The sequence below is a fragment of the Haematobia irritans genome, chromosome 1 (genome assembly GCF_050003625.1).
Source record: "Haematobia irritans isolate KBUSLIRL chromosome 1, ASM5000362v1, whole genome shotgun sequence".
NCBI lineage: Eukaryota > Metazoa > Arthropoda > Insecta > Diptera > Muscidae > Haematobia > Haematobia irritans.
Window position 1 is genome coordinate 119,327,844 of NC_134397.1, and position 60,253 is coordinate 119,388,096.

Below are 60,253 nucleotides of genomic sequence, written 5' to 3' on the forward strand. Positions count from 1 at the left end.
AAAAAGTCAGAATGTTAGGTTCTACTGTTATATTGCCTTAAAATTTTACCTTTCTCAAGAGTATATATAGGCTCAAAAATAGATATTTTAATATGTTAAAAACGAACAATGCAATTGACCAATTCAGCCCATATTCTAGTCAAACATAATTTTTACATCTCCGTGAAATTTCACCCGTAGAAATACACACAGAATGGCATGAAATCTAAATGGAATCTAATTTGTCGAAATATTTCTTTAGTTAAAAAGATATGAAGTGTTTTTCAAATTTTGTTTCGCCGGAGTCGGAGTCGAGCAAAATTTCTACGGCTCCGACTCCAGCAAAATCTTCAGACTCCGACTCCAAGACCCCGACTCCGGCTCCGACTCCACAGTCCTGGTTGAAACCATATTATTTTCTCGGATATTATATAACTGCTATGATTGGAGAGAAAATAATATTTTTCCGACAAAAATGTCCCATGTTCTCCGACCAAAAATAGCATTAGGGCTGTTTTCTTTTTGCACTGGATACAACATTTGTATGGGCTATCCAGAACATCGTTGCACTGGTGTTCTATCCAGAACATCTCATCAGTGCAAGTCGCGCCGATCTTGCCAGACTGTGTTTTGATAAAGTGACGCTTCATCGATTCACAATAGCACTTTATTGTGACTAATTTATCGAAAAACATGAAATTCAAAGTGGTATAGTGTTACAAATAATCGCAGCAGTAAATATTTATTACTAATTGGAGCATTTCATACATTAAAAATGCAAGATTTCACTTCTTTTCTGTGATTGTTTTTGAACAGCTGATGACAGTGTTGCATATTTTTGGAGATGTCCTGGATAAACGAGTACTCTGTTTTCTTTTAGTCCTTCGCGGCTTAAGGTATCCAGTGCTAAAATAAAACAGCCCTATTATAACATTATGAAACAGGTTTGAGGTGATCGTTTTAATTTTTTAACACTTTATGAGGTCTGAGACCAGTACTTCGGAATAACAAAGTTAGCATACTCTCCATTGGTGGATGGTATAAAAATGTTTTAGCTAAAATTCCGATGATTTGACAAAACTGCGAGCATACTACCAGATACTAATCAAATAATAAAAATCGAATACGATTGTTTTTTTTTATTGAAATATCTTTTGTTTTTTTTTCTGCAAATTTGTTTTGTAGTTAAATTTAATACAGTATTGAGAGATGTTCATACATATTTAAATAGTTCGTTTTCTTCTGATTTATTTATTTATTCTCGTTAAAACTACAGATCTGATTTTGTGTTTGTTTTTTTTAGTTTTGTTGTTGGGTTTGTTTTGTTTTTGTTGTAATGTACTCTTCATCTATCATTCTGAATTTCCAACTTCACACATATAATACTTCTTAGAAATACATAAAATACATGGTATGTCCTATTAATTATAATAATATTACCAATAAATTGTTGATTAAAATCATTTCTTTTTGTTTAATGCATTTGGAGTGTCATTTCATTTATATTCTATTTTCAATTCAATTTCATTCTTTTATCTGTTTCACAGAGACTTAACTATTCATGGTTCATTCTTTCGTTTGAAAAAGAAAAATAATAACGGAAAAAAGTTTGAAAATCAAGGGAAAATATCGAATCTAATTAGCAATTGAAATTGTTAAATATTTTTGAAATTAAATTTTGAACACAACATAAGAGTGATACAAAAATATATTTTTCTTGTTAAAAATTTCATTTTTCTTTTTGTTACCGGATATGTAAAATTTGTGTTTTTTGTGATAAATTTTCTTTTTGAAATTTTATTCTCCAATAGTTGTTTTTTTTCAGTAATTTACAATTTGTAATTTTTGTGTTTTGTTTTTAAAAAGCATTACATGCAACACTACAATTTATTTTTTTTTATTTTGCCAAATTATAGGAAAAACATAGCCACATAATATGCGTCATTTGATTCATCATATCCATGAGTAATTGGTTCAGATTTATTCTGACAAAACGAAGTTGAATTCTTTTGTTTTTTTTTTTTTGTTTTCGTTTGGGAGGATTTTGTTTAATGGTCTATTTACAATTGACTGGAAACACTAGGGAATATAACACTACCTTTGTTTGTTGGATGGCAACACTTACGAAGTAATAGACGGATGGTCAATTATGTAATGTGTCAGCTCACGAATGGATCGCAGAAAAATAATTATGATTCTATAATATATTTGAATGAAAAATTTTAAATATTTAAAACTTTGTTCTTATTTAATTAAGAAAACAAAATAATTTATTGATATAATTGATGGCATGAAATCCTGTTTTAATTGGTTAAATTTATTTTTAAATTGGTTTATGTCATAGCCAAAAATGTTTCGAGTTTTAAACTTTTTCCAAAATTGAAAAACGCCATTTTTAAACATTGTAGGAATATCGACATTTCCAAACGTCGGCACTTTTACAAAATTTTTTGTAAAAGTATTTATATATAAGTACTTAGACATTCAATATGGAATAAACTCCTTGGACTCTATATTTTCCAACTTAAAAATGGTCAGAGGCAAACGCAAATTTCCCAACGAGATTCCTGAGCAGTTTAATGTAGAGGTGTGCGCATGACTGAAATTTCACTCACACTCACGCACATTCACGAAGCAAAATGTGTATTCACGCACGATGCGTGTGGTATCCAATTCAACTCACGCACGTTCACGAAATAAAAGCCAGAACTCACGCACGCTAACGCACGAACTACTTTAAAGACTCACGCACGAGACTTTTCATACGGAAATCAGCAGAGGCAAAAATAGAATATAGTTCGAGAGCTAAATTAATTTCAGTTAACATACGAGTAGGAATTAAATTTTGATTTTTTTTTTCGTGAGCGTGATTTTGCAGAAATTTTATTCACGCACATTCACGAACCGATTTCACGCGTGAATCACGCGTGTCACGAGAATTTCGAGTCACGCGCACACCTCTAGTTTAATGTTCAACTAATATAAACGCTTGCCACGGCAACATACAGTCGCTGGTCACAGGAACATGGCAGTGCTTGGCCATAGGAAAAAATTAAAAAAATTTCCATTGGAAATTTAATTGATTCAAATAATGTTTTAATTAAAAAATATTTGTATCAATTAATTTGTAATTGAAGAAATTATCATTAAAAATTAATTGTATCAAATGAAGACAAATTTTGTTTCTGTGTACGTAGGAAACCGCTCAGTTTTGAAGCGTTTAGAAATTTTAGCAATATTCATAGCAGGGAATAAAACAACACAGAAATTATTTTCATTCGACCTAGATTGGATTGGAATGCTTTACAATTGCCTAAAATTGAATTTATGTCAATTTTCATCACGTGGAAAACTTAATAAGTGCCTCAATCAATTACCGCTTGTTTTCTTTGTGTGCTGACACAATCATATCGGGTGAAAATTGCTCCTCCATGTGGCTCCGGAAATCATATCTTAGATCGGTTTATATGGGGCCTATACCTATAAAACCTCCGATATGCAATACCATCTGACCTACATCAATAATAACTAGGTGTCCCAAGTTTCAAGTCGATAGCTTGTTTTGTTCGGAAGTAAGCGAAATTTCAACAGACGGAAGAACGGGCGGACATCGCTAGATTGACTCAGATTTTCACCACGACTCTCAATATTTCGAAGAATTACAATGAGAATGGCAAAGTTAGTATGCTGCAGTCCTATGGTGGAGGGTAGCTAAATAGCAAACCGTTGCTGCTTGTGTCGACTATCACACTTTTTTTATCACAATGGACTGAATAGTCTAAGTGAGCCTGAATCTTAATCGGGCTGCCACTTTAACTTTAACCTGTCACACTTTTTGGGTGTGGCATTCTTTTCTGGAAATTATGTTATATAACCCGGCAACTTATAGGCATTTTCCGCTGATAGAAATTTGAGGATATCTGCCACAAACTCCTCAGCCACACTATTCACTACATGGATGGCAGAAGTACACAGACAGTCTAATGTCAGAGTCGATTATAAATTACATTCGATAGCTTTTTTCAAGTCGTGTCCCCATGCCACTGCAATTTACGGTAAGCTCCGCGGTAGAAACAGGGTCCTCAAGTCGCTTGCCGGCAGTACTTGGGGAGTGGACAAAGAAACCTTGTTGAGTACATATAAGACAATTGGCCGGTCAGTGGTAAACTATGCAGCGCCAGTTTGGACACCTCTCAAAACCCACATTTAGCATATCGAAAAAATCTTCACGGATGTCTGTTACATCTTTTAGAATTCTAAACCTTTTTCGACTGCCTCAAATCTGTTAATGAGATGTCCGATCAGTTTAATAATAGGTTTGTTTCCTTTTAGTACTAGATACCCAAGCCGTGACGACTTAAAAGAAAACAGAGTACTCAAATAGCAATAAATATTCACTGCTGGGATTATTTATTATAATTTACCACCTTTATTTTACTGTTATTCGTCCATTTAATCACAATAACTTGCTATTGTGAATTGAGTAACGGCCACTTTATCAAAATTCAATTTGGCAACACCGACTCGATTTACACTGATGAGATGTTCTGGATTGAATACCAGTGTAACGATGTTCTCGATAGCTCATACAAATGTTGCATCGAGTACTAAAAAATTAGGCCTAATATCGTTTTATAAGAACCTGCTATGCTTGCAGAAGGAATCGATGAAAATGTAGCATCACAGTGGATTGACTGTCTTGCCTATACCTCCAAGCAAAAAATGTTTTAAATTGGAAAGCTCTGACTAAAGAATATGGAATACGTTTTGAGTCGACACATTACACTCTGTGACCTAGATTTTCAAACATTCAAGATTTAAAATTTTTCAGGATATTCTATAGTTGATCTAGTAATCACACTAATTCACCATATCTCCGCCGGAACTTTGTATACCAATTGTTGTTGCAGTGGTGCCTGCTATTGTTGGTTGCATTAGGATGAAATTAGTTTTGCCCTCCTTGTCGGTGGTGAGATGAAGTAATTCGGGTTTATCCACCACACCGCCAACTGTAGAAGATCCGGTAATTTCGCCCGTGTGTGTAATCACACAATACTGATTACCATTATACGTTACAATTGGTAATGTGGTGCCAACAGCTGCCACAGATGTGGGAACACTGGTCGTTGCTGTCAGTTGATGATGATGCGGATGATGGTGCTGTTGATGCTGTGCTGTATCCGCTGTTGTCTGTATACTAAGCCCATTGATGTTATTCAGCTGGGCCTGGACGTAGGTGGCCGCGGTTGGTGAATTGGCAATAAAGTTGGCAATCTAATTTGAAATGAAATTAATGGTGATATGAGCTTGTAAATTTTGGAACTGTTACTGTATATGGAAGTGATGTATTCAAGTCAGTGTTGGAGGATATTGGCATGTATTGTTCTTAGTTGTTTTTTGTTTTGGGCATTTTTAGTGTTTCCTGTTCATGTGTGGTGTTGTTGCTGTAGTTATTTAAAGTCATTTGGTTATATTTACATCTTGATTGTTGTTATTGTTGTTGGTGGTGGCATCAGTGTTGTCATTGTCGTTGGGCGCCATTGTCGATGTGGTTGTACTAAATATGGCCGGTGGTTGGGACAATTTTTTAGGTGCTCTCTTCACCACCTGATGCTGCTGTTGTACCTCTGCAATTTGTTGTTGCTGCTGCTGTTGTTGTTGTTGTTGTTGCAAATTGATAAACATTTGATTCTGAATGATTATCTTTTCCTTACGCTGTGACATTTCATCATTGCCACCATTGTTGTTATTGTTGGTGTTGTTGTTGTTGCCTACAACCCTATTGTTGTTATTGCTGTTGTTGTTACTGTTCGTAGTTGCTTCCATTTGATAGTTGCGCTGATGTGCAATTGTTGCCATTTTGGCGGTTTTTCCAATTTCTGTTGTTTCCTGTTCCTGATGTCAATACTGCAAGTATAAAGTGTATCGTTAATTATCCTAGGAAGTGTGGTTTAATATAAAAATGCTGTACAATATGGTTAGATGAAATAAAGAGCAAAATGTATTTGTATGTGTGTGCACTGAAAAATTGTCGTGAGGGCAAAGATTCCATGTCCTTAAAATCCGAATTCGAATTTTGCTTAGCATGGAATACGCATTTCTCTAATATAAAGTTTTTTTCCTTGTTCGAAAGTCGATAAACCCTTCAATGAAGTCGTTTGTGTTTGTCTTTAAGTGATTCGACTTACAAATCGGTATCTTAACATGAATGAAAATTTTGTTGGACTAAGGTCAACTTGGCTTTAATAATTCAGAAAAATTCTTGAAAATTAATGAAATTGTTTTTAAATTTGTTGATTTTGCCTTTTGACGACAAAGCAAAAAAACGTATAAAAATACACTGAAAAAACAGTGATCTCCCTAGGATAGAAATTTTTTTGTTAATATTAGAAAAAATATATTAATTGAAGAATATTTTAACTAAACTGTATTAGAAACGCAGATATCACAAAAATAAGTAAATAATTTTCGACAAGTTCAAGAAAATTTATTAGACAAAATTATTATTTTTCAATTATTAAAGAAAATTTCGTGGTTTATAGGAAAAAATTGGAGTAAGAAATTGCAAAAATGTCTTTAGTGCCATACGAAGTTCAAGATAGGCGCATTATTGGTAAACTTTACAAATTTTAAGAAATTCTGAACTGTTTTGTGGGAGACACGAATTTATGCTTCAATTATGCAAAATTTCTTACTCTGTTTTAGTGAATTTAACTAACGTATGCAAAATCTAATTAAAGTCATTGAGACTTTCTTAAAACCTAATAATTCCATGAACTAAAATATAAATAAATCGGCTTTAGTGAAATATAGGGTTCACTTTTTTGAGTGTAGGAGATGTTTTTCAATACTTTATTTTAAAGCCGTTTTTCGCTAATTTCTACTTGAAGTAGAATTTATGTTGTCATTGACACGTTTTTAAAGGTCTCTAATAGCACATAAATGAAAAAAAGAAAAAAAACGAATAAATTCAAATTCGTTGTCTAGTACCAAGTACGCAAAACTCAAATTTAAGAGAAAGTTGTGTCTTAAACGTATCCTTACTTCAATACTTCGCTTCTTTGGTTGGGACTCAATACCCAAATCATTAGAGTACAGACAAAATCTTTGGAACCGGACATGCTTTTTTCCAGTGTGGGTTGTAATTATGGTATGTGAAGTGCGATAGTCATTCAGTTGCAGATTCTATTGGATATAAACGACTGGGACATTTATCTTAGACTTTCAATGGCCAGGGATCAGAATTTTGAATCAAGTGGGCTTTAAGTTCATCGGGCCTAATGGAATTACACCGGCGGAAATGCTAGCAATCATTGAAAGCGGACAATTCTCAAAACTAAATGTGAGTTCAATAAGGAACGCATTGACAACCTTAAATGGTGATTATGAGACACGGAACTAAAAGAAGTATTTCTGCATTATAATATGGATAAATTAAAAGATCTATTACAAAGCCGGATAACTTTCGAAATGTGTATTGATTTGTAGCATTTTTTGTAGCAAAATTATGAACCTCTATCCAAAATGGATCTTTTAAACTAAACACCGTTTAAATTGAAAAAAAGCACCAAAAGAACTAAATGGAAACTCCGAAAAGCACCAAGTTGGACAGAAATTAATCACTGTCGTATTACAATAGACTGAATAATCAACCACAGGTTACACTGAGAAAAGCATGCCCGGTTCCAAAGATTTTGTCTTTACTTTAAAAATTTTGGTATTGATTCCGAGCCAAAGAAGCGGAGAATACATGCAAATTTTACTTTTTCGCTTTTTCGGCTGTTTTTCTTCATATGCTATCAAAGTCCTTTAAAAACGAGTTAACGACAACTTTATTTTCTAATTTAAGAATCGACTTCCAGTAGAAATTATGCTATGTTTCAAGTAAAAAACGTCTTTAAAATAAAGTGTTGAAAAACATGTCCTATATTGGAACGATTTTTTGCTTTGTAGTCAAGATGCAAAATACAACAAATTTAAAGACAATTTCATTAAATTTAAAGAATTTTTCTGAATTATTAAAGTCAAGTTGACCTTAGTCCAAACATTTTTTCTTTCATGTTATGATACCCAGTTTTAATTGAAATCACCTAATTATAAGGACAATACAACTTCATTGAAAAGTTTATCGATTTTTGGACAAGGAAAAAATCTTTATATTAGAGAAATGCGTCTTCTATGCTAAGCATTCGTATTTTAAAGACATGAAATCTTTGACCTCCCGACAATATTTTTTTTCAATGTATGAACTTCTATGTTTAACTCAATGACAAAGGAACTTCTTCATATAGTCGAGTGCGAACGGATTGTCACACTATGTGTGAAACTACGCTCAGAAGAAAAACTTCGATGTATTAACCAAAATAGCAAAGATGTTTTTTACTTGAAACCTAGCATAATTTCTACTTAAATTCATTTGGAAATTTAAGTTGTCGGTAACAGGTTTTTAAAGGACTTTAATAGCACATGAAAATAGAATGAAAAAACGAATAAATTAAAATTTGTTTCCTTAATTTAAAAGAGAATTGTGTCTTAAAAGTATCCTTATTTCAATTATGTCCTACTTTGGCTCGGAATCAATACCAAAATCAAAGACAAAAACTTTAGAACCGGGCAACCTTCTTTTTTTCATTGCATAACTGCTGCCGATTCTATATTAAGCTCCATGATAAGGAACCTTTTTGTATACGTATGTTCGAACGTTGTGGAACACTATGTGCGCAACTACTTTAGGAGCTTTGAAGAGGTGCACAATTAAAATTGAAAAATTTTAGGGTTCGGCCGAAACTGCACTAACAAAAATATTAACTTAATATTAAAGATTATATAAACGACAAATTTATTTGAAATAAAGAAAAATGTATAACCCTTGTTTAAATTGTTTCAATTACATATGGGACAACCTTTGAAGTCGTATGTTTTTGAATTAACAGAAAATTTTTGTAAAGTAAAGAAAAACATTCGAATCATTGAATCAACTGATGTATTGCATATTTGGATTAAAGATAAAAAAATTTAAATAAACCGAAATAAATATTGACCTAATATGAAAGATTATGCAACAAAACAAAACGATTGAAAAAAAAAGAGAAAGCACGCTCAAAATAAACCCAACCAACTGCACTCAAATCGATGATTTGACAGTGGCAAAGGAAAAGTGATATGTTTGTACGAATTTATTTCGGCATAAGCCGGCTATCATGCAAGACCTTTTTTCGGAAGGTTCAAGTGTGGTTCATTGTTGGGTTTATTGAACTGCCTGAATTTATTCTGATAATTGGTTGATAGTTTTGCTGCAAGTAGAGGATGCTGATGAGGAATGTGGTAATTCCGAAACGTGCGTCCATCCAACCATTTTGCAGTCTATAGGGCTTTACCCAAATAAATTTGACAAACATTCTTTTTCTTCTGTTGGTTAAGCTACACTTGTTGTTTAGTCAATGCGTGGTTTTAAGCTGAAATCAAAAAACAACAACAAAGATTATGCAACCGAAATGTTAAAATAAGCAATTTACACAATATTAAGGACATTTTGCATTAAGAATCGTTTTCTTTAAATTTAGGCTATGAATCTTTGAAATTTGCGTCCCTCCGTTAAAGTTCTATGCCCCTTAAAGTAAAGAAAACTATTTTTATTTTAAATAAATATTATTTAAATTAACTGAGATATTAAATATTGGGACTAAAAATAAAAATGCTTCATAAATACGCTAATACTTATTTTGAGGATTTTGCATATTTGGGTTAAGGTTTGATTGAAATTAATATACCATTTTTTTGCTTTGAAGTATTTGTTATAATGGGGATTTCTAAACTGATCAACATTTGTACACGAATACCTTTGTTGATACAATTATTGTAAAATAAGAACGAAACTTAGATAAATGAGATCTGTATCCAAATTTTAAAGTCATACAGCCTAAAGTTAAACTAGATTGCTCCCTAAATTTCATTAGGGAATGTCGAATTGAAGTAAACTTTTTTTTAAGTGAAAAGGCTATGAATTGAGAATTATCTTTGATTATAAAAACAGAAAAAAATTCTTAAATTAAATATGAATTCTAATTTTATTTTTATAGAGGCTAAATTGTAGACTGGATAGCTTCCTAAAAATGTCTTTATTTTAAAAGAGCTGCATCTTTGGTTCGGAATCACCTATCGTTATTCGACATGGTTGGCTAAAAATGTCTAAGGCAAACGCAGTCGACAATTTTGTGTCGCATCATCATGTGTAAGCTAAGAAATTAAAATTGATGAAAATTTCCAACTACCGACTTTTGCTCACCTCCAAATGACTCTTGGCATGCAGTGTCCATTCATCCCGATTGGAAAACATGCGTCCACACAATTCGCACGTCCACGACAATTGCTGTTGGGCATGATGATGTGGTATTATAATGCCCGGTATTGCCGTAGTCTGGCCACCACCGGCATGCTGAGCACTTGATGTTTGAACAATGATGTTTTGCGCTGCCACCTGAACGGCCTGTTGCTGCAGTTGTAACTCCAAATTTTGTTTATTGTCTTCGGCATCGGGTTCTTTCTTTTTGACCAAATTATTGAGACGTTTCCCAAGAGGAGCGATATTTGTTGGTGTCACATGTTTGAACTTATTCATGTGGATGACGAGTTTATCACGGCGAGCAAAAGCTTTATTGCAAACCTACAAAAATTAGAGGCAAATAAGAAAAAAACATGATTAATAAGCGATGTCAAAGGGTCAACTATCAATGGCGGCTATAAAATTATACTTCACAAATATATGGCTTTTCTCCTGTATGTATACGCATATGGATGGTCAGCTTATCTTTGCGTGCCAAGCCCTTACCGCAAACGGTACATTCGAATGCTTTATTAGTTGCTAAAAATGTAACAAATGTTGTGTGAAAATATTTAAATAACGTTTGGATTAACGAATGCTGTCTTACGTTTAGACGGATTAACTTTACGTACACCTGATGAAGCCTGCTGCACTTGTTGCAATGCCTTAAGACGGCTGGCCGGATGCATTGATCCACCCTCAACATAGGGTTCTGTAAAGGGTATCAAATTGGGTTTAGGTATGTTGTAGGTTATATTGTCCGAAGACCAAGTGCCTAGACTTTGTAGGACGCGCACCCCACCCTCGAATCCCATACCCACATCATCGGGTACTGTGAAAGTGCTTTCATTGCCTGCTGAACTTGAGGAACTTATTTGTGGTACTTTAATGGTGCTCGCATAGTGTTGTTGTTGCTGTTGCTGCTGCTGTTGTTGTTGCTGCTGCTGTTGTTGTAGTTGCTGGTTATTGTTGCTATTGCTAGTAGTGTTGTTATTGCCATTGGGAGAACTTTGTTGTTGTTGCTGCTGTTGTTGTTGTGTTTGATTATTATTGGACGTTTGTTGTTGCTGCTGCTGCTGTTGTTGTTGTTTAAATTGTATTGCCGCTTGAGCCATTTGCTGTTGCACGGCCATATGTGCCTCCAGATATGCATTCTTTTGGGCCACTGTCATTTTATCCATATTCACTGTGCCGTCCTACAATAAAAAAAATTATGATTATTGTATATTACATAGAATTTCTTAGTAATTTAAAGTAAAAGACAAATTCTATTCTGTGAATGAAAACAAACAAACATTTTTTTGTTAGCAACCCCCATAAGGTCTTCCCTTTTACTGTTAGCCCTTTTTCCATATAAACATTCTCTTAAATTTACGCATAAACACTCGCACACACAAATAGCTTTCGGCTTTATGAAAATCAACTCTACTGTAACCGAAATGGTAATGAAACAGTCATTTCTCTTTCCTAGAAAATGGGAGAGAGCAATGTCTTTCATTTTAGCGGTAATTTTGAGAATTCTCTTTGTTTTTTATATTTCCCTTTGAATCTTTATTCACAATTGTGCTTTCTTTTACGCGCAAAATTCTTTCAAAGTTCGCTTTTTTGCAAGCCTTCTTGAACATACATCCAAATACATGGCGTGAAAGTATGTGTGTATGTTCGTTTCTTTTTTTTTTTGGAAAACGAACGCCGGTTGCAATTTTAGAGGTTTGAGGTTCAAGTGTGTATTGTATGAAACTGTTTGCACAGTGGTCTGGCAATAACGATATATACCCAGAAAATTCCGTTCTTTGTTCCGAATTGAAATTTTAGACAACCAAATCATTTCTGTCGATTTTATATAAAATAAAATGTTTCGAAAACGGGTATTCTAAGTATTGTTATTTTGGTACAGTTTTTCAAAAATTTGAAGCCACCACAAGAATTGTAACAACATTTTTATTTTTGAAGTAAATAAGAAACTATTTAATTTTTTTTTTTGACTTTAATCTTCAAAGGTTTTTGGCCTAATTAGTTTGACAAAGTTATTTTTCTCTGTTGGTTAAGCTACTCTTATAGTTTAGTCCACGTATTGTTTTAAGACGAAAGTTGTACGAACGAACGATGTGCCATCATTTCTAAGTAAGACAATATCTGGAGTTTACAACTAAATTATTTGTTTTCTTCAAATAAAGTTCTTTTGAATCTGTTTGTGTGTGTGTCCTACAAAATGGTTATATACCATAAATATATATAGAATTGCATGACTGTTTCGATGAAGGCATTAGTTCTTCGTTAATAACTTTACAGAAAAATTCCAATACATACTGGACCGACGCGAAATAAGAAACCATTTGAGAATATGTATTATCTTCTGTGTGTGCATGTTCAATTTCTATATTACACGGAACTAGCATAGTTTACAGGGAACTAGTTTAGTTCTGGAATGTCACTACACACCACGTAAAGTGAAGTAGTTTTCGTTTTTATGAATGGAAATAGATTTGTTGAATAAAAAATCGATAAACAAGCTTCGTTATATTAACGAAAGGAATCGGTAAAATGGGACCAATGAAGCAAATTCGTTGATATAACGACATTTATCGTTATTATGGCGACTTTTCTGTTAAATACTGTTTTGTTAAATCGTGCTCTTAAAGAATACTTTCATTGTCTTAACGAAAATGTTTCATTATATCAATTTATTTGTACGAACGGCCACACCGATAAAATACAAAATTTCAAACAGATCGGATGAATTTTGCTCCTCCAGGCAGGGCTGACAATAAAATTTTAAGAAAAATCGTCACTTCTATTTTAAAACTCGTCAAAAAATCTCTAATGTAAATTATATTAAAACAAACTAATTTTTGCTTAAAACCAAAAGTATTAATTTCATATAACGAACAGAAAATTAACATACATAACTGGGCATTGCATCAACAAAAGCATAATGAACTCAGTTTTATATAAAAATAACATAAAAAACATTTTTATGATTATATTTAAGTTTTTATTTAAAAATAAAAATAAAGATCTTTAATATTTACGTATATAATCGGGTAACAATCTTCCACAATTTGATCAAAAACTCTTATTGATTGACTCTCAAATTAAGAGATACAATTTTTTATACAAATAAAATTTTAACAAAATTTTCTATAGAAATAAATTGTTGGGGAAATTTTCTATAGAAATTAAATTTTGCAAAAATTTTTTAGGAATATAATTTTGCAAGAATTTACTATAAAAAATGCCAAAAATGATCTATAGAAATCAAGTTTTACAAGAATGTTCGAAAGAAATAAAAATGTGCAAACATTTTCTACAGATATAAAGTTCTGAGAAAGTTTTCTATAGAAATAAAATTTTGATAAAATTTTCTATGAGAATAAAATTTTGAAAAAATTTTCTATATAAATAAAATTTTGACACAATTTTCTATGAAAATAAAATTTTGATAAAATATTCAATGAAAATAAATTTTTGACAAAATTTTCTATAGAAATAAAATTTTGGCAAAATTTTCTGTATAAACAAAATTTTGACAAAATTTTCTATGGAAATAAAATTTTGACAAAATTTTCTATAGAAATAAAATTTTGACAAAATATTCTATAGAAATAAAATTTTGACGAAATTTTCTATAGAAATAAAATTTTGACAACTTTTTCTGTAGAAATAAAAGGTTAACAAAATTTTCTATAAATTCAATATAAAACATTTCTTTTGAATAAAACAAAAAAAAAAATATTTTTTTTTATTCTAACAGATTTTTGGTGAAATTTTCTTCAAAGTGGTAGATTATTTTTGGCACGAGGGGTAACCGTGATACTAATACTGTAGATGTGAAATGAGGTATAACTCCTACATGTCTGAAATGTCTAGCAAAAACTCTTTTTATGGCTCTAAATGTGCAAACAAACTGCGTCATTTTTGGGGCAAAAATCGGAAAATCGGCATTTGCTATTTTTTGAGTAAAAAATCGTCAAAATGCCGATAAATCGGCAAAATTGGCAGCCCTGCCTCCAGGAGGTTCCAGAAGTCAAATCTTGAGGATCGGTTTATATGGCGTCTACATTCCGGGCCAATTTATTGTTAATTGCATGCACAGCAAATGTCAGTGATTAAACTAATGCTAAACTTGAATTATTCTTATTAACTTATTGCAAAAAATATTTTTTGTAGTAAAATTTTATTATTTTTCGAAATTTTCACTAGCCTAATTCAATTTTTCTTATCCCAGGTATGTCTCAAAAAAATTCTTACGTTTTTAATTCAAATATTAAATATCCCAATTAACGTTTTAATTAAATAATAAATATATCCAATTAAAAATAAAAATTTAAAGATTTGATCGGATATATTCATTGGTTCATTAAATGTTGAGTCAAATAAAAAAATCCAAAAATGATTCATTTAAAGTAATGTAAATAAATGATAGTATAACCAATAATTGGTTGCTTCAATTAGATAATAAATTAAATTTGTAGTTGAACTAATTAAAAAATTAATTGATAGTACCGACGAAATCAATTAATTTTTTATAATTTATTACTAAATAATACTATAATTGATTAACATTTCTTTTCTAAGTGTGTGCCTGGAACCTAACTTTGAAATCGTGAAGCGTTAAAGGTAAAGAGTTAGATCTTTTTGCCATTTAATTTTTTCTTTTTCATTTTATAAGAATTTTTATTAAATCAGACCATCCAAACAATTTTCAGAATTATGGATTTCGCGAAACCTTTTTCTATGAAGCATTGTTTAGTTACCATTGTAACATATCATGGTACTTCCGGTTGTTAGACGCACATAAAGAAAGAAACCTTATTTTGCACATCTTTTTTCGCTTAAAATTCACACACGCGTTTCTAAGAATATTATTATTTTAACATTTTGATACTGTGTAATCCAATTGGTGATATGAAGTGAAAATACTAGCCTTCTTTCCGCCTTCTATAGGGTTATACAAGCCTATCTAATAGGAATCACTTTCACTTGCTCTTCAGAGAGAGAGAGAAAGAGTTTTGCACAATTGTTCCACTGTTAATCTATTATTAGGAAATAACATCATGATTGCCTTTTTGTCTATCAAATTAATATACATATTTATTGGTATAGAATTGAATTTATTATTAATGAAGCGGCTAATACATACATACATAACTCCAACTGTAATAAGCAGGATTCGGGGATTAAACGTACTTATTTGTGGAATATGTTAAACGGATATAAGTTCATATTTATTTAGGTTCGATTTCCATATCAATTCAATTTATGTTTTTTTTATTTTTGTTCGATTATATATTTTTTGTTAACTTCACTTGATTATATATCCCATGGAAAACATCATTGTCCTCTATGGTGTCCTTTGAAACCAAAAACCGATTTGAGTTTCTTCGTTGAATCGTTTAATCGATTTTTCGCGCTGTAATAAAACGATTTGTCCGAGCACATATACACACACGAACACTTGCACACAGTCACATACAGCAATACAGACACAAGCCCCCAACGCCAGGCTTCCTAGCTGTATCGACAGACAGACAGGCAAACCACTTGGCAGACTATGGGCTATGATATAATCATTAAAAATTCTTAGGAAATTAAATTTTTTGTTTAAATTTACTTTGCGGAAATCAAATTAAATGCTGATACAGCATCCGTAGACACTACGAGGAGACACAATTTTATTTATTCAATTTAACCCAAATGAAATGCAGGAGTCAAATCTGACCTGCCAGCAGCAGCCGGAATTAAAAATTCTATAATGTTACACTCGCTGTGCACCGCAAAGTATGCTACGAAAAATTTTTGCAGCACCTTTTGTTTGTGTATGTATTGCGAAACTGATTTGCCACTCAAACGAATGAACAAACGTCTGTCTGCCGTCGTTAGTCAGACGTAGTATGTGTGATTTTTTCAGTGTTTGTTCTTTATTGCTTCCACTTTGTCTTTTCCTTTATTTCCTTATTCTACGCGTTCGTAGTATTGTTGCCGTCGTTTTGGGGGATATTTTTGTAATAATCGACGACCGATTTGATTTAACAAAACGAATCAATCATCCGAACCTCTTATTGGAATTGTATTTAGCGGTATTTAATTTTATCTAAGTTTCCCATATTAGAAATTTGTTGTTGAGAATGGGAAATAAAAATTTAATAACAGGCAAAGAATAGACTGTTGCCCGCCGCTATTACTATTCCGTTCTGTACGAACGCATGGACTTTCAATTGTTTGTTGCCCAAGTCCCCAAACGTACGCAATACAAACGCTCTGCCTTTTTCTCTGACTCAGTCGCAGCTCTGCCCACATAATATGTGTATGAAGGATTGTGTATGACTAAAAGCTTAGCACTCACATAGCATATTTGTTGTTGTGTTGTGAAAGGTTTCCGGTTGGTGGAGGGTTGCATAAAGAGTGCAAATTTTCAATTACTCTCTTTGTAAAGAGCCCGAGTAGAACAATATGGAAACGGAACTACGTAACTACCATAATGTAAAAGAGCGTAATGAAGTACAATGGCACTTTGACAAGCACTTTTATATTATGTATGTACGCACCTTACACAGTGGGTGAAGAGTTTGTATAACTTTTACTACCGAAATAAGCGTAATTTTAAAAACTTTAACTTTTATTCTTTTTCTACTTGTACTAACAGCATGTAGAAAAAATTTGTAATTTTGAGGACCTAACTCATTTAGTTCAAGAGCTATATAAGTTTGTTCCGAGAACTTGATTCTTGAATTGTGACCAATTGGCCTTACTCAAATAAGCATTATTTGGCCTATTATATCCATCGAAATGTGAGAAAATATATAAAAAAGAATCCGGAAAAATATAGGCTATAGTTCTAGTATGAATTTCCATTTACCAGAAAAATAGTCTCAAAATTTCGTATTTTTCGCTTAAGGTGGGTATTAAGTTCGAGTTTAGCCGCTAAAATCGTCATTTTTTCACTATTACTTTTCTTTAATAATCCATTTTAAGGAATACAAACTTTGTGACAATTTGCTTTGGGCTTTTCCCCATCAAGTTATAAAAAAAGTGCAACAAATATGTATACTTTTATGCCTTTTTCTTACTGATTTAGTTTTCACTTTAGCAATTTTAGCGGCTAAACTCGAACTTAGTATATACCTTTAGAGTTAAAGAAGTTTATAAAAATGCATTTTATGGGTAATATTTATAGCTTATTTAGATAATAGCCTCTACTTAAATAACATCTAGAAATAAATCGAAACTAAGTGGGGAAATAGTGGAGAAACGTCGGGAGAATATGAAATAAAAGTTTTATTACAAAAACTAATTAGAACTAATTACTAATAACATACAGAATTGGCCAAAGAAACAACAAAAGAGGAGAGTTTTGTTTTTGTTTTCGAATGCCCTTCTAGGTGAACATCGGTAAAAGAAAGAAACTTTCTTTTATAAACAATAATTAAATTAAGAAAACGCATATAAGAAACAAAATTTGTTACTTTTTTCCGATAAGGTAGATTCCAAACTTCGTATAAATTAAATAACACTCAAATATTTCGGGGTTACATCAAAACTCGAACAGTTATAAGCCATATGATGCATGTCAAATTGTTCCTGCTGCAACTTATGGTTGCGGCGTGTCATATCATTACACGCACAGAAAAAACATGTTTGGACATTGTTGTCTCATCCATTTAACGCTTATCTACAGTATGTAATTGTCGTGAAAACTATTTATTTTGTCTTTGTAAAAATAATTGCTCTTGGAGGAGCAAATTTCATCCGATCCGGCTGAAATTTGGTACATGGTGATAGTATATGAACTCTAACAATTGGTCCATATCGGTCCATAATTATATATAGCTCCCATATAAACCGATCCCCAGATTAGGATTGCGGAGTCACTTGGTGAAGCAAATTTCATCCGATCCGATTGACATTTGGTTCATAATTATTTGTACACTCTTTTATATAAACCGATCGAGAACTTAATTGGCTTACATAGGTAATTAATCTGTCGTTTTTATCTATCAATACACTCAAAAAAAGTGAACCCTCTGTTTCACTAAAGCCAATTTAACTTTATTTTAGTTCATGGAATTATTATGTTTGGAAGAAGTTTCCTTTACTCTTATAAATTTTTGCGTACTTTAGTTAAATGAATAAATTATACACCAACAAGTATATGCAGCAGTAAGTTCGGCCGCGCCGAATCTTAAATACCCACCACCATGAATCAAATATAATAGTTTCCTTTGAAAACACTTTGTCGTAGCAAGTTACTTGATAATATATAGATCATTTCAACTAATACGCTTCGCGAAGATAAATTTAAAGATTCTACCTATGAAGACTAGACCAGATTCTGGATTCAAAAGAACTAATTGTGTTCAAGTTTTAGAGGAATCATAAACATCTCGCGTAAGTGTGCAATGAAGTTATGAAAAAAACGCCTTGATTTGAAATAAAAAATCTGTAGACAACCATTATTCAAATGATTAGAAGACGTAAAATCAGTTTAAAGCAATTTATATAAGCCGAAGGAGTTAAATTTTAGAGATCAATCTATATGGGTATATGTTAGCACCCAAAAACATGATATTCGCCAAAGTAAGCTCACCTAAGTGTGATTCTGAAAAACCTACATAGTGCGGGTTTATAAGGGGGATTTATCAAAATCTGTACCGATACACAATAATAATAACACCTATTTATGGTCCTAAAAACCTCTACACCCAGAGAAATGATTGGTTGGAATTCGAGTGCGACAACAAATAGATTGTGGTGACCCACAATTTTTAATTGTTTGGAATAATTTTTAGTTACTTCCCTTGTTTAATGGTTTCTGTAACCAATATAATAGTTGTGTGACTAAAAGTTGGTACACCCGACCAAATATTGGTCGTTATTTATATATTGAAGTAAGCAACTATTTCAATTTATTCCATCTTGTTGTGATAACTAATTTGTTTTGCCAATGTGTCACCAAACCCAACTGAAAGTCTGTATAGCAAATAAGTTAGTTGTGTTAACAGATTTGATAGTTATAAAAGGAACTTGTTGCTATGGACTACATATATGACAACAAATAATCTTTTGTTTCATTAGTTATATAAAACTTAAAAATTCAAATTAGATTTTTTCATAATTTTTTAATTTCGGTAGCTGCATTGTAAGTTAAGCATCAAGGTAAGTAAGATAAACATTAAGTTGCAGCTTACTCTTCATCATTTCCCTTAATTTCTATAAAATTTCTATAGATATCTTAGCAAATGTTACCAGTACTGAGGTTGGGAAAGGTAAACATATAGATTGTCTGCTTCATCAGCGGTCTCAAAATTTCAACATTCCCCTGATGCCGATATATAAGAAAAATTTCATGAGCCATGATTGAATCCCAAGTCACACTGAAAATTGATCACATGATTGGGAGTGGTCGAACTAACTGAGCGTGGCCGAACAAACAACATTGGCGGCAGTTGGGAAAATCCATGTTATTCATTTGCTATGGGACGCGTTCAACGATGATAATGTGGTACTACAACAATTGGAAATACTTGATTGTGCTTTTGAAGATTTTGAAAATCTCCACCTTAGCTATTTCATGGGATTATCTTTTACCGTTCATTAAGGACTTTTTACAAGGCGCGATGTGAGCGATTGTAATACTGTTTAGTTCAAATTTTTTAGAAATAATCTAAATTTTCTAAAATTAACCAAAATTTTTCTTCCAGGTGGGATCACTAATTTTTCAGTGTAGACTCCATGTGGACTAACTTATAATTTAGAAGAAAATATTAAGAGTTACCTTGTTATCGGCAAGTGCTACCACAACACAAGTAATTTTATTGTGGACTTTCTACATAATCCATGCTGGAGGGTACATAATATTCTCTTTTCATTGAAAATTATAATCTGATATTACCAGCTGCTAATTATGTTGAGTAAACAAATAAATAAAATTCTCCAATATTTTTAGCCCAAAACAAAACTATTTTCCGTTCAAAACAAAACTGTCGTAGCCATCCTTCTAATATAACATTATGGCGATTTCGATTGAGAAAAAAGGTGCAACATTCTCGAAATTGATTGCAACATATCAAGGACACTGCCATAAATTTTGGATCCTTTATACCTCACAATATTATAAATTAACAATAACTTTAGAATTACACTATCATTTGGGCGAAATGTCAATTAGGGAAAAAGTAGTGTAACACCAAGGCAACATATTTTTTGCGAATCGAAAACGCCCTTAGGCTATGGTCACACTAGGCAAATATTTGACCAAAATGAGTGTCAAACATTTTTCCAGAACAATTTTCAAATTATGTGGATATCGGTTTTGGAAAATAATTCTACCATGATGTTAATTATCCAATATGAGCTAAAAATGTTTGGTGGTTTGGCTGTAGCGACGAATTCTATTTTGATTTCCGGCAATTATTTGCCCAGTGTGACCATACCGTTAATCTTTTAATGTTTTCCTTTATAGCTCTCTCAAATAAAGCTGGAGATATAACGTCTCTCACTTTGACTACCATTCTTAGGTTAGGCTAGATGTAACGACAGTATTACTGAGATGTAACAACAGTATTACTGAGAAGAAAAAAACTATAGTTGAAAAACGTTTTGGAGTTTCAATATATTAAAAAAAAAAAAAAAAAAAAAAAAACAACAATTTATAGTTTAAAAAAGTTATATAACCGTTAGATAAGAAACATATAAATCAACATTTATGTCATTTGTACTTGCTTTAATTCCTTTTCTTTTTTGCAAAAAAAAAAAAAACAAATTAGTGTTTTCTTTGCTTGCATTCCATTTATGAAATATATTATATATAAGAAGAGAGGCATTTCATATAATATTTAAACTTGTCCTTTGCTTTGATTTGGTTCATAAATGGAAATGAAAAACAATATTAGAAGGTTTGAAAGCGAAATCGAAGTGAAACAAATGACTTTGGAACAGAATACATTGAAATATTCTATTTCCTCATTCGTTTTGTTTTGTTATTGTTGGTTTATTCTTCAATCATATTGTTGTTTTTGATTTCAGCTTAAAACCATGCATTGACTAAACTACAAGTGTAGCTTAACCAACAGAGGAAAAGAATGTTTGTCAAATTTATTTGGGCAAAGCCCTATAGACTGCAAGATGGTTGGATGGACGCACGTTTCGGAATTACCACATTCCTCATCAGCATCCTCTACTTGCAGCAAAACTATCAACTAGAGGTGTGTGCGTGACTGAACTTTCACTCACACTCACGCATATTCACGAAACAAAATGTTTATTCACGCACGATACGTGTTGTAGCCAATCCCACTCACGCACATTCACGAAATGAAAACCAGTACTCACGCACGCTCATGTTAGTGTCACGAGAATTTCGTGTCACGCGCACACCTCTACTATCAACCAATTATCAGAATAAATTCAGGCAGTTCACTAAACCCAAAGTGAACCACACTTGAACATTCCGAAAAAGGCTGGATATCATAAACATACACTTTTTATAACATTTATAAAAAGAACATTTGTTACTACAAAGTACACCGAAAGAATTCTCTTCGTTATCTTTACGAAGAATTCTTCATTACGTTATGTTAGGTATAGTGGAAACTAGATATTTCAGACTCACGTTCAGTCCATAAGAGAGAAGTTCACCACTGAGGACTGAGTGCTGCCCGATTCTATGTTAAGCTCAATGACAAGGGACCAACTTTTTATAGCCTGTGGCTTCTTCATTAACTATTCTTTGAGAATTCTTTGTTAAAACAACGAAATTTTTGTAAATTTTACGAAGAACATTTGACGAATATGAGAAACGTCTACGAAATATTCTATGTTAAATTTTCTTCGTAAAAAGTTCGTACTTTTAATGAATCTTTCTTCAAATTTCATGACTTTTAACAAGAAGTTTTTACGATTTAAGGAATATTTTACGAAAAATTCTCCGTTAAAATTTCTTCATAAAAAGTACGAAACATTTTCTTTGAAATAACGAAGAAGTTTCATTGAAGTTGTAAAATTTCCGTTCGCGACATAAAATTGTCTTTGATAATGTACTTGAGTGTATTCCTTTATTCAATTTTTAACGCATGTCTATTCTACACTGAAAATATTTACGTGATATTAAAGATTACGCACTCTAAATTTTAGGATGTGCAATTTACAAAATATTAAGGACAAATTTCCTTAACCCTTTCACTACCGAATTAAAATTAGCCATTGCAAAATTATTTTTTCTTCAGAACTAGTTTATTCTAGTGAAGTACAAAACAACAAAATTTGGAAGTACAATTATGTAAACTTGAATGTAGCAAGATATCCTCCTAGGTGGACGCTGGTAGTCAAAGGAGTCAATTCACCTATATATACTTAAACACTTTTTAATACGTGATCTTCAATTCTGTTGAAAAATTTTGTTGTGTTTGCTACATGTTATGATATGTATGTTGGAAAATAATAGTATGTAGATATTGTTTTGGAAATAAGTAGCATTGTCAAAAACAATATTTTTGGAAGCATTTTTCAAAATACTTATAGGAACTTATAGGCTGACTTCATAACTTGACTTCTAAAATGTATCCAGGTTTCCCAAATTATCATTTTAATAAACATTTTATATTTTGTGCTATGTTATTCAGCATTTACCTGAGCCCCATATATCGATAGAACTGCTTGTTTCCTGAATAATCGAAAGCTTAGTTTTGACAACTTTTTTATCCGAGTTCTGGTTTACGAGTTCAAAAACGCAAATTGGATACTAAATGCTTTATTAAAACTCCTTAATGTTTGAATTTGGTATATAGGGTATACATAGAATCAATATTTGTTTGTTTTACGAACCAGTTAGCTAAATAATTTAGATTATTCAGTACGTGAATCATTTTCAACAAAATTTGGTTGAGTTCCTTGAAAACTCAAAGTCGTGAAAATATTTTTCCAACTGCACGCTCACAAAAAATCGCTTCTGTAACATATACTCCCAAACATATTTTGCTTCAATCATATACATTTTTGGGTATTGCCCAAACATTTATATGTTTGATCTCTTCCAATATATAATATGTTTGAAAGCATATTGGTCTAAACAATATATGTTTGGGTAGTGTAAGTTCCAAACATTTTGTATTTTTGCATCCAAATTCAATAATGTTGTCTTCCAAAAAACAATATATTATTATGTGAACATATAATATGTTTGGAAGCATTTTGCACCCAAAAATATTATATGCTTAAAAAAAATTCTCCCAAACAATATTGTGCTCAAAATTTTATTTATTTATTTATATATTTACAATCATAATGAATTATGAAAATAAACAGGTAATATAGGTGCTAACAACATAGGTTTTCGACCTGAATGCTCAAAATTTTGTTTCTGCCCAATTGTATATTCCCCCACATCTTTCTCACTTCCACGAGATTTTTTAGTTCTTAGCACCTTTTTCTGTAATACAAAGATTGTAGAAGAAATTATTCAATTGTATGATTTTTTTATTTTAATTTTACCTTTTGCCGGACGGGGATTCGAACAGCGGACCACACAGTTTGTAAGGATCAAAGAAGTAGCTGATCAATTGCCCAAGGAAAAATAAAATGTTAATTTTGTAATAACAAGCAACAACCACCAACTTAATTCAATATCGCTCCCTGTTAAATAGCGCTCCAAGCTACTAAACACATATATGTTTATAGGCTATTTCTAAATTAATATATGTTTGCATCCAAGCATATTATATTTACAAACATTTTATGTCCCAAACATAATATGTTCTAACATATTAACATATATGTCCCAAACATGTTATGCTAGTTTATGAACATTATATGCTTGCACTTAAAAATATTGTGTTTAAAAATTTGTGTTCCAAACATATAATGTTTATAGCCAAACATATGAAAAACAGTCTTTTTCATCCGTGTGCTATAGGATTTACAGAGCCACATGCAATCTCTGTTTTATAATAATTTCGAATTTTGCCATTCTATATACAGAGCACTCGCGGTAACTTGAACTAATTAAAACAAGGAGAGTTCACGTTAGCGAAAATGTTCACGTTAGCGAACTTCAGCGAATTTCAGAACAAAACATGGCCATATTCGGGAATTTTACACGTTCTAGCGTGATAGTCTTTTAGTTTTGTTATTAGTAATATTAAAAACTTAATTTAACTTCATGAAAACGTTAAAAAAAGGATCGGAAAAATATCAGTGGATATAGAATTATAAAGCAATGTAAAATAATAATTAAAATTCACGAAAAAAGTCAAACTAGATCACAAAAAAATTCCGTAGGTGTATTTGAAATTGTATTTGACATTGTGAATCTGCCTTTAACGTAAAATGTCATGTTTTTAGCGTTACGGAGTAGTTAGTGTATGAAAAAGCGTGTTCACACTAGGCGGTGTTCACGTTACCGCGAGTGCGCTGCAATATTTTTGGTCTAATACACGCTCACAAAAAATCGCTTCTGTAACATATACTCCCAAACATATTTTGCTTCAAGCATATACATTTTTGGGTATTGACCAAACATTTATATGTTTGATCTCTTCCAATATATAATATGTTTGAAAGCATATTGGTCTAAACAATATATGTTTGGGTAGTCTAAGTTCCAAACATTTTGTATTTTTGCATCCAAATTCAATAATGTTGTCTTCCAAAAAACAATATGTTATTATGTGAACATATAATATGTTTGGAAGCATTTTGCACCCAAAAATATTATATGCCTAAAAAAAATCTCCCAAACAATATTGTGCTCAAAATTTTATTTATTTATTTACAATCATAATGAATTATGAAAATAAACAGGTAATATAGGTGCTAACAACTTGGGTTTTCGACCTGAATGCTCAAAATTTTGTTTCTGCCCAATTGTATATTCCCCCACATCTTTCTCACTTCCACGAGATTTTTTAGTTCTTAGCACCTTTTTCTGTAATACAAACATTGTAGAAGAAATTATTCAATTTTATGATTTTTTTATTTTAATTTTACCTTTTGCCGGCCGGGGATTCGAACAGCGGACCACTCAGTTAGTAAGGATCAAAGAAGTAGCTGATCAATTGCCCAAGGACAAATAAAATGTTAATTTTGTAATAACAAGCAACAACCACCAACTTAATTCAATATCGCTCCCTGTTAAATAGCGCTCCAAGCTACTAAACACATATATGTTTATAGGCTATTTCTAAATTAATATATGTTTGCATCCAAGCATATTATATTTACAAACATTTTATGTCCCAAACATAATATGTTGTAACATATTAACATATATGTCCCAAACATGTTATGCTAGTTTATGAACATTATATGCTTGCACTCAAAAATATTGTGTTTAAAAATTTGTGTTCCAAACATATAATGTTTATAGCCAAACATATGAAGAACAGTCTTTTTCAACCGTGTACTATTTAAACGGTTGTATAAATTTTGCAACCTTTACCTACCAATGTGCACTATACAGGACATGATTTAATCGACTTACACTGCATATACCGTAAACCCAATTTTCATTTTTTTTATGTCCTTTAGTTAAATAACACTTCCTATTAAACACAAAAAAATCAACAATTGTATACTATAAATAGGCCACCTTAATTGCTCAAGGGCAATACCAGAAATTACAAAAAATGGGGATTTCACTTTTTCCATAGAAAAAAACTTGCATAAAATCGACGAAACACATGTTCGCCTACACGGATGAAAAAGACTGTTTTTCATATGTTTGGATATAAACATTATATGTTTGGAACACAAATTTTTAAACACAATATTTTTGAGTGCAAGCATATAATGTTCATAAACTAGCATAACATGTTTGGGACATATATGCTAATATGTTAGAACATATTATGTTTGGGACATAAAATGTTTGTAAATATAATATGCTTGGATGCAAACATATATTAATTTAGAAATAGCCTATAAACATATATGTGTTTAGTAGCTTGGAGCGCTATTTAACAAGGAGCGATATTGAATTGAGTTGGTGGTTGTTGCTTGTTATTACAAAATTAACATTTTATTTTTCCTTGGGCAATTGATCAGCTACTTCTTTGATCCTTACAAACTGTGTGGTCCTCTGTTCGAATCCCCGTCCGGCAAAAGGTAAAATTATAATAAAAAAAAATCATACAATTGAATAATTTCTTCTACAATGTTTGTATTACAGAAAAAGGTGCTAAGAACTAAAAAATCTCGTGGAAGTGAGGAAGATGTGGGGGAATATACAATTAGGCAGAAACAAAATTTTGAGCATTCAGGTCGAAAACCTATGTTGTTAGCACCTATATTACCTGTTTATTTTCATAATTCATTATGATTGTAAATATATAAATAAATAAATAAATAAATAAAATTTTGAGCACAATATTGTTTGGGAGAATTTTTTTAAGCATATAATATTTTTGGGTGCAAAATGCTTCCAAACATATTATATGTTCACATAATAACATATTGTTTTTTGGAAGACAACATTATTGAATTTGGATGCAAAAATACAAAATGTTTGGAACTTAGACTACCCAAACATATATTGTTTAGACCAATATGCTTTCAAACATATTATATATTGGTAGAGATCAAACATATAAATGTTTGGGCAATACCCAAAAATGTATATGCTTGAAGCAAAATATGTTTGGGAGTATATGTTACAGAAGCGATTTTTTTGTGAGCGTGTATATACAACTGGTAAAGTAATATTATAAGGACCTCCTTAGCATACTCCAACAAAAAATTTTAATAAAGTATGCAAGGATAATGTACAATCGACGCTCAAAGTCACGTCCTCCCACGTGGACATCGGTAGTGAAAGGGTTAAAATAATGAAATTTTAATTAAAATAAAGTTTGCTATTTTTGCTTCAAAAAAATTTTTTTCATTAAACTTAGGACATAAATTTTGGAAATTTGCGTCCCTCCGTTAAAGTCGCATGTCTTTGAACTGAGGCAAATTTTCCTTAAAATAAAGAAACGAATTTTTGATTTAAAGAAATCGCCCTTAAATCAACTGAAATATTGAATCTTTAGATTTAAGACATAAACTCTAAAAATATAGGCTAAGAATTATTTTGAGGATTTAGCAATTTTGGTTTAAAGAATTTTTGGAATTAAGTATTCCTTTTTTACTTTGAAGTATTCGTTATAATTTGGATTTTTAAACTAGCATTTGTTTGTACGTGACCTGATGGAATTTATTAGTATACCGCGAAAAGAGAATGAAAATTGTATAAATGAGATCTGCATCATAAGTTTAATTGTATTGATCCTAGATTTAAAAGTCAGATAGGATATTTTAAGCCGCATCTTTGACTCAGAATTAATACCAAAATCCTTAAAGGAAAGTCAAAATCTTTGGTTCCAAGTAAACTTTTTTTAAGTGTACTTTTCATTTTGGTGACAGGATGCTATGAATAAAAGTGAAGCAACCAAACAATGCTAAAAATAATATTAAGATGCAGCGTTGCCAATTTAGCTTTTTTCCCGCTAGATTTGGCTTTTTTTGAAGACGTTTAGCGGGAAAAAAATGCATTTAGCTTTTAGCTTTTTTTCTGGCTTGTTTTCATGACCCTTTTAGCTATTTTTGGCTTTTTTTATTTTCAACATGTTCCTATTGAAATATCTAAGTCTTTGCTAAGTCTTGCTGCCAGAATAAGGTTTTCCGCATATTTCAAAGCTCAATTGAAGCCTTAATAATTATTGCAGCCATTATACGGGCATTTTTGCAGCAAATACACCTTGTTGTAAAGTTTTTTCCTCGAATTCATAAAAGTTATCGTAAACTTTAAATCTACTATTACCATACAAATTCATTATATAAACTGTCAGTAAATTATTAGAATAATAGCATTTGACTCGTTTATCCTTTTTATGTTATTATAATACGTATTCTAAAGTTATTATGATATTACTAAATTAAAATAGTAGATGTGAATTGCTTTGCGCACTGAAAAAATTTTGTTGTGAGGCCAAAGATTTCATGTCTTTAAAATACGAACGCGAATTTTGGTTATAATAGCATTTGTGAATTTCTCTTATATAAACTGTTTTTCTTGTCCAAAAGCCGATAAAATCATTTTGTCCTCATAGTTAAGTGATTCAACTTAAAAATGGGTATCTTTTTATGAAAGAAGGCTAGTGTCGATTCTAAAAAATTCTTAAAATTAATTAAATAGTCTTTAAATTTGTGGAGTTTTTGTATCTTGACCACAAACCAAAATAGCGTTCAAAAATAGAAGAGGGTTTTCAAAATTTTATTTTAAAAACGTATACATAGAATAATTTCTACTTAAAGTCGAGTCTGAATTTGGAAATTTAAGTTGTTGTTAGCACGTTTTTAAAGCACTGTGATAGCTCATGAAGAAAAAGCTGAAAAAAGGAATATATTCAAATTTGACTCGGAATCAATACCAAAATCATTAGTGTACAAAATCTTTGGAACCGAACATAGACATAATTAAGGAAATAAAGTTTTGAATGTGGTATTATTTTTTTAACATCAAAAAATGCAATAAAAAACTTCGTAGTGATAGGATCAAAACAAATCTGCTATTTATTAATGGAATAGATTTACATTTACGAAAATTTGATAACAATAGGTTTGTATGGGAAATTTTCGAATAAAAATTATTCAGTATAAACTTGCAAGACAGTTAGAATGGGTTTATTCTCTTGGGTAATATTAAGAGAAGTGTATACGTTCACGAATTTATCATTAATTCAGTTAAAACGAAATATATTGATATTTTCTAATGCAGTTCTATGTGACATTGGACTTGTTGTTGATTAACCAGCTGATAACTGCAAGTTTACCGTGAAAAAAGTTTTTACTACTTCCAGTAAAAATGTGTGATAGTAATCAAAATGTATCGAGTACTCAAACAGAGCTAATATGACTTAGATTTTCTTACAGTCTCACAGAAATGGAAATAAAATAAACACAATTAAAATAATATGCATTTTAAGTGAAATAAAGCCTTTAAGTTTGTTAAATTTCAATGAAAAATGTGACTTTTGATACAAAAAAATTTAGCTTTTTTTCTAGCTATTTTTTAACATTTTTTAGCTTTTTTGGCTAGTTTTTTGGACAAATCTAGCGGTTTTTGGTGAAACAATTCCGGCAACGCTGTTAAGATGCTTAAATGGTGCTAAATTTAAAAAATTTCTATACGTAAAATTATTGCTATAAAATTATTGCTACACAATTCTCTTTTAATTTTTTTTTCAGCTTTTTTTCTTCATATTCTATCAAAGTCCTTTTAACGACAACTTTATTTTCCAAATTCAGGGACTTCCAGTAGAAATTATGCTATGTTTCAAATAAAAAACGTCTTCAAAATAGAGTGGGAGTAGTAATCAATTCCTAAATTTTTATATTTATATATCAAATTGTTTTTGTAACGTAGTCTACATATAGTAGTAAGATATATACTTAGTAATAGGTGTAATAATGTCAAGTTTTTGCAGTCCTTGATTGTAGTCCTAATATTTTTATAATTTTTTTAAGTAAATTTAACGTAACTCTTTATTTTGAGTATCCCTGTAACCGTATATGGCCATTTCGGCTTGGTTGTAAAATGAGTTAAATAAATAAAATAAAGTGTTGAAAAACATGTCCTATTTTTGAACGATTTTTTGCTTTGTAGTCAAGATGCAAAAAGACAACGAATTTGAAGACAATTTCATTAATTTTAAAGAATTTTTCTTAATTATTAAAGTCAACTTGACTTTAGCCCAAAAAATTTTTCTTTCATGTTATGATACCCATTTTTAAGTCAAATCACTTAACTAAAAGGATAATACGACTTCATTGAAAAGTTTATCGACTTTTGGACAAGGAAAAATCTTTATATTAGGGAAATGCGTCTTCTATGCTAAGCAAAATTTGCATTCGTATTTTAAAGACATGAAATCTTTGACCTCACGACAATATTTTTTTCAGTGCAAGTAGATCGGTTCAAATAGTACGTTTCCCGAAGATAAATTTAAAGTGCATAAATGGCGACTACTTCGCATTCTGGATGTATATGAACCATTTTTGTTTGAGTCTTCGAGGAATCTTATACATTTCGTATTTCCATATGATTTAAAATCTAAATTCTATAAATTTTCCTTCCAGTTTCGTGCAAGTTGGATGATCAGTGTACCTTCTATCCTATTCAATTGAGGCAAAAATGATAAGATAACAAGTGTATACAGCAGTAAGTTCGGCCGAACCGAATCTTAAATACCCACCACCATAAATCAAACATAATAGTTTCCTTTGAAAACTTTTCGTCGTATCGGGTTACTTGATAATATATAGAATTTCAGCGGATCTATTGTGGTTGTGAAAAACCTACAGAATCTAGACCCCAAATCGGAGGGCGGGTTTATAAGGGGGATATATCAAAATCTGTAGCGATACACAATATATTTGGAACACCTATTAATGGTCCTAAAAAACCTCTAGATTACAAAACAAATTGGATAAAAACTACGGTTTCTAGAAGGTCGAAAAGTAAAATCTGGAGATCGGTCTACATGGGGGCTTTCCTGGAAATCAGACGGTTGAATCATGTTCTGGCGGTATAACAGAGGCTCAGCGGTCATTTCTTACCGAGGAAATTGTATCGGAATCTAGAATAAAATGGGCTTTAAATAGCTTTGGGCCACTCAAATCCCCCGGACCTGATGGAATTACTCCGGCGGAGTTACAAGCAGTGACTGAAAGAATTATCCCTTGGTTGGCGGTGATATATATATGGATGTATAAACTTAGCATATATTCCAGAAAAGTGGAGGGAAACAAAAGTCGTTTTCATACCCAAAGCGGGAAAAGCCTCCCACTCGAGTGCAAAGGATTTCCTATCAATCAACTTATCCTCATTCCTACTTAAGACTCTGGAGAGGATGATAGACATTTATCTTAGAACTAGCGTCGATTCAAGTTTGCTCTCGAAACGACAGCAGGCATACTCGAAGGGCAGGTCTACTGAGACTGCATTGCATGAACTAGGCAGCTTTATTGAAAGCTCACTATCTGTCAATAAATACACAATCGTGGTGTTTCTAGACATCGAAGGGGCATCCAATAACGTCCATCCGAGCTCGATATTAAATGGATTGGCAACTCTGAATGTTGATCCAAGTATACTTAGGCTGTTAGACGAACTTCTAATGAGGAGACGTATTTCAGCCACATTAGGACAAGCAAACATACAAAGGTATGTGAACAGAGGTACTCCCCAAGGAGGAGTTCTATAACCTCTTCTTTAGAATGTTGCTATAAACAACCTTCTGGTTTCGTTAGAAATAGAAAGGAAAAAGTAGTGGCATACGCAGATGATGTGGGGAAAATTCCCATCCACAACCAGAGATATTATACAGAGAGCCCTCCGGGTGACTGTGAAATGGGCGAAAGAGAATGACCTTGGAGTAAATCCTGCAAAGACAGAATTAGTCATGTACTGCAAAGATCGCAAAACTCCCACGGTTAAGCCCGTATCCTTAGGGGTATTGAAATTCCCTTTGGTGAGTGCGCAAAATACCTTGGCGTTATTTTGGACAGGAAGCTGAACTTTAGGCTTAACATTGAAGAAAGGGCGAGAAAAGTTACGGTAGCTTTGTATTCGTGCAAAAAGCAATAGGAAAAAGGCTATACACGGCAGTGGTTAGACCTATAATGCTATATGGTGTTGTAGTCTGGTGGCCGGCACTTCAGCAACCGACAGGTTTAGATAATGTATGTATCTCAGGCGCATTCAGTAAGACAGGAACAGATTCCCTTAATGTCATTCTGCATCTATTGCCTTCTGACATTTTGGCCAAACTGTCAGCTGCAACAACGGCTGTGCGGTGAATATGAAATACAATTTAGTTCAATGTTTCACATAGTTGTTAATTTTTCCATAACAGAAACCAGTGTTGCCAATTTGGTGCTTTTAGCACCAAATTTAGTGCTTTTTGATTTCTAAAAAGCACCAAATTGCCTTTTTGGTGCCTTTTCAAAAAAAGCACCAACTTGGTGCTTTCTGGCATTTTCATTTAGTGCTTTTGGTGCTTTTTTTATTTTGAACAGTATTAAGTTTAATTGATACAAAAATTTTGATTAGACTTTCAAGAGCCGAAGAAACTCAAATTTATTGCCAAATATAGAATTTGATTGTTATGAAGTTGGTATTGATTATTATACCCTCCATCATAGGATGGGGGTATATTAACTTTGTCATTCCGTTTGTAACACATCGAAATATTGCTCTAAGACCCCATAAAGTATATATAATCTGGGTCGTGGTGAAATTCTGAGTCGATCTAAGCATGTCCGTCCGTCCGTCCGTCTGTTGAAATCACGCTAACTTCCGAACGAAACAAGCTATCGACTTGAAACTTGGCACAAATAGTTGTTATCGATGTAGGTCAGATGGTATTGAAAATGGGCCATATCGGTCCACTTTTACGTATAGCCCCCATATAAAGGGACCCTCAGATTTGGCTTGTGGAGCCTCTAACAGAAGCATATTTCATCCGATCCGGCTGAAATTTGGTATATGGTGTTGGTATATGGTCTCTAACAACCATGCAAAAATTGGTCCACATCGGTCCATAATTATATATAGCCCCCATATAAACCGATCCCCAGATTTGGCTTGCGGAGCCTAAAAGAGAAGCAAATTTCATCCGATCCGGCTGAAATTTGGTACATGATGTTGGTATATGTTCTCTAACAACCGTGCAAAAATTGGTTCACATCGGTCCATAATTATATATAGCCCCCATATAAACCGATCCCCAGATTTGGCTTGTGGAGCCTAAAAGAGAAGCATATTTCATCCGATCCGGCTGAAATTTGGTACATGGTATTGGTATATGGTCTCTAACAATCATGCAAAAATTGGTCCACATCGGTCCATAATTATATATAGCCCCCATATAAACCGATCCCCAGATTTGGCTTGCGAAGCCTCAAAGAGAAGCAAATTGCATCCGATCCGGCTAAAATTTGGTACATGGTATTGGTATATGGTCTCTAACAACCGTGCAAAAATTGGTCCACATCGGTCCATAATTATATATAGCGCTCATATAAACCGATCCCCAGATTTGGGTTGCGGAGCCTCAAAGAGAAGCAAATTTCATCCGATCCGCCTGAAATTTGGTACATGATATTGGTATATGGTCTCTAACAACCATGCAAAAATTGGTCTTCATCGGTTCATAATTATATATAGCCTCCATATAAACCGATCCCCAGATTTGGTTTGCGAAGTCTCCAAGAGAAGCAAATTTCATCCAATCCGGTTGTAATTTGGAACATGGTGTTAGTATATGATCTTTAACAACCGTGCCAGAATTGGTCCATATCGGTCCATAATTATATATAGCCCCCATATAAAACGTTCTCCAGATTTGACCCCCGGAGCCTCTTGGAGGAGCAAACTTCATCCGATCCGGTTCAAATTAGGAACGTGGTGTTTGTATATGGTCGCTAACAACCATACCAAAATTGGTCCAATCACACAAAAATTGGTCCATATCGGTTCATAATCATGGTTGCCACTAGAGCCAAAAATAATCTACCAAAATTTTATTTCTAGAGAAAATTTTGTTAAAATTTTATTCGGTTCATAATAAAATTTTCATCATTGTCAAAATTTTATTTCTATAGAAAATTTTGTCAAAATTTTATTTCTAAAAAATATTTTGTTCAAATTTTATTCGGTTCATAATCATGGTTGCCACTCGAGCCAAAAATAATCTACCAAGATTTTATTTCTATAGAAAATTTTGTCAAAAGTTTATTTCTATAGAAAATTTTGTTAAAATTTTATTTATGTAGAAATTTTTGGCAAAATTTTCTTTCTATAGAAAAATTTGTAAAAATTTTTATTTCTAAAGAAAATTTTGTGAAAATTTTATTTCTATAGAAAATATTGTTAAAATTTTATTTCTGTAGAAAATTTTGTCAAAATTGTATGTCTACTTTGTCAAACTGAATTATATACGTGTTGGATCGATCTTTTTTGATTTAAAATATACCACGTATGGACTTACATACAATTTAGAAGATGGTGTTAGGAGGTTTTAAGATACCTTGCCATCGGCAAGCGTTACCGCGACTTAAGTAATTCGATTCTGAATGGCAGTGTTTAGAAGAAGTTTCTACGCAATCCATGATGGAGGGTACATAAGCTTCGGCCTGGCCGAACTTACGGCCGTATATACTTGTTTTTTAATTAATATTGTTATTTAGGGAATTCTGTAGGAAAGTCGAGCGATGAGTGTCGAATTTTTGAATTTGGTAAAGATGTCATTAAAAACGTTTGTATTAAATTCACAAAAGCACGCACAACTGAAATAAGCAATAGACTCCTTCCATATATTAATATTTTGAAAGTTGAAAAAATCACTGATCAAAATGAATTGGACGAAAGCATTAAAACTGATCAAAGTGTATACTTGAATAGCGGTTCATAATGGTGAGTGCTAAGTTCGAGTTTTGCCGCTAAAGTGAAAACTATATCAGAAAAAAGGCATAAAATTATGCATATTTGCTGCAAATTTTATTATAACTTGATGGGGAATAACCAAAAGCAAATTTTCACAAAGTTTGTATTCCTTAAAATGAATTATGAAAGAAAAGTAATTGTGAAAAAATTGCTATTTTACCAACTAAACTCGATCTTAATACCCACCTTAACTTCTTAAAATTCAATTCACAAAAGTTGTATAATACATCTTCGGAAGGTTTTTTTTTTTTTTTTTTTTAGTAGAGCATTTAATTTTCGATTTTGTGGTGGAAGGTGGTATGTTAGAATTTATATTATATTTTTGGTGCTTTTTGGCCTTGGGGAGTTGGCAACACTGACAGAAACAGTGTGGCATACAATTCGCCTTCGTAATACATTTCAAACTTAAACAAAGTCCAAAAACGAGAATACCAACAAAAGTTTTCGATCTAAAGAGATTGACCCACCCTAATACGTGCTACCATTGGTTTGCGTTCGTATAGAACTTACCTGAAAATTGATTGTAGCTGTAACAGCTCTCATGGACTCTGCATAATTCCTTAAAATGTTCTCGTTGTGTAAACTGGTTTGACGCCAATCGTACAGACTCTCCACTTTCTGAACACAAAGTTCACAAATATTTTTCGGCAAAAAATCTTCTTTGGCGATCTGAAATCGATACCACAATACAATGGTGATGATCATTTAAGGTCAACGAATAATTAAATAGGCATTGGAAACAAGCAATTATACTGCATATGAGAGGGGAAACGTACATTAACCGGCATTAGCTGCCGCAGTTTGTAAATGATATTACGTTGTTCGGCTTCCTTTTCGAACAGGTGAATTTTGGCGGGTCCATTACGTAGCGAACAGAGACGACATAGTTCGGCAAATGTTGTAAAGTTCAAATTTGCATCGTAATTTTGGACATTTTGCTGTTGGTTTATGACGTTTTGTTGTGGTTGCTGTATGATGGTGTGCTGCTGTTGTGTAGTCTGAAGCTGTTGTTGCTGATGATGCGATTGTGATTGTTGTTGATGTTGCTGCTGTTGATGTTGTTGTTGTGGTTGGTTACCGGTACTATTCAACATAACTATTCGCTTTAATTTTATTTTTTACTTTCCGGCATTTACATCTACATATCTATTTTGTAAATTCTTTTTATGTATGAATTTGATATCAGTCTCCGAGCCTATAAAAATTCTTTAACATGTTCATTTAATTACAGTTACATTATATTTGGCTTCACTCAAAAAAAAAAACAATACTTTAATTCAAAGATTAAAAGAGTCCGAGCAAAGACTCTGCTTCTTTAAAATAAAGCAATTTTGGGCAACTATGGTATTTAGCTTTAAATCTAGGCTCTATAAAGTTTAAATTAGGATACATATCTCATTTATCGAATTTTCATTCTCGTTTTGCGATATATTGACAAAGCTTTTCATGTATAAATAAACGTCAGTCAAAACAAGTAAATACGCACTTTAGTTCGGTCGTGTTTATAATTAAATACCGGGTTACTTCAAAATATGTAGAATTTCAGGTGGATTTGATGACAGATAATCTGCCAAGGAAACGTATATACCAACATGGACATCGAGAGACTTAACACATGGGGGCTATACCCAACCATGACCGATCCATTCCATATTCGCTACACCTATTTACGGACCTAAAATACCTCTAACTATTGAATTTCACACTGAAAAAATTATTGCTGTGAGGCCAAAGATTTCGTGTCCTTAAAATACGAATGCGTTTTTTGCCTAGCATAGAAAACGCATTTCTCTTTTATAAAGGTTTTTTCCTTGTCCAAAAGACAGTAAACTTTTCAATAAAGTCGGGTTGTCCTTATAATTAAGTGATTCGACTTAAAAATTGGTATCTTAATATGAAAGAACATTTTGTTTGACTAAGGTCAACTTATCTTTAATAATTGTGAAAAATTCTTCAAAATTAATTAAATTGGCTTTAAATTTGTTTTCTTTTTACGTCTTGATTGCAAAAAGCGTTTAAAAATAGGAGATGTTTTTCAATACTTTATTTTAAAGACGACTTTTACTTGAAATATAGCATAATTTCTACTTGAAGCCAAGCCTGAATTAGGAAATTTAAATTGTCACTAATGGGTCTTACAGACTATAAGTTTTTGCGGACGGAATGTATGTGCTTGTAAAGAATCTTACAGTGTGTCCAATCGATACGACAATTCGTTGATGACTAAATAATCGGTAAATGTGTAATCGATCCCAAAAACATGGAGCAGTATTAATTATGTCTTCGGACTTAACTTATAATGTACCCAAAATATGGGATATGTTCGACACGACCACTGTCGTCCGGATAAACTTATAGTCTGTAAAGCGCATAACACATTTTTAAAGGACTCTGATAGGACATGAAGAAAAAAATCTGAAAAAACGAATAAATTAAAAATTATTCTAGGAAATATTAGTACACCAAACTCATGAGAATTGTGTCTTAGAAGTATCCTTACTTTAACTCTCCGCTTCTTTGGCTCGGAATAAATACCAAAATCATTACACTCAAAAAAAAAGGGAACCCTATATTTCACTAAAGCCGAATTAACTCTCTTTTAGTTCATTGCATTATTACGTTTTAAGAAAGTTTCCATAACTTTAATATTTTCTTGCGTACGTAAAATAAATTAACTAACACAAAGGAAAAAATTATACACAAATGAAGCATAAAGATTAACTAAATTCGTGTCTCCCATAAAATAGTTAAAAATTTCTTAAAATTTGTAAATTTTACCAATATGGCGCCCATCTTGAACTTCGTATGGCACTAAAGACATTCTTGCAATTTTGAACTCCAACTTTTTCCTTCAAACTAAAAAATTTTCTTTAACATGTGAAAAAAATTAATTATGTCTATTTACTTATTTTTGTGATATCGGCGTGATGTCAGCGTTTGTAATACTGTTTAGTTAAACTTTTCTAAAAATAATCGAAATTTTCTCAAATTAACGGATCGGATAAAAATTGCGGTGTATAGGAGCCCATGAAGTCAATTCGGGACATCGGTCTATATGGGGGTATATCAAAATGTGGATCGGCTTACTTACACTAAAAAGTGAACCCTATATGGCACTAAAGTCATTTGAATTCTAATTTAATTAAGAAAATTTTTATGTTTTGAGTACGTATCCCTGACTTTAATCATTTTTTGTGTACGTTAGTTAAAAATTATACACAAATGAAGCAAAAAGATTTACTAAATTAGTGTCTCCCACAAAATATTTCAAAATTTCTTAAAATTTGTCAATTTTATCAACAACGTGCCCATCTTGAACTACGTATGAGACTAAACACATTTCTGCAATTTTCAACTACATTTGTTTCCTCAAACTACGAAATAAAATTTATTAGACAAAAAATTTTCTGGAATTTATCGAAAAATATATATTTGTGAAATCGGCATCTGCATTTGTAATACAGTTATTTTAAATTTTCTAAAATTAACCAAAATGTTCCTTCCTGGTGGGTTCACTGTTTTTAAGTGTACACTGAAAAAAATATTTACGTGATATTAAAGATTACGCAACCTATATTTTAGGATGCGAAATTTACAAAATATTAACGACAAATTTCTTTAAAATAATGAAATTTTAATCAAAATAAAGTTTATAATCTTTGCTTCAAAAATTTTTTTCAGTAAATTTAGGACACAAATTTTCTAAATTTGCATCACTCCGTTAAAGTCGCATGTCTTTAGGTTAGGTTAGGTTAGGTGGCAGCCCGATGTATCAGACTAGTCAGTCCATTGTGATACCACATTGGTGAACTTCTCTCTTATCACTGAGTGCTGCCCGATTCCATGTTAAGCTCAATGACAAGGGACCTCCTTTTTATAGCCGAGTCCGAACGGCGTTCCACATTGCAGTGAAACCACTTGGAGAAGCTTTGAAACCCTCAGATATGTCACCAGCATTACTGAGGTGGGATAATCCACCGCTGAAAAAAATTTTGGTGTTCGGCCGAAGCAGGAATCGAACCCACGACCTTGTGTATGCAAGGCGGGCATGCTAACCATTGCACCACGCATGTCTTTGAACTAAAGCTAATTTTCCCTAAAGTAAAGAAACACATTTGTTTAATATGAAGTATCCGTTATAATTTGGATTTTTAAACCGCCATTTATTAATAAACCGCGAAAAGAAAATGAAAATTTGATAAATGAGATCTGTATCCTAATTTTAATTTTATTGATCCTAGATTTAAAGCCAGATATGTCGTAAAAAATTCTTTATTTTAAAGAAGCCGCATCTTTGGCTCGGAATCAATACCAAAATTCTTAAGAGAAGGTCAAAATCTTTGGATCCAAGTAAACTTTTTTTGAGTGTATGTGAGGATTCAAAATACCTGTAGGGTTTGAATTTCAAGCAAGTCGGATAAAAATAGTGATGTCTAGACCGTCAAGAGGTCAAATCGGGAGATCGGTCTATATGAGGTAAATAACGTTTTTTTTATGATTTATGAATTGGCAAAGTCATTTTTTACGGTGATACTTATATTTAAAGCTTGGCTCTATAAAATAACAAGTATATATGGCCGTAAGTTCGGCCAGGCCGAATCTTATGTACCCTCCACCATGGATAGCGTAGAAACTTCTACGAAAGACTGTCATCGACAATCGAATTACTTGGGTTGTGGTATCTTAAATCGTTTTCTAAATTGTGAATTAGTCCATACGTGGTATACATTAGACAAAAAAGGTATGTGTAGGAAAGTCTACAAATAATTACCAATCGATATTGACTTGCACGGTACGTAGGGAACCAGAATTGAAATATGGGGTCGTTTATATAGGGGCTATATACAATTATGATATGGACCAATTTTTGTGTGATTGGGGATCGATTTATCTGAGGGCTATATATAACTATAGACCGATCTGGACCTAGTTAGGCACACTCAAAAAAAGTGAACTCACTATTTCACTAAAGCCAATTTAACTATATTTTAGTTCATGAACTTATAATATTTGGTGAAAGTTTCATTTACTCTAATAATTTTTTGCGTACGTTAGTTAAATGAACTAAAAGACGGGAAAAATTATACACAAGTTAAGGATAGAGATTTACTAAATTCGTATTTGTCATAAAATAGTTCATTATTTCTTCAAATTTGTAAATTTTACTACAAAAGCGTCCATTATGGACTTCGTATGTCACTAAAGACATTCTTGCAATTTTGAACTCCAATTTTTTCCTTCAAACTACAAAATTTTCTTTAAAAAGTGAACAAAAATTATTTATGTCTAATAAATTTTCTTAAATTTGTCGAAAAATATTTACTTATTTTTCGGCGCGATGCCAGCGCTTGTAATACTGTTAAGTTAAAAATTTCTAAAAATATTCAAAATTTTCTAAAATTATTCAAAAGTTTTCTTCGTGGTGGGTTCACTGTTTTTTCAGTGCATGGTTGTTAACGGCCATATACTAGCACAATGTACCAAATTTCAACTGACTCGGATGAAATTTGCTCCTCCAAGAGGCTCCAAAACCAAATCTCGGCATCGGGACTGATATGGACCACTTTTGTCATGGTTGTTAAATATCATATATCAAAAGGCACCGGAGTCCAAATCTGGGGATCGGTTTATATGGGGGTTATATATAATTATGGACTGATATGAACCAATTTTTGCATGGTTGTTGGATACCATATACTAACATCACGTACCAAATTTCAACCGAATCGGATGAATTTTGCTCTTGCAAGGGGCTCCGGAGGTCAAATCTGGGGATCGGTTTATATGGGGGCTATGTATAATTACGGACCGATTTTGACCAATTTTGGCATGGGTGTTTAAGGCCATATATTAACACCACGTACCAAATATCAACTGAATCAGATGAATTTTGGTCTTCCAAAAGGTTCCGGAGGTCAAATCTGGTGATCGGTTTATATGGGGGCTATATGTAATTATGCACCGATGTGGACCAATTTTTGCATGGTCATTAGAGACCATATACTAACACCATGTACCATGCCGGATCGGATAAAATTTGCTTCTCTTAGAGGGTCTGCAAATCAAATTTGGGACCGATATGACCCATTTGCAATACCATCCGACCTACATCAATAAAAACTACTTGTGCCAAGTTTCAAGTCGATAGCTTGTTTCGTTAGCGTGATTTCAACAGACGGACGGACGGACGGTATCACTTTAACTTGTATCAACTTTATAAGAGAAATCGGAAATTTGTAATGTATTTCCAACAGTTATTGAAAATCCTGTAACGAACATCTAGATCTAAACCTAAAAAATTTTGTTACTCATAATAGCAAAAATGTTTGCTAAAACAGCAGTGTTTGTTTGCTGAAAAAGGGACAGTAGTAGCACACTGAAAAAAATATTTACGTGGTATTAAAGATTACGCAACCTAAATTTTAGGATGCGCAATTTACAAAATATTACCGACAAATTTCTTTAAAATAATGAAATTTTAATTAAAACAAAGTTTATAATCTTTACTTCAAAAATTTTTTTCATTAAATTTAGGACACAAATTTTGAAAATTTGCATCCCTCCGTTTAAGTCGCATGTCTTGAACTAAGGAAAAATTTCCTTAAAATAAAGAAACACTTTTTTGATATAAACAAATCGTCCTTAAATTAACTGAAATATTAAATCTTCAGATTTATGATAAAAAAGCTTCAAATATAGGCTAAGACTTATTGTGAGGATTTAGCATCTTTGGTTTAAAGTTTTTGTGGAATTAAGAAAACATTTTTACTTTGAGGTATCCGCTATCATTTCGATTTTTAAACTGGCATTTGTTTGTACGTGAATAGCTCTATTAATATAACGCGAAAAGAAAATGAAAATTCGATGAGATCTGAGTCCTAATTTTAATTTTATTGATCCTAGATTTAAAGCCAGATAGGTCGCTAAAAAATGTATTTTAAAGAAGCCGCATCTTCGGCTCGGTATCAATACCAAAATCCTTAAGAGAAGGTCAAAATCTTTGGATCCAAGTAAACTTTTTTTTGGAGTACATGTAGTTGTGAGAAACAGTTTGCTGTTTTAGCAAAAAAAAAACTCCTAAAACAGCACCATTTAGTTTGCTGAAAAACAGCAGACAGCGTTTGCTATTAACAACACACTTTTTTCTATGAGTGTATAAATAGCACAGCATAATATTTATTGTAGTATTTAAAAAAGTTAAATTAAACTTTAAACCTTCCATTCCCATCAAATTTCTTCAATAAGTTGTTTATAAATTAATTTGAATATGAACACTAAAATTTACTGGAAAATCCTCCTGATTTCGTTAATGTTCTCAAATATTTTCAGTCTGTTAAAATTTGTATTAAAAAAGTAAAATGCTCATTATTAAGATATTGCTGGCATATTTGCTCAAATAAAATAACGAAGGAAACTTGTTAGTAGAGGGAGACAAAACATAAACACAAATGCATGGGAAGAGAGTGTTGTTATTGTAGATTTTTGGATTGTTTGCTTCCTGCAACTGAGAGATAATGCAATAATTCCGTGTTGCCACGTATCTAAATTTCTATGTGGGGATACATACTATTTTTGGTTATTGGATTATTTTCTCGCACTATTCTACATAAGAAAAACGTGTGCTTCATTTAAGTCGCATTTCATTTTTTATTAAATTCTACCCCGGGAAAAATTGATACAATCACGAAAGTGATTGAAAAATTATATTATTATATTAGCCTGTTATTTCGTGTTTCGGAAACTTATATCTCTGTTATGAACACATGTTAAATTTTGTTTCGATTTGGCAACTCCTTCATATAGAAACAGGTGTTCCAAAATGGCGCATCCGCAATTTTTTTACAATGGAAAAATTAGAAATGCGTGCTGTCATTAAATATTTACATAAAAAAGGTTTACCAGGGCGAGAAATTCATAATGATATGGTGAATGTGTTAGGTGAAAGTGCTCCTTCATATGCAACAGTAAAAATTTGGGTTGCTGAATTTAAACGTGGTCGTACAAGTATTGAAGATGAACCACGTAGTGGACGTCCAAAAAGAGCAACAACAACAGAAATTGTAGCCAAAGTGCATGATATGGTATTAAATGATCGACGAATAAAAGTGCTAATATCATGGGCATCTCAAATGATCGAGTCCATTTAATTTTGCATGAAGAACTACAGATGAAAAAGCTGCATTTGTTAACAGTCGATCAAAAGCGCATAAGAATGAACATTTCTCAAGCTTGTTTCGACCGTTTAAGCGAAATAAAATGGATTTTAAGCGTCGTTTCATAACTGTTGATGAGACATGGATCCACCACTATACTCCAGAGACAAATGAACAATCCTAACAATGGACTGAAGCTGGAGGAAGTGCCCCAAAGAAGGCAAAAACAATTCAATCAGCTGGTAAGGTTAGGGCAACGGTTTTTTGGGACTTCAAAGGTATTTTATTGATTGACTGTCTGCAAAAGGGTAAAACAATAAATTCAGAGTACTATTGCAACCTTTTGGATCAATTAAATGCACAAATTCGAGAAAAACGTCCTGGCTTACAACACAAAAAAATAATTTTTCATGAAGACAACGCACCGGCGCACAAGAGTGTTTTAACAATAGCTAAAATCAACGAATTAAAGTACGAGTTGTTTGACCACCTTATTCCCCTGATTTAGCTCCCAGTGACTTTTACTTGGTCCCAAATCTAAAAAAAATCCTTGCTGGCAAGCGTTTTACCTCAAATGAAGATGCAATTACAGTTGTAAACCACTATTTTGAAGACCTTGAGGAAAACTATTTTAATCAAGGGATAGAATTGCTAGAAAGGCGTTGGACTAAGTGTATTGAAGTTTCAGGAGATTATATTGAAAAATAAAAATATTTTTGAAAAACTAACTATTCTCTTTCATTGATAGGCTAAGAAGTTTCTGAACCGCCCTCGTACACTATTCCGTGATTCCGGTCGACGTTTCACAGAGCGGTGAAAAACGGAGAAAAAAATGTATCCAGCATTACTCAGAGAGAATAATTCAAGAGTGCAAAATTCTGACTCGACTTAAAGTATAAATTATTATTATATGTTTCAAGTAAACAAAAATATTCAGAAACATCTCTATCTATATACCCTATGGCAAAAGGAGTATTGGGAACACAGCGGTTAACGAAGTAATCTCATCGAGCAATCTTGGTATCATCCTTAATTCAACGCTCTCGTGGAACAATCGCATAAACTGTACTGTGGGAAAAGTCCCCAACATGATTAGAAATTTGTGGCATGTACGACATTCTACACCGTTGAATATTCGAATGGTTTTAGATATATCATACCTTTTTCCTTTTCTTTATGGTTGTGAAATGTTTGCTGATTGTGATGCTGAAGATAGACGGAAATTGAATGTTGCCTACAATAGGGCTGTTTTCATTTATCACTGGATACCCTAAGCCGTGAAGTACTAAAAGAAAACAGAGTACCAGGACATCTCCAAAAATATGCAACACTGTCATCAGCTGTTTAAGAACAATCACAGAAAAGAAGTGAAATCTTGTATTTTTAACCATGTTACTACCGATGTCCACTACAGAGGACATTCGAAAACGACTCCAAACTCTAACTCCCCACATAGTTTCAATTTATTTTTCGATGATATTTTAAAATAGAGGCTCTTATCTACATAAGCTATAAATATTTTCCATATTGCTGGGCATTGAAATGTATTTTCATTACATTTCGGGACAATAAACGAAAAATACACAATATTGAGACAATTTTTTTACTGTACGTCTCTAGTAAATGGATATTCATGTAAAAACTATAGCCTATATTATTTCAGATTCTTTTTTGATTTTTTTCCAATACTACATGCCAAATAGACTTTAGTTTTGTATGACCATTTGGCCACAATTCAAGAATTAAGTTTTCAGAACAAACACATATAGCTTTATAAATAATTGAGGTAGGCCTTCCAAATTGGAATATTTTTTCTATATGCTGTTAGTACAAGTAGAAAGAGAGGGAGAAAATTAAAAACTTTCTAACATTAGGTTTTATTCGGTAGTGAAAGGGTTAAAGTATGAAATGCTCTAATAAGTAATAAATATTTACTGCTGCGATTATTTATGACACTGTACCACTTTGAATTTCATGTTTTTCGATAAATTAGTCACAATAAATTGCTATTGTGAATCTAAAAAGTGTAACTTTATCAAAATGCCATCTGGCAACACCGACGCGACTTCCACGATGAGATGTTCTGGATAGAAGACCAGTGCAATTGTGTTCTGGATAGTCCATACAAATGTTGCATCCAGTGCAAAAAGAAAAAAGCCGTAATGATATAGCCAGATACGTCTTCAACAGGAAACGACGAGAAATATTCAACGTTGATTTTAACAATCTGTTAAAAATAAGGTGTTTGCTACAGCTACACAAAATAATTTACACAAAAGAACCTGAATATCTTTAAAATCGATTAACATTCGCTCGATCTAACAGAGGAATGAAACTCATAACTCCAAGAGCTATAGGCCTAGTATCTGAAAGACAATTCTACGTTCACAGCAATCGTCTCTAGAAGATCTTACCTCCCACCACACATCACATAAGCAATTACACATCGTTTAAAAAAGAGCTATTTAATTTTTTGCAATAAATTGTATATTCGCAATGTAATAATTTAATATCTTTCCCCCTAATGTTTTACTGTTAAGATTTAAATTAATTCAAACCTAACCTAACCTATATATGGATTTCCTAACTAATTTTTATCTGTTCGTAAATCTGTATCCCTAACACCATAATAAATTAATCAGTAATGATAATGTAATTCATAAAACTACATTTTCGATTGCGCATCATAGATGAAAAATGCATTTTAAAACATAAACACTGAAAATCAAAATAACAAAAACAATTATCACAGAAACTTAATGGAAAATTCTATAATTGTATACTAATTACAATTTGATAGAAACTAAGTTTAAAGCTGGCTCCTTTAAACATCTTTATTTCAAACAATCCCCGAACTTGGCACGAAATCTATACCAAAATCCTTAAGAGAAGGTCAACTAATATTGCAAGTAATTTTTTTAGTGTAGCTTTTCTTTTTTTAAATGAACTAACAGGTTGGCTGATAAGTCCCCGGTCTGACACATAGATGGCGTCGCTAGTATTAAATGCATATTATTTTTATATAGTACCAACCTTCCAATGATTCGTGTAAAAATTTGACGTATGTCAGTTAATTAGTTTGTGAGATAGAGCGTCTTTTGTGAAGCAACTTTTGTTATTGTGAAAAAATGGAAAAAAGGAATTTCGTGTCTTGATAAAATACTGTTTTCTGAACGGAAAAATAAGGTGGAAGCAAAAAATTGGCTTGATAATGAGTTTCCGGACTCTGCCCCAGGGAAATCAACAATAACAGATTGGTATGCAAAATTCAAGCGTGGTGAAATGAGCACAGAGGACGGTGGTTACCGAGGAAAACATCAAAAAATCCACAAAATGATTTTGAATAACCATAAAATGAAGTTGATCGAGATAGCAGAAGCCTTAAAAATATCAAAGGAACGTGTTGGCCATACCATTCATCAATATTTGGATATGCGGAAGCTCTGTGCAAAATGGGTGCCGCGCGAGCTCACATTTGACCAAAAACAACAACGTGTTGATGATTCTGAGCGGTGTTTGCAGCTGTTAACTCGTAATACACCAGAGTTTTTCCGTCGATATGTGACAATGGATGAAGCATGGCTCCATCACTACACTCCTGTGTCCAATCGACAGTCGGCTGAGTGGACAGCGACCGGTGAACCGTCTCCGAAGCGTGGAAAGACTCAAAAGTCCGCTGGCAAAGTAATGACCTCTGTTTTTTTGGGATGCGCATGGAATAATTTTTATCGATTATGTTTAGAAGGGAAAAACCATCAACAGTGACTATTATAAGTCGTTATTGGAGCGTTTGAATCGCGGCAAAACGGCCCCATATGAAGAAGAAAAACGTGTTGTTCCACCAAGACAACGCACCGTGCCACAAGTCATTGAGAACGATGGCAAAAATTCATGAATTGGGCTTCGAATTGCTTCCCCACCCACCGTATTCTCCAGATCTGCCCCCGAAGGAGTACTACCAAAATGGTATCAAAAAATTGGAAGGTCGTTATAATCGTTGTATCGCTCTTGAAGGGAACTATGTTGAATAATAAAAACGAATTTTGACAAAAAAAATGTGTTTTTCTTTGTTAGACCGGTGACTTATCAGCCAACCTGTTATTAGAGATAGCCGTGAAGAAATGTCAATAATAGAAACTTAGTACAGGCCTATATTTGGAAATCTACAAGCAATTTCAGTTTCCCTTAAGCGCACAACATAATTCTTCATCTGGCAACACTAAACCCCCAAAAACAAGTAGAGCGAGTACAAAATCTAGATGGGGATAGTAAAATTACGTATACCGAAGGGGGTGGGGGACAGGTGAAAATATTTTTTCGCGGAAAATGCGATAACTAACGAAATAAGGAGACCTGATGTATATGTTTTATTCATTTTGGAAAATTGAGCACCTACTAACCTTGGGAAAAATCGATAAAGTAGTCAATACAAACCAATCGCTGTTTATCGAATTGATTGGAAAAACATATTTAGAAAATTTCTAATTTTTCTAAGTTTAGTAGGTTTTCTTCACTCCTTTATAGGCACTTCATACAAGCTTTATGATATTAAAACTTTTGGAAATAGCAATACCACAATCACTTTATCATCTGATTATCTTTTAGATCACTTTTGTTTTGACCACTTTTTTCCTTTGCATCTATTGATGATGGGCTCGTAGTTTCTTAAGTTATCACCTAAATTAGCATAGACCGCAAAAGTCTTATTTTGTTACTTTTGTTGGCCTTCGTGTTTGTGTGCGTGTAAATGTGTCGAATTGGTTTCCGTGTGGAGGTATGCATGCCATATGTATCTAATTGGAGAATGGCACATATTTGGATGTCCAACATGAAACCAAGGTTCAGTTTTTTTTCCACAAAAGCAAAAAACAAACGAGAAAACGAACTAACAGCCTTTATGTGTCGAGAAAAACAACACGCCGCGACCCATGCAACGGGCAATGGGGGATATTCACTACTGACATTTGGTTGCATTACTGTTCCTCTACAACAGCGAATGAACAACAGAATTTGCAATGGTTGCAAGTTTCTCATATGTGCTCCATCGTGTTCCCCAAAAAAATATGTTGCACCGGGCACACTATTTCTCTCTCTCACACTCTCCATCAAATATGCCACGCTCTACAAATATCCAAAAGGCAATAGTTAGGTGGGGAGCTAATTGTTGAATACGTTTGCTGGAAAAGGGTATTGGGGAAAGACCCTACGAACAAACTGGTATGGATAGGAACAGAAATTAGAATGGGTGGGTTGGTTGTTTTATTTGTTCCATGTGCTTTACTTTTGAGGTGTACTCATCGGGAATTTTTGTATTCGTATGTCAATAATACAGGCAATCACCTACATAACATATATATCCCGTGTTCCTATTGTAAAAATCTTAACCAACAAGTAGTTCCCGCCCGGAAGGAGTTATTGCATTATTTTTGGAGTCGAGTTTAAACCTCCAAGAAACCCCAATATAGAACGAAGAAGTAGTAGTATATTAGTGTGGTCCTTAAATTTTTTAATCTACACCCGTTATTGTTCGAAATAAAAACAATAAAATAGGAATAGGGAAAATTGACCAACTATATGCCAAATGTTGCATTTATGGTACATACATGTTCGTTCATTGTAATTTGTGAATTCAACAATGGATATAATATTGGATATAATTAATAGCGATAAAACTCTTATATTATAAAACTCTTATATATATTTTAAATGAAATTGCTTCAATCGGAGTAATGATACTATCAATAACTAACGTCAATTAACAAATTATTTTTTGAATCAATAAAAGTTTTAATTTAACGGTTTTAAAATTCACTTAAAATTGTGATTGAAAAATGTTGGTGATAGTTTTTCTGTGCAGTGAAATAAAAAATGAAATGTTTTCTTATTCAAAGCGTTTTATTCATTTTTTAATATTAATTAATAATTAACTGACAAAAACTAAACTAAATTTTGGATGATTTTTCACACAGAAAAATATATTTTCAATTAAAAAGTTGATTGAAACTAAAATGATTGAAATTTTCAAGTTAGTTAAACTAATAAATATCCCAATTAATATTTTAATTTAAAAAAAATATTTCCATAATAAAAGTATAATAGAAAATTTGGTTAGGAAATAATGTGTCATAAACTTACTATAATATTCGCTGATTCATAATTATAATCGGAAAATGTATAAATAATCCTAAATCGTATGCACTCATATAAAGTTACAAGAAAATTATGTTGATATAAATATATTTTTTTAATTGAATCAACCAAAAATTAATTGAAAAAGAAGGTTACGTTAAACTACTAAACTGATTGCCTCTATTGAAAAAATTGTCATTGAGGTTAATATGGAATCGGGCAGCACTCAGTGCTAAGAGAGAAGTTCACCACTGTGGTATCACAATGGACTGAATAGTCTAAGTGAGCCTAATACATCGGGCTGCCACATAACCTAACCTAAACTATTGAAAACATTAATGAGATATGCGATTAAAATCAGTGTTTTTAATAGAATCAATAAAATTTAATTAAAATCTAATTGGATCGATTCAAAATGCAAATGCAAAATTAAGTTTTCCATTGAATCAACTAATAAATAAATTTAATACAGTAAAATAATTGGTAGTACATTTAGGTAAAGTTTTACGAGCTCTGTGCACATATGGGTGTATATACGGAGATATTCCTCTTATCCGATTTTTGATAGCCACCGTGGTGCAATCAATGGTTAGCATGCCTGCCTTGCATACACAAGGTCGTGGGTGCGATTCCTGCTTCGACCGAACACCAAAAAGTTTTTCAGCGGTGGATTATCCCACCTCAGTAATGCTGGTGACATTTATGAGTGTTTCAAAGCTTCTCTAAGTGGTTTCACTGCAATGTGGAATGCCGTTCGGACTCGGCTATAAATAGGAGGTCCCTTATCATTGAGCTTAACATAGAATCGGGCAGCACTCAGTAATAAGAGAGAAGTTCACCACTGTGGTATCACATTGGGCTGAATAGTCTCGGTCTCCCACCTAACCTAACCTATCCGATTTAAATAAAATTCAGCAAACTTCGCTAGATTAACAATTTTGTTCAATGTATACTGAAACAGACTTTTCTTTTCTAAAGGTGGGTATTAATTTCGAGTTTAAGGTCAGTACTATGTTCGCTTTTCGCATTGACTTTTTCGCGGTTACTTTATTAAAACAGTTCAATATAAAGAAAATAAATTGGTGCGCAGTTTCTTGTGCCTCGAGATTTTGCGAAGACTTTACAGGAATACACTGAAAAAACAGTAAACCCACCAGGAAGAAAAATGTTGGTTAATTTTAGAAAATTTTGATTATTTTTAGAAAATTTTAACTAAACAGTATTACAAACGCTGGCATCACGCCGATGTCATTAAAATAAGTAAATATTCAAGAAAAATTATTAGACATAGGTAATTAATTTTTTTCACTTGAAAATTTTATAGTTTGAAGGAAAAAATTGGAGTTAAAAATTGCAAGAATGTCTTTAGTGCCATACGAAGATCAAGATGGACACATTATCGGTAAAATTTACAAATTTTAAGAAATTCTGAACACGAATTTAGTTAATCTTTATGCTTCATTTGTGTATAATTTTTTCCTCTGTTTTAGTTAAATTAACTAACGTACTTAGAAATTTTGATTTTATTCGATCTTTCTTTTATCCAATAGAAAATAATTAATCAAGCTTGAGATCGTTTTTTGTATGTATTGGTTTCTTTATTTTTCAATATTTCGCAATTACATTGAATTGCTTCATCAGGAGTCGATGTATACAAAACATTCAAGTGTGAAACAACAACAACACATAAAGCTTATGATATTTTCTATTAACTAACGTACGCAAAAAAGTCATGGAAACTTTCTTAAAACGTAATAATTCCTTGAACTAAAAGAGAGTTCAATCGGTTTTAGTGAGTGTATGTTTGTTTTCATTTATAATTTTGATTATTTCAGTACAAGTAGTCGCGAAAATATAGTGATTTTCAACTCAGTCGCTAAAAACAAAAATAATTCTGTAAAAACAGAATAACTTTTTTTTTGGCAAATTTTATTATAACTTGGTGGGGAAAGATTCAAAGCAACAATTGAAAAAGATTATTTCCTTTATAATAAATTATTACACAAAAGTAACAGTGAAAAATGGCTATTTTAGCGCGATAATGCCAAATTAATACCAGCCTTCAGGTGAGTATTAAGTTCGAGTTTAGCCGCTAAAATCGCGATTTTCACAATTACTTTTCTCTAATAATCCATTAAACAGAATATAAACTTTTTGAAATGTTGCTTTGGGATATTCCCCATCAAGTTTTAATCAAATTTGCATCAAAGAGATACAATTTTATACTGTTTTTACTGATTTAATTTCGGTTTTAGCAGCTAAACTCGAACTTAAGGAACGAAATTTTACAAAAATGAAATTTTCTTTTCACAAAAAAAAAAACAATATTAAGCTAATCTGCTTACACGCAGACGAAAATGTAGTTTTGTATAATAGGTAATATAAAACAGATTTTATTGATCCGAATCAGACTAGGACACACCAGACTGGCGCATGGCCACTTGATAAAACTCGAGGAGATCCAGCTCGAGCGAGTATGATATACGTATGCATTGCCATTGTAACTTATTTTATGTTACCGCCCTAAATTTGATATCATTAGAAACACAATTTCTCACAACTGTGATCCACTTAAATTAATTTCAAAACCTATATTAAACAACATAAGTAGAGCGTTGTATCGCTTGTCATAAATCTGGGTTTATTTGCTTTTAAAGAAAATTACCTTTGTCTACAATTTCGTTCCGGAACAAAGTAATGCAAAAAATTTCCAATTTATAAAAAGAAATTTACAAAATATAGGTTAGTTAAAAAACATGAATTCCATTTTTTTAGTTAGAAAACAAAAGTTTTGAAAAACCTAGGCCTAAATTAAATTCATTCTTCAACATTTTCACCTTGGACTTCGTGCAAAACTGATTCTGAAATTGTATCAACGTTTTGTTGCAGAACTCCGTTTTTTTCATTTTCATTATCATAATTATGATTTTCTTGATTTTCCTCTTGTACATTAGACTCTATGTGTATTGATTCTTCACTCGCTACAATATCATCTTCCCCCATTGTACTTTCTTGCTCCTCCATAAATGGCAAGGTATTTCCAGCTACGTCAATCTCAGAAAGTTCTAGATCAGGTATAACACCAACATGCTCCCAAACTTCATTGGACTCCATAGTTGTTGCGGGTAGAGGTATGTATGCAGTATCTTCATTTGGATTAATATCTGGTTTTTGTAATTCTATAGGGACATTATTCACAACATCCACTGTAGCAATTGTCTCCATTTCAATACTTAACATTTCATCTTCTATAGCAACTATGGCTTGATCTAATATCTCAGAATCAATATCCTTTATTGGGTTATCCTCTTCAGAAATACTTGAACCTTTAGTTCCAACATTTAAGGGAACAGTTTTACTTTTGATTAAATCCAGCAATGAAGAATCTTGTTTCTGAAAGTAAATATCACTACTAGCAAAGTCGGAGCAAGTCATACATGAGGATGTAGTAATATTTAAGGAGGTCCCATCCGTATCGAATCCCATGCCAGATGATTTGGAGGCTTTGTCATTTACAATTTGATCTCCATATTGGGGTTTAATAAATGTCATTTTGGTCTGTTGAGCAATATTACGAACATTTGGAGAAGGATTTAAGACACATTGATTGGATACCTGCGGGAGATCTTTATTTGATAGAATTAGCCATTCTGCCAATTTTTGTTTCCAACTTTTGTGTGGATCAATTTCCGTTTTTGTTGTAATCTCATAAACCTGGCCTATTAATGAAGATACGAAAGGATTGTTGCAGGATATATTGACTTGTTCAAAACAATCGATTGGCTCGAATATATCTAAAATAAAATACATACTTTGCAGTTACTTTAATTTAATCTTAATTAATTATATTGAAAATGTTTCTTACAATTGGGATATATGAAACGGATTTCCTTTCTAACTCTTCCCAAACATCGGGTAACATGAACATTTTTCTCCATCTCAATAGAATTACCACTGAAGTAAAAAGTGAAATAAATGTAAGATATTCCCAGATGGTAATTTTATTGTGATCTACTTACAAATAACATACCAAGCAGCTGATAAGATCTTCAACTGCATTTTCTTTTGCTAAGATAAATGCTTCCGCAGGCCCTTTGGATAATAAAATTACATGAAACATAAAATTTGGTTCTTCATTTCGGTCCTGATAGAATTCCGCTGCCAGTTCAGGAGTAAATTGGACTCTACGGTGCCCCTGTATTTGAAATCCTTGATCAGTTAAGAATATCAACAGGGATTTTCGTTTAGCCATGTAATCACATTTTATGATTAATAAAGTATCCTGAAACATTTTTTACACAAATTGGTTTAAAAAATATATTTTATTGTGAGACGACAGTTGCTTTTGTCTTGTCAATTTTCAGACATTTTGCTGCTACTTTAACAGATTTTTTAAAAGCAACACACCTGTAATAGATTAGGTTAGATAAGGTATGGCGGTAGTCCGTTTTTAATCAATGAATGCTCCTCGGTTCTATGTTTAGCTCAATGACAAGGGACCTCCGTCTTACAACCGAGTCCGAACGGCGTTTCACATTGCGGTGAAACCACTTAGAGAATTTTTGAAGAACTCAGAAATGTCACCAGCATTAATGAGAGAGAATAATCCGCATCTGAAAAACTTTTTGATATTTTGGTCGAAACTTGGATTGAACCCTTTGTGTGCACACAAAAAAACATTTTCTGATTCAATCACGAAATTAATTGATCCAATTAATTTTTTAATTAAAATGTCTTCACGAAAATAATAGTATCAATCACAGTTTTACTTGGGCATAGAAAAATTCTTGATTAAAAAAGTAATTGATTTCATTAGCAAATTTCAATTAATTTTTTAATCAATTCAATTAAAAATGTAATTGGCGTTGATTGAAAATCTCAATTAATTTTTTAATTAAAAAAGGTCAATATTTTCAATTAATTTCTGAACTGGCTTAGAGTTTTTATTTGGAATAACAAATGATTGTGTGAAATACATTTTTAATTATAAAATAAAAAAAAATGTTCATAAGTTTTTTTAACTGACTTACCCCCATTTTCATGAAGCTCCGTTAGTGCTACGTTAGCTAACGAACTTTTAAGCCGTACTGTGGAGATGTCAGTCATTTTGCCTATTTATTCCATACGTCAGTTAGGATCTTAACTGTTGAAAATTTTGCAGTTAAAGTTAACCGGGGAGAAGATATTTGCAGTTTATTTTCTGTTAACTGACAGTTAAAGCCTAACGGAGCTACATGAAAATGGTCGTTAGTCTTTCGAATTTAATTAAAAAGTTAATTGTATCAATTAATTTTTTTATTTAAAATTTTCAATCATTTACTTAATTAACTTAATGTTTCTACCTTGATTAAAAAGATAATTGTATCTTTGCACATATAGTTAGTACTATAGAAGATTAGACTTAGCCAACTTTGAATAAAATCGGTTAATAAATAAGGGTGGCCATTAAAGGTCTGCACAAGCATATTTGAATTTTCAAATTTCAAAATGTTCTGCAACATGAATAGAACTTTCAAAACATAGCTATACGCAAAACATTCAAACATCAAATAAAACAAATATCAGAACATAACCTACCCATATTTGGTTGCAAACGAACGATGTTTTGAAGGTTCTATTCGAAACCAAGCATCAAAGTTGCAAGCATTATAGAACCTGTATGCATGTTCTGAAGTGTTTGCAACATTTTGTTATGCTTGAAACATCTTCTAAAAGAGCTGAAAGCAAAAAAATTAAATGCTGGGACAGTTGGTGCGTAGTCATTGAACTGTGTGTGTGTGTGTGTGTGCAAGGAAAATTTTGCAAGCCATGGATTCCCCGAACGTGTTTTTTTTTTTCATTAAAGGCGGTACTAAGTTTACCATTTATTTTGTGATGCCATTTTCTTTCAAGCTATATTAGATTTTCCAAATAAGTTCGTAAGTTTATATTATTTTTGCAGTTTTATATGTGGTTTTGTGAAACAGAAGCGTAGTACCGCCTGTTTATATATAAAATAAATTAAATAAATTAAAATTGAAAGTCAATGTAATTTATTTTCATTTTTAATCCTAAAAGTTCGACTCTAGAAATAAACAAAATTAAATCACACCAATGTGCTGTGCTGCTTGAGGTTCTGTAGAACATGCATAACCCACGCAAAACATTTATAACCCAAGTAGCAACATGTTCTATGCAACATGTATTTGATATTTGTTATGCTTGCTTTGGTTTCGATTGCCTTTTGTTGTGCTTGTGTTTTCAAGCCATGCTGCCGTCGAACGATGTATTTGTTCGGTTTGTTTTGCGAAGCGCTGATGTTTTGAATGTTCTATAAAAATTCAAGCCATTTGAAATCGCTTTCAAGCATACTTGTGCAGACCTTTAGTGGCCATACAACCCTTATTTATTAACTGATTTTATTCAAAGTTGGCTAAGTCTAATCTTCTATAGTACTAACTAGAGGTGTGCACGTGAGTAATAGTTTACTCACGCTCACGCACACTCACGACAGAAAAATCATACTCACGCACGATATTTTTTGGTAGGACTCACACACACTCACGAAAAGAAAATTTGTATTCACACACACTCACGCACGAAAACGTCGTGACTCACAAAAATACCGTGACTCACGAAAAATACCGTGAATCACGAAAAATATCGTGACTCACGAATAATTTTATAATTAATTTACCTTACCGAAGTGTCTGAAAACATGAGCATTATTAAATCGAGAGTGTGTTATGTGCGTCTATAGCGGCGTTTGACATGGCCGTCCGGCTGACTACGGCGATCTCAGTGGGTGTGGGACTCAACCCGCCTATATCAAACCCAGAGCACTAACATTGAAAGAGTTTGAACTCACACAAATACAAAACGCGACTTACGACGATCCTAAATGGGAAAACATCGATCCAGAGGTCTTGGTGTTATAACCTCACACTTGCCCACCCAACCATGACCCAAAACACTCCATTTTTCCTCAATTTCATATTTCTTTGGGCCCCTTATTACCACACACACAATTGTATTCACACAATTACCTCATACCTCTGCCCCCACAATGACAACAATTACCAACACAACATTTTCTTTAAAAACAAATCAAGCCATAAATAATTTTATTGTAAAAATATTAAAAACTAACAAAAAAAAATATTTGTATTAATTATCCTTAGTCTAATATATTTTTGTATTATTTTTTTTAATTTATCTCTATTAAAAGTAAAAAAAAAGAGTTTAAAAATAAAACAAAATCGAAAATCACGAAGAAAAATATCGTATATGAAGACTGAATGGCTCAATTTGAGGATGAACCGGACTCAGACCCTTGTTTTGACGCGCTTACTTTGGCGCGAATAAAATGTTTTACCTATCTGATAAAAGAGCTCTCTTAAAAGACAATTCCCGCTCTCAAGATTATAGCAGGGCAAATACTCTAATTTCGCAAGGACCCAAACCTATCACCCTGTGCCTGATTTATAACAAAAACTAGGATATTTTTCCTCTTACAATAACGAGAAACTAACAAGTATTTCACAAAAAAAATGTAGATTACTAAACCTAAATTATCTACTAAAATTATAGCTAATATATTTTTATAATGATTATTTTTCCTCTTTTCTTATATTTAAATTGGTTTTGAATCGAGAATAATATTTCCTTTTTACTCAATTTCAGGAATAGGATCTTATGCAGACGTTATTTTCTTTATGGCGCATGGACAGACAGACACAAACAACTGGTGAGACACAAAGTTACCTGGTGTTTTTCTCTTATTGACAGATTTTTTTTTTCTCTTATCTTCTTGCAGGATTATATTGAACAAATAGTATTGAAGTCTTCAACCATCGCATCCATATATGGCACTAAGTTGTCCAACCAAGCAGCAATCCGCAAATTCAGCGTTCTGACTTCCCCAATGAAACTTGGCTTTATGTTTGGGATATATATGTGGACGAAAACTGTTCTCCAGATTTCACAAAACTGGCTTCAACATAAGTCACAACCAGTAACCCGAAAACCAGGAAAAATGAAGAAAAATCCCGAAGAAAAATGAAAACACTGGCCCTCCCAGTTGTCCACGGAGGCCAGTGCAGATTCCGTCGATCACCAGATTTTTCTAGTATTACTGTATAAAAAATTACACACAATCACAACCATTGACTAATGTTAGAAAAACACTAATTACTTACATCACTGTGTAATTAAACACTAAGCACAATTAATTCAATTAAACCACAATTGTTAATATTACTTCCACTTTTTTATACTAATATTGGATTATACAAATAAACACAATGATTTGAAAGTTCACCAATAACGTCTTGTTTGTTAATGTCAGCTGGGCTACCCTTGTCGTTTATATACCCCCGCTTTCAACCCCGCCAAAAGCCAACTTTCCAATGTCCCCCATTTTTTTTGTCCATTCCTCTTTGACACATTCCTTCGTTTTGTTTTTCTGTCAATTTAATCGTGAATGATAATAAGGAATACTACCCTGCAATTCAAATTAACGGCTGTTGACTTCCACTTTAACTAACATGAATAGAGAATCTAACTCATGCCTAGTGTAGTTCAACATACCGTGGCACAGAATCAGGACATAGTCCATGTGAAAATCTACCCCTCCGCATGAAACTGTCCATAGTAGCACTTTCAGACAGTCATAGACACAAATACTAGCTGGATCTCAAACACTACCACCCACCTCTGAATATTGCTTGAATCCAAACATATTACACCAAATACGCAACAAGTACGCCATAGCCATACGCTCCCATTTAGAGCCCTACCGGCTACATGAATTGCCACTGCAGCCAACCTCTACTTCTTCATTTCTTCCACACCATTTCACAGCCACACAGCCCCAAATCAACAGGAAAAATATTTTCTTCTCTTGAATGAGAAGAAAAACTATTTTTCACTATTTCTCCTACAAAACAGCATCATACGACAAAACCCATTTGATATATGTCGTATAATCGCGGACAAGAAAAAATAATTTTCACAAATACCCAATTGCCCAGTAGGCCACCCCTTTGCCGTACATGTCGTTGCATGTGCCTGCAACAAACCAGCGATGTCGGCGAGATTTCGAAGGCGAAAACGATGTGCAGGCCATGGATCCAACGTGGGGAATTCCCACCCCTGATTGTCTCATGCCGGGCCATTTCCTCAGCCGGCGGCCATTACCTAGGTACGTATTGAAAATAGCCCATGATCAATTCTAACCTCAATTTTTTTTCATACAGGAGCCCTAACATCTATGCCTGGAAATTGTCACAGTCCTGCCGTTGATGCATGAAACCATCAGCCTGCTACCTATCATATGCTGTCTGCTACCTGCAACTTTATGAGTGATAAGGTTTAACCATCGCCTCAAAAAAAAAGGTATGCAATACACCATGTGGCTGGTGCTATGTTGCCGTATGTGTATCTGTAAATCCCTTGCCTGCAGTCGTGTGTGTGTGTCTACCCAGCATCCCTTTGTGCACGATGTAGTATTTTTCTTTGATTTTGTAATCGACCTTTTTGTTAAAAAAAATGATTTCATATCTAAAAAAAAATGACTACATTGTGCCCATCATGAATGTAGTAGTACTAACATTGTCTCTGTAACAATATGCAATACCAAACTCGGTGTAACAAAATTCATAAAAGTGTTTTATCCATTTACATCCGTGGTTATTAACTTTTTCTCTCAAACATATAGCATATGCAATGAATTTATTGCTCGGAAAATTAGTAACATACACATTTGTGACACTGAAAAAAAAAATATAACCAATCTTCAGGAACAAAATTGTAGAAAACGAAATTTACATTTTCCAAATCAGGTCATAAGGATAAAACAATCCTTAATATGATTGTCATATCTTCGGATTTCTTTCATCTCTATTAAAACCAAATGCATTCAAAGGTAAATTTCGATTTCCACAAATTTGTTCATGAGGTATGTATTTTATTTTTATCAACAGTGTGGAAATATCTAGAGTACAAATATGTCATCTATATCCGATAAGTGAATTATTGTCTTGTGGCTGACACACATATCTATTCATTCGCCTAGAGGTATAGTCCAATGTCAGGACATACACTGACACAAAAAATATATGTATAGAAAATTTTTCCAGAAACTTAATTGTATAGAAAAATTTTTCACAATTTTATTTCTATAGAAAATTTTCTTAAAATTCTATTTCTATAAACATTTTTCTCAAAAAAAAATTTAATTGTATAAACATTTTTTTAACAAATTATTTCTATGGAAGATTTTCTCAATGTTTAATTTCTATAGAAAATTTTCCCCAAATTTTACTTCTATAGAAAATTTTCTCCAAATTATACTTTTATAGAAAATTTTCTCCAAATTATACTTTTATAGAAAATTTTCATAAAATTTTATTTCTATCGAAAAATTTTCTTAAAATTGAATTTCTACATAATTTTTTATGAATTACTATGAGTTCTAGCGATCTATCATCCAATTGAATTTTTATGACATTTTTGTATAAAGTACTTTTTCACTCACACAGAATGCATTTTTTTTGTACACTCTTACAAATCGCATTTCTCACCCATGATATAGCATCATTGTTAGCGTTCGTTTGCAGCAACACAGCAATTTGGCGACTATAGTAAACAACCGAATTTGGAATTATTTGGACTACGCTGTGTGTAGACTTATTCTATCATACTACGGTAGACTCTTCATCTACACTGTCGGCAAAAATTTTCAATATTGAATTTTCGATTATACAACGAAAAAAATCCACGAATATTTTTCCAAATAAGATCTCAAAAAAAAAACTGTAAAACCCATCTGAATCAACCCACATTTTTTTTTGAAATGAAACCAATAACACAAATGTATAGCATCAATTAATTTTGCTTTGTTTTCTCCTTTTTTCGGTTGAAGACGTTTCCATTACCAAAAAAAATTGGATGAATTGGTTTCGTGACTGAATCCGAAAAGTTTTCTTCCCTTGTACATAAGGATGATCATCATTAGTCAATATTTATACTATTTTCCTAATTCTATATTTTGTTTCCCAAGTCCAATTACAATTTCATTTTGTCAACCAGGTCCCCGCTAGGAATTGTCAAGATCCGAATATTATCCAGCGAAAAGCTTTCATCTTTGTCATACTGTAAAAATTATCCCTATCGAAAGAAAGTAAAGGCTTATTTTCGATATAACTTTCCCAT

At 32.5% G+C, this 60,253-nt stretch overlaps 2 protein-coding genes and 1 long non-coding RNA gene across 12 annotated transcripts; 1 reads left to right on the forward strand and 2 right to left on the reverse strand.

Moving 5' to 3' along the window:
- Window positions 1-5,744: 5,744 nt before the first annotated feature.
- Window positions 5,745-47,914, reverse strand: LOC142221714 (uncharacterized). Of its 10 annotated transcripts, none has more exons than XM_075291490.1 (7): window positions 47,647-47,914; window positions 35,555-35,984; window positions 35,289-35,447; window positions 10,908-11,496; window positions 10,731-10,840; window positions 10,265-10,642; window positions 5,745-5,886 (listed from the first exon to the last, which is right to left on the reverse strand). In XM_075291490.1, exons 2-7 carry the CDS (start codon window positions 35,870-35,872, stop codon window positions 5,881-5,883), a joined length of 1,560 nt encoding a protein of 519 aa, XP_075147605.1. In that variant the 5' UTR covers window positions 35,873-35,984; window positions 47,647-47,914; the 3' UTR covers window positions 5,745-5,880. The 10 variants fall into 10 exon arrangements, with proteins under 10 accessions (XP_075147605.1, XP_075147604.1, XP_075147607.1 ...); XM_075291489.1 differs by having other exon boundaries at window positions 35,555-36,024; XM_075291492.1 differs by having other exon boundaries at window positions 35,555-35,973; window positions 47,609-47,914.
- A 3,751-nt stretch (window positions 47,915-51,665) lies between these two features.
- On the reverse strand, window positions 51,666-53,418 carry LOC142241605 (uncharacterized). The gene is made up of 3 exons (XM_075313394.1): window positions 53,080-53,418; window positions 52,926-53,014; window positions 51,666-52,854 (listed from the first exon to the last, which is right to left on the reverse strand). The coding sequence occupies exons 1-3, from the start codon at window positions 53,349-53,351 to the stop codon at window positions 51,878-51,880; spliced, it is 1,338 nt and encodes a 445-aa protein (XP_075169509.1). The 5' UTR covers window positions 53,352-53,418; the 3' UTR covers window positions 51,666-51,877.
- Window positions 53,419-55,787: 2,369 nt separating this feature from the next.
- Window positions 55,788-57,365, forward strand: LOC142221716 (uncharacterized). Its single transcript, XR_012718197.1, has 2 exons — window positions 55,788-56,786; window positions 56,856-57,365. It is a non-coding gene; the product is annotated as an uncharacterized LOC142221716 (long non-coding RNA).
- The last annotated feature ends 2,888 nt before the right edge of the window (window positions 57,366-60,253 follow it).

What these genes read in the sequence shown, in the direction of transcription:
- LOC142241605 (XM_075313394.1), bottom strand. Translation starts at nt 53,351, where the DNA reads ATGTTTCAGGATACTTTATTAATCATAAAATGTGATTACATGGCTAAA. An exon ending in AGCTGCTTGGTATGTTATTT is followed by an intron (nt 53,015 to 53,079) that starts GTAAGTAGATCA and finishes TTTTTACTTCAG; the next exon opens with TGGTAATTCTATTGAGATGG. An exon ending in CCGTTTCATATATCCCAATT is followed by an intron (nt 52,855 to 52,925) that starts GTAAGAAACATT and finishes ATTTTATTTTAG; the next exon opens with ATATATTCGAGCCAATCGAT.
- LOC142221714 (XM_075291490.1), bottom strand. Translation starts at nt 35,872, where the DNA reads ATGTTGAATAGTACCGGTAACCAACCACAACAACAACATCAACAGCAG. An exon ending in TAAAGTTAATCCGTCTAAAC is followed by an intron (nt 10,841 to 10,907) that starts GTAAGACAGCAT and finishes TTACATTTTTAG; the next exon opens with CAACTAATAAAGCATTCGAA. An exon ending in AAAAGCCATATATTTGTGAA is followed by an intron (nt 10,643 to 10,730) that starts GTATAATTTTAT and finishes TAATTTTTGTAG; the next exon opens with GTTTGCAATAAAGCTTTTGC.